The sequence below is a fragment of the Nothobranchius furzeri genome, chromosome 4, assembly GCF_043380555.1.
Source record: "Nothobranchius furzeri strain GRZ-AD chromosome 4, NfurGRZ-RIMD1, whole genome shotgun sequence".
NCBI lineage: Eukaryota > Metazoa > Chordata > Actinopteri > Cyprinodontiformes > Nothobranchiidae > Nothobranchius > Nothobranchius furzeri.
Window position 1 is genome coordinate 86,245,448 of NC_091744.1, and position 69,152 is coordinate 86,314,599.

At 43.0% G+C, this 69,152-nt stretch overlaps 4 protein-coding genes and 1 pseudogene across 4 annotated transcripts in view; all 5 read left to right on the forward strand.

Annotated features, from left to right (window-relative positions):
* The window catches only part of LOC107388542 (carbohydrate sulfotransferase 6-like), a 2,952-nt pseudogene extending 2,724 nt beyond the window's left edge, over positions 1-228 (forward strand).
* A 3,784-nt stretch (positions 229-4,012) lies between these two features.
* On the forward strand, positions 4,013-10,681 carry LOC107389282 (carbohydrate sulfotransferase 5). Its single transcript, XM_015965346.3, has 2 exons — positions 4,013-4,081; positions 8,890-10,681. Exon 2 carries the CDS (start codon positions 8,892-8,894, stop codon positions 10,044-10,046), a length of 1,155 nt encoding a protein of 384 aa, XP_015820832.3. The 5' UTR covers positions 4,013-4,081; positions 8,890-8,891; the 3' UTR covers positions 10,047-10,681.
* A 10,957-nt stretch (positions 10,682-21,638) lies between these two features.
* LOC107389283 (carbohydrate sulfotransferase 5) lies at positions 21,639-28,142 on the forward strand. Its single transcript, XM_015965347.3, has 2 exons — positions 21,639-21,704; positions 26,674-28,142. The coding sequence occupies exon 2, from the start codon at positions 26,676-26,678 to the stop codon at positions 27,828-27,830; it is 1,155 nt and encodes a 384-aa protein (XP_015820833.3). The 5' UTR covers positions 21,639-21,704; positions 26,674-26,675; the 3' UTR covers positions 27,831-28,142.
* Positions 28,143-30,492: 2,350 nt separating this feature from the next.
* On the forward strand, positions 30,493-59,688 carry spire2 (spire-type actin nucleation factor 2). The gene is made up of 15 exons (XM_015965348.3): positions 30,493-30,989; positions 37,322-37,365; positions 38,690-39,070; positions 40,792-40,872; positions 40,989-41,153; positions 48,213-48,299; positions 49,593-49,710; positions 50,305-50,471; positions 51,824-52,046; positions 53,902-54,023; positions 55,913-56,050; positions 56,120-56,187; positions 56,503-56,530; positions 57,475-57,572; positions 59,194-59,688. Exons 1-15 carry the CDS (start codon positions 30,692-30,694, stop codon positions 59,528-59,530), a joined length of 2,355 nt encoding a protein of 784 aa, XP_015820834.1. The 5' UTR covers positions 30,493-30,691; the 3' UTR covers positions 59,531-59,688.
* A 6,090-nt stretch (positions 59,689-65,778) lies between these two features.
* Positions 65,779-69,152, forward strand: part of sntb2 (syntrophin, beta 2) — a 32,487-nt gene continuing 29,113 nt past the window's right edge. Inside the window, exon 1 of the mRNA XM_054733461.2 lies at positions 65,779-66,618. Coding sequence (XP_054589436.1) covers positions 65,922-66,618 — 697 coding nt within the window. The 5' untranslated portion in view covers positions 65,779-65,921. The remainder of the gene's footprint in view (positions 66,619-69,152) is intronic.

Genomic DNA, 69,152 nt, shown 5'->3' on the forward strand with positions numbered 1-69,152 from the left:
AACGCCGCCCAGGTGTCTGAGGCCTGGCGCACCACGCTGCCTCACAGCAAAGTCAGCCTCATTCAGGAAGTCTGTAGAGAGGCCGCGATGCTGCTCGGCTACAGGACAGTCGGCAGTGAAGAAGAACAGACAGCACTTGACGTAGATCTGCTAGATCCACTGGAACCGTTTAAACTCAGCATCAGCATGAAGGCCGTCCAGGCTGCTGCTGGATTACTTCACAGATGAGCTTCGGTCCGTCACGAGTCTGAGTTTCACCGACTGACAGAAACATGGAAAAAGAATACAGCTGATAAGTTGATGTTGTTGAAGTGCTGTTTATTATGTGTTTGTTTGTGTGTTTTTGTGTGTGTGTGTGTGTGTGTGTGTGTGGGGGGGGTCTTTTTAGAAGATGCTCAGCTTTATAAAAATGACACCACTAATGTCGGAACAAGAAGCTCCTTGGAGCATCAGGTTTGGTTTCAGTTACACCTTCTGTCTGAATGTTTAGCTAAAGTAATTAAGGATCTATCATGAACTTATTTAGATATAATAATAATAATTGTTATTTTAGAGATTTGAAATATTTGCTTCAGGGAGACGTATACAGTCATTCAGTTAGTGTCACGGTGTAGGAGGTGGAGATGATGGACCATGTGTGGATGAGCTGAGCAGGAGGAAAAATGCAGGCTTCAGTAAAAGTAAAAATGGTTTAATGGCAGAATAGGATGAACAGGAAACACCAGCAAACAGCAACAATGAACTGACAAAGGACAGGGGCAAAACAGGTGGTTTAAATACAGAGGGCTAATTAGGGAAACATGGGCAGGTAAACGAGGGACAGGTGAGAACAATAAGGGCAATCACGGCAGGAGAGGAACAGTCAGGCGGGCAGGGGCAGATCGTGACAGTTAGTCACAAACTACTGACACTAATCCTAAACATGCCCCAAAGTTACCAAAAGAAGACACCAAAGAACCCACGTGTGCACCTTCAGGCACTTTAACTAGTTCAAAAACGTTCACTGAATCATGCGCTGATTGGATCTAAACCCCGTTATGAATACTAAAAAATTTCTACATTATTGACAATGAATGTGTTGATGTTTTGCCTCCCAGTTAAACCCTCAGCTGAGGACACAAACACGGGGCAGATGAGGTGTTGTCTCTGATCAGATCTGTCCACACACCTCATGGGTTGTCTAACGTGTTCACACATTATTTCCGCAGAACATTTCTGCATTTCCTTGTTGTTGTAAGGTATCGTTCTAGTTTTAAACTAGTGAAATTGTAGCTTTTTCCTTTTTTATTTTCCCCATTTGCCTCGTTTCTGATCAGCTTTATTCAATTCTCTGGTTTCATTTTATTGATTTTGTTTAATGCTCTGTGGTCTTTCTGCTGTTTAACCAGAAACAAGCAGACTTTTTTTCATTGTTGCAAAATCTTCAGCATTTTAGGTTCAAATTAATATTAATAAACTGCTTTTATGAGCAGAAAAGTTTCTTCTTGTCTTGAATTTCACTGTGGAGTGTTTTTTGATTTGGTTGAATTTGTATTTTGTTATATTTCCCTTTAATCCCACATTCATGAGGTCACGCCTGAGCTTCGTGACATCACACAGCTTTATGTAACAGCTTTAAAAATAACCAGGCCCGTGTTCGTTGTTAAGATTTTGTAAACTACTGAACTTGCAGACAGGAAATATGGCTCACGTTGCATCATTTCTAGTAACACTCCATTCAAGTACAGAACACTTTAACTGCCAGTAAAAAAGAGGCGGGACTCTAATCTCTGATCTAATTTTCTGACCTGCACGATGATCCAATGATGGTGGGGGAGGACGCCGGTCAGACCAGGCAGGCCCAAACGTATCGCGAGGGTCTGCTGGGAAAGTCTGGCAGAGTCTCCTGTCAGAAGGAGCTTCAATTCCCACCTCCGACAGAACTTCCAAAATGTTCCGGGGGAGGCGGGGGACATTGAGTCTGAATGGACCCTGTTCCGTGCCTCCATTGTTGAGGCCGCCGACCGGAGCTGTGGTTGCAGGATCGTCGGTGCCTGTCGTGGTGGCAACCCCCGAACCCGCTGGTGGACGCCGGCGGTTAGGGATGCTGAAGAAAAAGTCCCATCAGGTCTTTTTGGCCTGTGGGCTCCAGAGGCAGCAGACGGGTACCGGCGGTCCAAGCGGAACGCTGCTCGGGTGGTCGCAAAGGCAAAAACACGTGCGTGGGAGGAGTTCCATACGGCTTTGAGGAAATTCTGGTCCACCATCTGGCGCCTCAGGGGGAAAGCAGTGTGCTACCATCACTATCTATAGCGGGGACGGTGTGCTGCTGACCTGATACTTGAGTATCTCGGGGTCTTGTTAACGAGTGAGGCAAAACTGGAGCGTGAGATCGATAGGCGGATTGGTGCTGCATCTGCAGTGATGCGGGCGTTGTACCGGTCTGTCGTGGTGAAGAGAGAGCTGAGTCAGAAGGCGAAGCTCTCGATTTACCGGTCGATCTACGTTCCTACCCTCACCTATGGTCACGAGCTTTGGGTAGAGACCGAAAGAACGAGATCGCGGATACAAGCGGCCGAAATGAGTTTTCTCCGCTGGGTGGCAGCTGGGCTCTCCCTTAGAGATAGGGTGAGAAGCTCGGTCATTCGGGAGGGGCTCGGAGTAGACCCGCTGCTCCTCCACATGGAGAGGAGCCATTTGAGGAGGCTCGAGCATCTGGTTAGGATGCCTCCTGGACGCCTCCCTGGTGAGGTTTTCCGGGCATGCCCAACCGGGAGGAGACCTAAAGGTAGACCCAGGACACGGTGGAGGAGGAGCTGGCCCAAGTGGCTGGGCAGAGGGAAGTCTGGGCCTCTCGCCTTAGGCTACTGCCCCCGCCACCCGACTCCGGATAAGCGGATGAAAATGGATGGATGGATGGATGGATGATGAACCGATCACTGATTAAATTAGCCATACTGGTTTAATTTTTGTCTTCTGTAGTTAAAAAAAACTGCAAGACAAAAGGACTTGTAAGGTTAGGATGTGTGCTTGGATTGTAAAGCACCTTGGGGGGTTGTAGAACTAAAGGGGGTCCTATGTGAATACAGGCCATTTACAATTATATTCGAGTAGAACATGTCACCCACATTCTGACCAGAAGACGACTTTAAAAATCTACTTGTTGTTTGTGTCCGTGTTAACAACTGTTAGGTTTATTTAATTTGGGAGCCCAACTGTTGCAGGTATCAGTTATTTTATAAAGAAAGAAAAAACACAGAAAAATGTGAGAAACGTTTAGCTTCTGGAAGATTTTGGGGCACACGGGTTGAGCTAGTGCTAATGCATTAAAAGAAGGGGAATTCTGGTTTTATTTTTTTTATTTTTTCATGCAGGAGTGCTTCAATGAAAGAGATGCAACTTTTTCATATTTTAAAATAATTTTCTTAAGCCAGTGTGCCCTAAATGCCCTTTACAGGGAAATGAAATGTCACTCAGACCCCACCGCCCCTGTGGCCAGAATACCGCACTTGCAACTTCAGAGTTGCTGATCTGGTTCCTGCTGGTGGGGTGAGCTGTGGAGCGAAGTGGAGCTGACATGACGGAGCTGCAGTCTGCTTCCAGCACATCTCCTGCATGTTTTAGATCTTTACCTCAGCTGGTTTGTTTTATTTAGTGATGCTTCAGAACGACTTGGTTTAAATTTCATTTTAGAAAGATTAAATATCCCCAATGAGCCACAATTGTTATACATAATTATACAAATATTATAAATGACAGATTTACTTTCTGAATAAATGCCTAAAAAGAAGTAACATGGCAAACAGCTGCAGTTTATTATTCTTATTTTGTTAACTTAATTTTTGCTTTTGACCTTTCTGACTAAAATGAACTGATCCTGATTGTGTAATCAGCTCTCCGTCTCTCTTTGTACCCACCCACTTCGAACCAGGGCCAATCAGAAACTGCTCCCATGTTCCGTTCGTCACTAATCCAGACATTCAGCATTTTTGTCATCGTCACTGAAATCCTGACTTTTTGTGGTTATCTAGTATGCCTTTAGGGTGAAGGTGGTACTTGAGACCTGTCCACAGACTGCTGCAGGAGGATCCACAGCTAAAAGGTATATTATTATTATTATTATTAATAATAATAATTATTATTATTATCATGATTATCAACAATAATATTATTAATACAAGCGTCTGAAGTTGACCGAGCTGACCATGTGTTAAATTTCATCACTGTATCCCAAAATATGTTCTTACTGGACAATCTGCTGCTATAGCAGTTTAGATTAGATTTGTAACTAATGTCTAAAACAGTTTAATAAAATAATATTTTTTACAACTGTATAAAAAAGACTCGGGGGGGAAAAAAAGTACAGACATGGCAACATTTTAAAATTTTATGAATAAAATTTGGTTAGATGGTGTCTAAACAAGACCAGAGGTCGGGATCCACAGATTTTCTTCTTTCCTATTCATTTGCTCTTTCCCTTTCCTTACATTTTAAAATCACAACTGTCGTTTATTTTCTCATTTTAAACACATTTTTAGTCATTTTTTGAAATATTTTTTATTTTTATTTATTTTTTTGTTTTTGTTTTTGTGAACTGCTTTGTGACTTTTATCCCAAGAGGTGCTGCTTTCTTTCTTTCTTTCTTTCTTTCTTTCTTTCTTTCTTTCTTTCTTTCTTTCTTTCTTTCTTTCTTTCTTTCTTTCTTTCTTTCTTTCTTTCTTTCTTTCTTTCTTTCTTTCTTTCTTTCTTTCTTTCTTTCTCTTTCTTTCTTTCTTTCTTTCTAAATGGATACGTAATGATGACCAATATCTAGCCTTCCATTTTTATCCAAAGTCCTGGAGAAAACAGTGGCCTATCAAGTATGTGAGCATCTAAACACTAATGATCTGTCTGAGGAATTTCAGTCTGGTTTTAGAGAGTATCACAGCACTGAAACTGCATTAGTGAGAGTTACAAATGATATTTTCATGGGTTTAGATAAGAATCTTGTGTCTGGTCTAGTCTTGTTAGATCTCAGTGCTGCCTTTGACACAGTTGATCACAATATTCAGAAAAGGAAAATGCTTAGTCAATCACCTGACCTGAACAGCATTAAATTCATCCCCGAGAACAAAGTAAGGAGCCTTGGTGTTATCTTTGACCAGGACATATCCCAGGTTAAACAGGTTTGTAGGATTTCCTTCTTCCACCTTCGGAATATTGCTAAGATTAGAAGCATCCTTTCCAGGAGTGATGCTGAAAAACTAGTTCATGCATTTATTACATCAAGACTGGATTACTGTAATCCATTACTCTCAGGAAGTCCACAGAATGTAGTTAAAAGTCTTCAGCTTGTCCAAAATACTGCAGCTAGAGTTCTGATGAGAATTAAAACGAGAGATCATATCTCTCCTGTCTTAGCTTCCCTACATTGGCTACCTGTGAAATTCAGAATAGATTTTAAGATCCTCCTTCCAGGTAGAGAAGCCAGAGCCGGGCTGCCTAGTGCAGCAGACTGAATGCTCCATTCTGTTAAGGAGTTGTTTTACACATTCTATATAGAATCTGGCTCTCTTCTTGTTGTGAAACATTAAGGTTATTGGTCCTCAAGCTGGGGTTCTAGGATCCCCCGAGAGTCTGTGAGCGATCCTTTTGGGGTCCATGAAACACCTTTTGGGGACCGTGAATGACTGCATGTGCACATGCTTGAATCAATTAGCACAAGGGACATAACGGAATCAGCAGAGGCCATAACCGTTAGCGTTAGCAACACCACCATGCAGCAGAACTCCTCCAGGCTTGTGTTACTTGTGGAGATAAAACATCCATGTTGCAAGTCAGTGGTAGAGTTGCGTTGCTGTTGTCCAGTCCGGGGAGAGATGTCCAAATATCAGCAAACAAGACTCCTGAAGCTCAGCTGTGATGTGGGAAATTTTGAGGTCAGGGAAATGGTGCACCGGTATATCAACCTTGCTCGTTCCACCTCTTTCCACCGATACCAAAACAGAGGAACCGGTGTCTCCACCACCAGCTCCTTGGTGTTTCTGGTGTTTATCAGGCAGTGGTTCTGCTGACACCAGTCCACAAACTCTGTGTCCCCTGTTTGTACTCTGAGTCATCCTCATCAGTGATGAGGCCAAAGTGTAGAGGAAGAAGAAGATGGTGCCAGCAGAGTTCCCTGTGGTGCCCCTTGTACTGCAGAGAAGCCTGTCAGAGACGCAACCCTGAGATAACAAACTGAGATAACATTCTGTGAGGTAGTTAAGTTACTGGAGAAATCCAAAAACGTGATCCTAGCAGTGCTTCCAGGTGCCTCCAGGTGAGTCACAGGTGTATGTAAGAGGTAGATGAAGACACCTTCTACCTTGATGACAAGCTTGTAGGCTAAGTGCAGCAGATCCGATGGAGACCTCAGCAGGGGGTGAAGGTGGTTGAGAACTAGCCTCTTGGAGGTTTTTGTCAGATGTGAGGTCAGCGCTTCCAGCCTGTAGCTGCTGAGAACTTTTGGGTGTGAAACCTTGGCACCGGAGGTCTTCCACAGCTGTGGTACTTTCCCAGCTTCAGCCTCATGCTGAACATGTCCCTTGATGCCACAGAGCTGGTCTGAGCACCACCTCAGGAGCCTGGAGCTAATATCGTCTGGCCTTTGATTTTTTTTTCTTTTGTAGTTTCAGGAGAAATATAAAAGGGTTTTGTGAATTTGCTTGAATAATATAAATCAATTAAATCCCCTAGATTTGATTGGTTGATTGCTTTCTTGTTTTTTGGTCTTGAAAATACATTTCAGTTCGTTAGCAGCAACATGAACAGTATGGTTGCTCTGTTACGTAGATGGATTTTACAAACGGTGCTAACACGTCTGATTTTTAGTAAATTTAGAAAATGATCCTTGTGCTGACACTTCCTGTTGTCAGCCAGCCGGGTGAGGGCGGAGGCGGCTTCTGACGCGCTTCTATTCATAAATCAAACCTCTTTTTGTCTGTGCGTTAGCCTTGTTTATTTTCTTTTACGAGCATTAGCTGGCCTTTCACATGATGCGGTTCCAAGGATAGTAGTGCTCCCAGTTGATCGTCACAAAAAAGAAGTATATCGTGCCATGGTGTCGCGAGCGGTAAAAACCGTATGCTCATCCCACCACCCATGCGTAATCGGCTCTCTCGAAACACCTGAGGACCCACTTACATCACATGTGACGCACCCGACACCACCACCACCACTGATGAAAGCCCAACCCACAAAATAAAAGGCTCCTACAATCCTTGTAGCTAAACTAAATGGATAATTTGGTCATTTAAAAGTGACGTTTGATCAGTTTTTCCTTTGTTGATTAGTCATTAGTGGCGGATTCCCAGTATTTAAAAAATGACTTTTGTCCCAATTAAAAGTTAACAAAACACAAATATTATGTATATTTGTTTGTTTGTTTTTTTCCTTTACAGAAGACTTTACCTGCTTTTTTTTGTTTGGCCTCACATTTATAACTGCAGTTGAGGGAAACATGAAACCTCTCAGAGGGCTACAAAAAAACACACAGGCCACACTTTGGACACCGAGTTTCTGAAATGAACAATTTCATACTGACAGAGTTTATTACAAAACATAATAAGTGCAAAAATTCGAACATATAATAAAAGTTTTTCTATAATTTCAACAGCAGGTTGTTTTTCTGAAAGGGTCAGATTTTTTATGAGTTTTGGTTTTGCTGCAGATTAATGTAGTTTTCCTTTAACCTGAACTCCAGGCAAGACTGCTTTGTGTACAAACATTTTATACACACAGACAAATGCTTTCAGGAGCAAGAAAAACATACTAGACATAACATGAATGACATTTAAAATACACAAATAAAGTTTCATTGAAAAGGCGACCATGCAACCTTTTCATGAATACATTTCTTGAGCCAGTTTGTGCTAAAACGACCCTTGACAGGGTTAATGAAATGTCACTCACACCCCCCACCGCCCTCTTTGGCCAGAATACCGCATTTGCAACTTCAGAGTTGCGGTCCTGTCCCTGTTAGTGAAGTGGAGCAGACATGTCAGCGCTGCTTCCAGCACCTTTCCTGATTCGTCTGATTAAGTGAGGAACCGCTCCTGTAGAAACTAATGAAGGATGAGGAGACATTCAGCTGTTACATTAAGGTGTTAGAAAGACAAACGCACAGTGAGGAGGAGAGTTTCACTTTCACGTTTACTCATGGACTCTAGGAGCTGCTAAAAGCAAACCAAAACTCTGTTTTAAAAGAGAGAAGACAAAAAGGAAGACTGAGCAGTTACAGCGCAGAAGGTGCAGCGTAAAAAACAACTACTTAGAGGCAGGTGAATACATTAAAGTTATCCCTTTTTATGTAAAAGTTGCTAAAGTTGGGTCAGATTTGGTCACAAGGAAGCTAACTATGAGCAGCACAGCTGAAAGCAGCTTCACCCTGTTTGGTTCTGACCCGTGTGACTGAAACAGCTGATAGTTTTCTTCAGTTCTGCCAGGAAATCTGGAGCTCAAGTCACTAGCGATGTTCTAAACTCTGAGATCAGCGACCTCAGCTGTTGTTCGTTTTTCCACAGGATGGAACGTTTCGTTCTCACGCCTGCATGTTCTAAAAGCTTCGTTGCCAACCATTTTATTCCAGTCTTCATTCCAAAGACGAGATAAGATCAAACCGTAAAGAACGATGCTTTTGTTTAAAGAGACTTGCTGCATGAGATAAAAAACCTGCTGCGACACTAGCTTGCTTTTGAAACTGTTGTTTGTTTGGAGCTTTCAAGTTTATGATCAAAGAAATAAAATCAAGTAGATGTTAGCAAACATCAGTGAACAACTCAAAGGAAAGCCACCTTTTAGGTGGATAACCAAGAAGAGGTGAATAAACATGCATTTAGATCAAACTCGTTAAAATTTCACCTTAATGTTAACTTTTTGTTTTTCTTTCCACAGCCATGAATTTTTGCTACAGGGCTAACCTCAACACCATGCTGATGCTAGTTTTACTGCTGGGGGGGACAGTTATCATGTCCTACAGCTGGTACCTTCATCAAAGTCCTCACAACACTCCCCTCCCTCAAAGAAAAGTTCACGTCTTGTTGCTGTCGTCGTGGCGATCAGGTTCCTCTTTCCTGGGCCAGGTTTTCAGTCAGCACGCGTCGGTTTTCTATCTGATGGAGCCCGGTTGGCACGTGTGGACCAGAGTGCAGAAATCTGGAGCCCGGCTCCTCCGGATGGCTGTGAGGGATTGTCTCCGGAGTCTCTACCAGTGTGACTTCTCAGTGATGGATGCCTATCTCCCAGAAGACCACCGTGTTTCCTCCTTGTTTATGTGGTATGAGAGTCGTGCTCTGTGCTCGCCGCCCGCCTGCAACATCACAGCAACCAATGAAACTCAGTGTCGTCAGAAATGTGACGCTCGAGGTCTGCAGAGGGCGGAGCAGGCCTGCAGCACATACAGTCACGTGGTGTTAAAAGAAACCCGACTGTTTGAGCTGGAGTCCCTTTATCCTCTTCTGCAAGACCCCAACCTGGATCTCCGCATCGTTCATCTGGTGCGGGACCCGCGGGCCGTGATGCGGTCAAGAGCGGAGTCAGCTAAGTCCTTAGAGAAAGATACGGCAACAGCCCTGGAACAACAAAACATGACTAAATTTGAAGTTCAGTTCAAAGTGATGCAGGAGATCTGCCGGAGCCACGTTCGTATTTATGAGACGGCCATCCTGAAACCACCTCCATTCCTAAAAGGCCGCTACAGACTGGTTCGCTATGAAGACGTGGCACGCAACCCGCTGAAGGAGGTCAGGGACATTTATGACTTTGTTGGTTTGAAGATGACTCCAGAGATGAGTGACTGGATCTACCAGAAGACCCATGGAAAAGGAAAAGGGACGGTGAAGGAGGCTTTTCAAGTTGTGTCTAGAAACGCTACCCAGGTCTCTGAGGCGTGGCGCACCATGCTGCCTCACTTCAAGGTCAAGCGTGTTCAGAAAGCATGTAAAGAGGCCATGTCGCTGCTCGGCTACAGGACAGTCCGCAATATTAAGGAGCAGAACAAACTAGACGTAGATCTGTTAGTTCCACGGGAGCCACATCAGTTCAAGTGGTAACCAGCAGAGAAACGCCCCAAAGGTCAAAGAAAGAACCACCTGCTTCATGGAGTAGAGCCTCCGCTCACCACAAGGTGGATTTCTATGGACACAGATGACAATGTACATTAACACAGATCATCTAAGTAAGAGCTCAGGGGTTTGACTAATTTGACATATTTTACAACTGTTGTCCTGTTCAGTGCTTCTCGTAAAACGAGGTTCGTCACATTGAAAGTTAAAAGAATCCTGCCGTTTTCAGACGTGACAGATGTGAGCTCTGACATGAGGGTCCTGAACGCTCAGAGATGGGAAATGGCCTGTGTTTGAACAGGGCCTTCTAGTGCTCTACAGCCACCCAAGGCGCTTTACAAGACAGTCATGCAGTGCCAAAGCCGCCCTGAGACGCGCTGACGGAAGCTCGGCTGGTGCTGCCGGACCCTTCGACCAAAACCAGCAAAAATAAAATGTTTGCATTAAACCAGTGTAGATAAAATGCTGTGATGTCACCTGTTCCTTACTTTATTTGCTGCTCATTTGTTTTTCCCCATTTTTCCCAATTATTATTATCATTATTTTATGCTTTCAGTTTTACCTGATTTTCTTCTGCTTTCATCGTTTCTGGTAGAGAAATCGTTTATGAACTATTTTTAGGTTTCAGTCCTGCTTTCGTAGATTCCTGAAGCCTGTTGTTCCAAACTGAACCTGACATCTCATCATCCACAGTATGCACTGATTTTCATCAGACTTCCTGTAAGTTCGGCCTTGCTAAACTGGTACTTTGACTGGAGCTACGCATAAAAACAATCCCAATTGCTACACTTGCCTTCCCGGTGTAACAAAAACACATAAAAATTCCTACGACGAGTCTTGTGTTCATTGTCAAAGAGATGAAGTAAGACAAGGAAGTTTTGAACTGTCAAAAGTTTTTGTGTGTTTAGTGTCTCACATCACAGTAAATGCTTCAGACAGATCACAGCTTTATGGCTCAAGGTAATAGTTTAATTTACAAAAAGGTGCGTGTTTCATAAATATTTCTCAATAAAAGTAGACAATAAAACTTTAAACTATGCAGTTGTCATGTGATTTTGCAATTTAAGAGGAATAGAGGTGGGGTCTGGAGCCATAACATCCAAGGAAATACATTCAGGTGAATATGGTGCAAACGTTCATTTATGTCAGTAATTACACTTAGACTGAGAGACCATCTAAAGCTATATTCTAGTTCTTTTCTTATCCCGTTACAGTTTCTTACAAACTGTGTAAGAAAATAACAAAAAAATGGATTACAGACAAAAGAGAACATCTAAAGGCTCAGAAACCCTTTGCAGGTGTTCTGGATTCATCAGCTGATTAGATTGTGATAAGTAAGTAATTAAGTAAATTTATTTATATGGCACTCATCACAGACAGAAAATCACAAAGTGCTTCACAGAGATCAAAACAAAACTCATGGTAATGTCATAAAATCACAATGATAAAAACAAAGTCATAAAATTGTAGAAAACCAAAAAACAAATGAAAGATGATCACAAATTTGAGTTAAAAATTAGATAGTAAAAGATTTTGGTAAAAGCAGCTTTAAATAAAAGGATCTTAAGCTGTTTTTTTAAAGTGTCCAGACTGTCAATATCAAATCAAATCAAACTTTATTTATAAAGCACTTTTCATGCAAAGCAAGCAACACAAAGTGTTTAACAGATTAAAATGACCCATATAACCCACATTCTCTCTCTTTCCCACACTTAAAACAATTATGACAGTTTCACCTCCAATCCGCAAACCATTCCCAGGCACACACACACACACACACACACACACACACACACACACACACTCGTACATAGGGATGGGTACCTTTGACATTTGAATCGATACCGGTACTTAACGGTACCAATTTTCGATACTTTTGAGTGTTTAATATTTTAATTCTCTTTTATAATTAAATATATATTTTTCTCAATTCATAACTATAATTGATAAATATCACGATAAATAACATACAACTGTTTGTATTAACATCGTCCTTGTAGTTTTATAAGCTGATAATTAAACTGAGGCAAACATCTTTACTGTGAACTAAATTTACTGTGTATCTTCATTCCTTTTTCATTTGATTTTTCCTACTGGGAAGTTAGAATTTCCGAGGAGAAAGCGAACGCACCATTAGCCGATAACAACGGTGGCAATGGAAGCTAACATCAAGCTAACGTTATCTTAAACAGTTTATTTAGCTGCTGGAGCAGATTAAAATGATGATGCCTCACACTTAGATCGTTGTCGCTGGTTTCATCTTGACCCAATCACCCGTCGCATTTAGTAAAGTGAAGCCAAACTTTAGAGCGCGTTCATGTTCTTCTAGTCGGAAATTCGGAGTTCCGATGAGAAAGCGAACGCACCATTAGCGAAACGGAAGCTAACATATCAAGCTAACGTTACATTTTATTTACTTACCGGAGCAGATTAAGATGAGGATGTCTCACTTAGATTGTTGTCGCTGGTTTCATCATCAGTTACCCGCCATCACATTTAGTGAAGTGGACCCAAGCTTTAGCGTGCGTTCTTTCTACCATGCTGCTCTGTTTACAACTCGCTCACAGCGACCGACGACATAACGCTCTTGCGCATGCGCAGCTGTCTTGGCAAGTGAGTAGGACCTGGCTGCAGACATCAGCTGGTGTGTCGAGAGCAAGCGTGTCATTACTTTTACCGGAAAATCGACGAGCGAAAGACCTCGGCAGGAAGTTGGTCTTTTTTTGGCGGCCGCTACGTTGTTTTTGTTTCAACCATACTCGGCGGGTTTCAATTGAGGAAAGGTAAGGATAAGGATGATAGATAAAGAAAGAAAGATAAGTTCTTAGTTCTTAAATGTAGGCACTATAGCGTTTAAAGCTTTACCAGAGAATTATTGCAAAGGCACCGTGTTTCATAGCTAATTGTATCAATATTAACACGCAGTCTTAAAACGAATGCAGGGAGTTCACAAGCTAGCTAACACAAAAGCTACATAAATAAAGCTATCAGCAATTGTAGCTTAACTTTAACTTAGCTATTTGATTTTTCTGGTCTCCCTGTTTGTTAAAACAGTTAAAGTAATAATATTAACGTTATATATAATGTAGATATGATATAAAGACCACGATTTCTAATACTGACTTGACTGAAACGTTATTAATACCCTTTTTTTAAATTAAAAAGCGTAGATTTTCAGAGATTTGTAAGTGGTTTCAATCACTAGTTTTCATACGAGGCTAAAGTTAGCTTCTGATTCGGGAAATGGCTAAAGGGCTAATACACCCAATTTTTCTCTACTCTGACCATTTTTTTCTGCTCTAGCTCAAAACCTACAATACATACACTCTTCAAACCTGTTTTAGATTATTCTGGGCTCGTAGGAATGCATTAAACATAGTTTGTGATTTGTGAAACTTTCCTCTGATTTGTGAAACTTCAAAAAAGACAGATTTATGAATTTATTTTTCAGCATCTGGCCCACACTGGAACTGGTCCTGTGCACCCAGAAATAAAATGTATTTTCTGGACAAGCTTAGCTTTCAATATCTCTAAATATTTTTCAGTTATTGTGTGTGGTGTGCTGGGTCATTCTACTGTGGTTGCACAAATCAGGTGCAACAGGTACAATAACTTTGAAATAGTAGCCGCTTCTCCAATTAATGCCGCCCTCCTTCTGGTTCTGTTTCAGAATAATCCTATCCTTATAAAAAATAGATATTTTTGTCGACTGAATGCTTTGATCGGGTTTGGTTTATGTTAATATTACCGGATTTAAGCACATGTAGCTGCAAATCATTCAGGAGTTACAGGCCTTAAATATAGATCTAAAATGAATATCGGACTTCTTTAAGTGACACTGACAAAACTCCTTACATGTGCTTGTATTCTTCATTTGCTAATAAGATGTATTTTTATCTAAATTACAGGACAATCGAGGCTTTGAAAAATGGAACCCAGGCAGTGATTTCAGATGGTGAAATCAAGGTAATGTTTAATTATAATAAATTAAGACTCTAAAATTGGACATAGGATAATGCAATCCCTTGTTTTCTGTGGTAATGTTGCTTATTTTTAACTCTTGTCTCTACTCAGATTTTGTATAGGATCTTTGCAGCGGTGGAGTGAAGTCTGGCCTCATGTATCTGTGGCACAATCCAGGTGTCTCGCTTAAATTAAAGCAAAGACTAAAGCCACTGATGTTCCACTTTGCTGATGCACAGGTAAATGTATACTGACTTGCAATAAGCTGCATCACATTTATTTATCTCGATGCGTGGTCAGTGGGCCACCTGGGTCCGTTGTCTAATGCTGAGAGGAACGTTTTGTTCATTTTTATGTTAACGTGTTTTATAGGTTGACGAGCTGACAGAGCGGATTGGTTCATGCTCAGGAATAGATAAACTAATAAAGAAGGGAGAGTTCCAGTTTCTGGACTTGGTGTTTGATGTCCTTGTTCCAGAGGTACAACGCAGTCTTCAGCAGTGATTGGTATAAAAGTTACTTTTCAAAAACATTTGACAGTGTATGAAGTAATCCTTAACAGAGTTTGGTGGCAGGAGAATCTCGTCTCTGCTTTTTGCGGATGATGTGGTCCTCCTAGCTTCATCCAGCTCTGACCTTCAGCTCTTGCTGGGTAGGTTCGCGGCCGAGTGTGAAGCGGCTGGGATGAGGATCAGCACCTCCAAATCCATGGTTCTCGACCGGAAAAGGGTGGCTTGCCAACTCCGGGTCGGGGGAGAGGTCCTACCTCAAGTGGAGGAGTTTAAGTATCTCGGGGTCTTGTTCACGAGTGAGGGTAGGAGGGATCGGGAGATCGACAGGCGGATCGGTTCAGCGTCTGCAGTGATGCGGACGCTGAACCGATCTGTCGTGGTGAAGAGGGAGCTGAGCCAGAAAGCCAGGCTCTCGATTTACCCGTCGATCTACGTCCCAATCCTCACCTATGGTCATGAGCTTTGGGTAATGACCGAAAGAACGAGATCGCAGATACAAGCGGCCAAAATGAGTTTCCTCCGTAGGGTGGCCGGGCTCAGCCTTAGAGATAGGGTGAGGAGCTCGGACATTCGGGAGGGACTCGGAGTAGAACCGCTGCTCCTCTGGATCGAAAGGAGCTAGTTGAGGTGGTTTGGGCATCTGGTCAGGATGCCTCCTGGACGCCTCCCCAGGGAGGTGTTTCGGGCATGTCCTGCTGGCAGGAGGCCCCCGGGTCGACCCAGGACACGTTGGAGAGGTTACATCTCCAATCTGGTCCGGGAACACCTTGGGGTCCTGCCAGAGGAGCTGGTGGAGGTGGCCGGGGAGAGGACGGTCTGGAGCTCCCTAGTTGGGATGCTGCCCCCACGACCTGGACCCTGATAAGCGGAAGAAGACGCTGACGTTGAAGTAATCCTGCATGTTTTTCAGGTAACAATAAAAGTGTTGGAAAAATGGGAGGGGATGAATCGATATGCAGCTGAGAAAGCCATGCTTCAGCAAATTCATTTGTACCCAAAATAAAATGGTTGTGAAATTAAGTGTTTCTTTGGTTTTATTGTCTTTCACTCAAAATAAATACCAACTAGCTAAATAGTTATCAGCTGTAGTAGTTAAATTCTGTTGCAATGAGCTGCTGTGATACACAAAAGGACAGTATTATGGATATTTAATAACTAATTTTTGTTGCTGGTGAGAGAGGAGTGTTGCTGAAATGTTTTTCACTGCTTCTGGGAGTCCTACTTTAGCAATTGGTGTAGGTCAAAAGTTCATCTTGGGCTTAACAATAAAACTGAATATTTAGCAAGTACTATTTTGTTTGCACATTTTGAAACGTCTTAGTTTAATGTGTTCTCATTTTTTCCATATATATGTATATATATATATATATATATTTGTGTGTATGTATATATATATATATATATATATATATATATATGTGTGTGTGTGTGTATGTATGTGCTACTGTCATAAAAATTCCCTGTCTGAAGGACAAAGGGATTTAATATTCAATTTTCATGCATCGCAGGTAACAATGTTACTTAAGTTTGCCAGTCCAGATCTGAAGAGAAAAAAAATCCGAAATAAAGCTTTTTCCGGTAAGTTTTGTTTTTTAAAAAACTACTTCCAGTGAAAGTAATGACTTCTGGTTAAGGTAATGACCCATTGTGTAATTTTTCTTTTAAATATGTGCAAATCGAAGAGAAAAACGACACGGTATGGTTTTGACAAATTCAAACTACTTTTGTGCTTTGTCAATAAAGCGTATTCAAGAAAAAAAAAACTACTTCCGGCAAAGGTAATGACTTCCGAAAAAAACTACTTCCGGCAAAGGTAATGACTTCCGGCGAAGGTAATGACACTTGTTTTTCCGGATACGTCATTTCCTGTCACGGCAAAGACGCCAGCTGATGTCTGCAGCCAGATGCTCTTGTGGCAAGTTCTCGTTATGAAGGACGGGTGCCGAAACGAGGCACTGTTTGAAACGACGTGATTCGGTGCTCGGTCGGGTCTATGGAATTCGGTCGGTACCTTAAAATGTACCGAATTCGGGACCCATCCTTACTCGTACACAAAACACATTAAAAAACCACAGTAAACACTAGGCTGTGCTCAGATTGGACAGGGAATGAAGACACGCCATTGAGGGAGCCATCTGCCTCGACAGCAGCAGAGCCATGGCAGCAGCCAAGACACAGGGCGCCCTGGGAGGGAGGGTGGCAACCCCACCACTACCTGGGCACCACCCAAGGAGCGCCCCAGCCGCCTCCACCGACCACCGGTCCCGAGGCAGAGGGCTCCACCGAGGAAACACTGGAAGGATTAAAATACGTAACATGTAAAATCACAAGAGCTAATACAGATAGTAAAATATCCAATAAAATGGGATTATATAAATAAAGCAACATAAATGTGTAACACAGCAGTAATTAAAATAAATAAATAAGTAAAACAAGCAATGCAATAAATAGTAATCAGTTAAAAGCTAAACTATGAACGTTCTCTGCGGCCCTGAGATCCTCCGGCAGCCCGCTCCAGAGGCGAGGGCTGTAATAACTAAAAGACGCTTCACCGTGAGTGTGTGTCCTGACTCCAGTCAACGATGCGTAAGGATAAAGGAAGATCATTCCAGAGTCGGGGTGCAACAGTCTGGAAGGAGCGATCACCTCAACTTTTGTATCTGGTCTCTGGAACTTCTAGAAGGTTCTGGTGTGTGGACCTGAGGGCTCGGGTTGGAGCATAAGGCTTTAACAGGTCAGTAATATAGGGAGGAGCTTGACCATGTAGAGCCCTGAAAGTTCTAGTCAGGACTCTAAAATGAACTCTAAAGTCAACGGGTAACCAGTGCAGAGACGTCAGAATAGGAGTGATGGGTGCTCTTCTGTTTGCTCCAGTTAGGAGCCTCGCTGCAGAGTTCTGGACCAACTGAAGGCGGTCGAGGGCTTTTATGTTAAAACATGTGAAGAGTGTGTTACAGTAATCTAGACGGGAGGAGATTAAGGCATGGAGAACCGTTTCAAGTTCATGTTTTGACACGAACCTTCTCAGTCTGGAGATATTTCTTTAGTACTAAAACTGTTTAGGACCAACGTTTTTGAGTGACCTTCAAGAGACATTGATTGGTCAAAAACACCCAAAATCATCAGATGGCCGACGATAAATGGCCACGTTTCAGACTAATCAGGGGAAGCATGCTCTCAGGGGCAATGACCAGACATTCAGTCTTTTCAGAGTTTAACTGAAGGAAGTTATCTTCTAGCCAGCTGGTGATCGCTGATAGACACTCTAGTAATTCAGACAGTTTATAGAACTCAGAACTGGGAGCTGAATGTCATCTGCATATAGGTGACAAGAGACATTATGAAAAGAAGCTGAGTCTAGAAATTGAACCTTTCCACAATTCTCTAATTGTCTGAGATTTTGAAAGTGGGGGTTTTCATAAGCTGTAAGCCATAATCATCTCAATTACAACAAATAAAGGCTGAAATACCTGGCTTTGCATGGAATGAGTCTGTCTCATATTTTAGTTTCACCTTTAAGTTGAATTACTGACAAAAATTAACTTTTGCACAATAGTCTAACTGTTTGAGTTTCACCGGTGTACAACACCATACAGTATGCATATATAATTAATAATTATACGAGTGGCACATACAGACCAAACACTGAGACAAATAACGCCTTTTTGGGCCTTAATGCTACCAGATTCCACATAAAGTAAACATTCACAGTGGAGAAAGACTTTTTTTTTGTAAATAATAATAGCTTTAAGACACCTGAACTTGTTAAAATGATAAACAGCTATTTGTGATTGGAAGTGGCTCATTTGAAGAGTTAGTGTGCTCCCTGCTGGTCAAATGTTCAAAACAAGAAATGATCGTTCTTGAATCCTAACTGCACCCATTTCCCCTGCCTTGTTAATTTGGAACAAAAACACTATAGAATTCAATTCAATTCAAAGATACTTTATTAATCCCAGAGGGAAATTAGAGTTTCAGTACACACAATTCAGAGATCAGACATACATGGGCAAGACACATGACAAGAATTGGTGACTGAGGTCATTCGCAACCCCGAGTCGCGCTACCTCAATAGAGATAAGAGGGTTACATGAGGATTGGCTCAGGTGGAAGAAAAAAAGGCACTTCAAAGTTACCCTCCACCAGGAGGGCAGCTTTGCTCTGCAAAAAACACCTCAGACAGAAATGCAACAGACTTCAGACATCACACAATATAAGTGTCCACTAGGTGGGGGTGGTGGGTTTGGGACTATCCACACGCCAGTGCCTGCAGCCACGATAAGCAGTGCACGTCACCTCAGTCTGGACAGGGGAGGGAGGTCGTTGGGGTTTGGAGGGCAAAGTGACTCCTGGAACAATTCGGCGGCCTTCACAGCCCGAAGTCCCGCCCAGGCTGGGATAGGGAGACAGAGTTGCCATAGTGACGGCAGCATTCCACATATCTTCTGAGGGGGGAGTATTCGTTTGTAGCCTCACAGGCTCAAGGGCACCAGATCCAGATAAGAAATTGTTTTGGGGCCAGACAGAGATAATTTTCTCTCTGTCTTAAAGTTCCGTTGGTCCTCAACCTCTCAAAATCCCAATAATGTCGTAAATTAATCTATTCCAATCCGTGCTGATCCATCCACTTTCTCCTTGATGGCATCCATCTTTTGTGCCAACGCACGAATCTCAGCCAAAGTTCCAAGCTTACGACTCATCTCGACAGTTATGTGAGTCTGTGAATTCACAGCGCGGTGTAATCCATCCCTGAGCTCAGGGAGAGCGCCAATATTCCTCGACAGCTCGTTAATTTTCCGGTAAGCCAGGAAGCCTCCTAGGCCAAAGAGCAGGAAACCCGACACCAGCACCACGAATATCCACACGTCTTCAGAATCCTCAACAGACAGCTGAGATAGGCAGATCAGGTTCCACTGTTTCCAGGAGTCCATGATGTGCCCAGCTGGATCTGTCCCAGAGGGGCACCCGGGAGCCCCTTCTCCCGTTCTCATTGTTAAAAAAATGTTGTCAATCACGTTAAGTGACCAACTGGCCAGATCCATTTTAGGCATTTCAGTTTCCAGAAAAACGCAAAAGCAGCCGTACACCCAGAGACAGACAAAGAGCCTTTGTCATGGTCTGCGTCAGCCCCCTTCCTTTGTGCCTCCTGGTGTCCTCCAACCCTCTCTAGATTCCCTCTTGTGTCCCTTTGTTCCCCCAGCTCCTCTTGTGCTCTCTTAGCGCCCTCATGTGTCCTTGTCTGCATCCCTGTTATGTGTCTTATGTTGTAGCCCTTTGGCGCCCTCTTGTGTCATTTTTCGGTGTGTCAGTTTAGTGTCTGATATCTTTTACTGTTTCCTCCCATGTCAGCTCCAGCCTCGTTGTCCCCAGCTCAGTGTGTGTATGTGCTATGTCCTCCTCCAGCTAGTTTGTGTGGGTCCTTCTCTCTGTCTTTAGGAAATTGTTGTTTAGTTTTGTGTTAAGGTATTTGCCATCCTCTGTTTCTGTTTTCCCCATTGAGTTGATTAGTGTCACCTGCCTTCCCTCCAGCAGCTCACCCCACACACCTGCTTCCTGTTTCCCTGATTGCTCCTCCCAGTGTATTTAAGCCCTGTCTGTCTCTGTGTTCTTGTCTGTCCATTAATGTTTGTTTGTTGTTCTTGTCAGTCTTGTTCCTGTTCCTAGCAGCCAGTGTTCCAGTGTCTCTAGTCCTCTAGTGGTTTTTATTACTCAGTCAAGAGTATTAGATTTTTGGGTTTTGGCTCCCTGCCTGTGGACTATTCCTAAATAAAGGATTTATTTTTCATCATCTACCTCCTGCTTTGTTCATCTGGTTTTCTGCATTTTGGGTCCTACACATCCTACCACATCAAATCGTGACAGCCTTGGGATAAGATGGGGAGGAGAGGAGGAAAAAAAGCGTGTGCACTCTCCAAGAGCTGGAAGAAATCATAAATCCATAGAATATACAAAAGTGAAAGAATCACCTTATGTTTTTCTCATTCTCACATTGTTTCATTGTATGTTTTAATCTAATATAAAAATTTTTAGATGACATGTTTTTGCTCAGTTGCAAGGGAGCGTAGGAATGAGATAAACATCATGGTGGAAGTCTGACTGATCCGTTGAAGGTTTGAAACTTCCTCAGGATCCACTGATTTCCCTCTTTCTTGTTCACTTTCTCTCTTTCTTAACATTTTTTAATCACAAAAGCCTATTTTTGCTCATTTTAAATATATTTTTAAACATTTTCTAAATGCTTTTTTTTATTTTTACATTTTTTGTTTTTGTGATTTTTATCTTGAGAGGCGCTTTAGAAATGATATTTTCTTCTTCTTCTTCTTGAACAACGATATGTCAGTGCCAAACATTTGTGGACTGATGCACTCTTTCTTCCACCGTGGGGCAGTACTAGTCAGCTGATGGCCTGGTTCCTTCACCTCGGTCCCTATTTCAGGAGGTTGCTGGACTTGATGGTTTGGCGTTGATAAAAAATAAACTTAATGACAGACAGACATGTTGTGGGATCAGCCAAAATTTAAACACTTCAAAATGAAGAAATCGAAAATGACTTTTCATAAGGATTATTTAGTTCTCCCTGAGCATTAAAATCTGTTATATGGAGTCTAAGAAATAAAATAGTTATTGTTGGCAAAAGATTTGGTATTGAATTTGGTTTCATTCCTTTAATATGTATTATGGTATTTTAACCGATGCATGAAATTCATAACCTTCCTCAGGTTAATGAAGCTCAAATAAGCCAAAAGGAAACTTCTGCTGCATGAATCCAAATCGTCTGACATCCTGAACAAATGCCTCCAGAACAACAATAAAACCTGTCATTTGTTCCACTTGGACTTCTGAGGGACCATTAATGAGTCTGAGTCTTTATATTTAGAAACCTTATTTCATAAGCATCCTCTGTGTGTCTAGGTTATTTAGTATTGAGTTTGTCTAACCTCCCGTCTTTGTCACCACCCACTTTGAGCTTTGGCCAGTCAGACACTGCTTTATGTTTCAGCCAGTCAATAAAAAATATTCAAGAATCTGGGCAAGCAGCATTTTCTTCACTCTGATTGGTTAGTTACTGTTGAGTTATGTCATACGTTGTCTTTTTTAGTGGATCTGTAAATCCCTTTTCTGCCAAAAGCTCCTGGGCAAGTGGTGTTAACTGACTAAAGCAGGTGTAAAGGTAAGAAATCATTATTATTATTATTATTATTATTATTTTAATTGTTATTTTGTTTTCTGAAGCTGAAAGTGTATAAAATCACTGACGATTCATAATTTTAGCCACTAAGAAGTTGTATTCTTTTTACAATTTATATATATTGGGCTGCATGGTGGCGCAGTGGTTAGCACTGTTGCCTCGCAGCACGAAGGTCGCAGGTATAAAACTCGGCTGCGGCCTTTCTGTGTGGAGCTGCGTGTTCTCCCCATGCCTGCGTGGGTTTCCTCCGGGTACTCCGGTTTCCCCCACAGATCACAACACGCCCTATAGGTTGTAAAAATTGTATGTCGCTTTGGATAAAAGCGTCTGCGAAATGAATAAAAACATATTGTGGGTTCGACTCCACAGTCGGGTCATACCAAAGACTCCCTGCTTGACACTCAGCATTAAAGGGGTTGAATTGGGGGGTTAAACCAGCAAATAGTACCCAAGCGTAGCCGTGTCTGCAGCGGACCGCTCCCCCGGGGAATGGGTCAAATGCGGAGAACAAATTTCACCAGTGTGTGAAGACTAAAGGTTACATGCTGCTAACATTAACTTTAGAAGTGTATCTAACTTTTTAAAACAGTCGTACTGGTAAGAAAGTTCAGTAATAAACAGCACAAGGGTAAAATTGTCTATAGCACATTTTTAAATAAAAAAAACATAATAAAATGGAATTTATGAAGATGTGGTCTTGGAATCGACCCATTAGAAAGATCAGTTTTATGGTTAGCAGTGTAATGTCCAGAAAGGGTCATCTTTCATCTACGGTTTGACCTCTTCAGTATCCGGTCACCCACAGACACAAGTCCACTATTCGAGTGGAGCTGCTGCTCGGTCTTCTACAAGCCAGAGATTCTGCAGTGCGTGTTGACACGGAGATTGTCAACACAGTGTTCCCAAGCAAAGCTCTCTTCTGATGAGACTGCAGGATTTCAAACTCTGAATAAAGAATAAACTTTTATAATGAGGGTTAGGGTACTGAATGATTAAATGAAATACGTAAATAATCATATGATTGAATGAACAATAATGGTGTCGTGCTGAGTTGGGGGAGGTTAGGACCCAAGATGCAGGAACCAGGATGACACGAGGCAGGAGCAGTGAAAACGTAACATCCTTTATTAGGAGCGATGGTCCAAAGGAAATCCAAAGTGGCAGGAAGCCAAAAACGAAAATCCAAAAATCCAAGTATGAAAAACCAAGAGACCTAGAGGGGGGTGAGACAACGCTGACACAAACAATGGACCAGCAACACACTGTGACGCAGACAGGGTTTTATACACAGGGGCTGGGTGATTGGGAGAACGAGGAGCAGGTGCGTGGGGAGAGATTGGTGAGATTAATTAACTAAATGGGAAGGGAAAACCAAGCAGAGGGAATAAACCTTAACCTATGAATCTCTAAATAATCTCTAAATAAATAAACCTGAAAGACTGAGGGCACAGGAGAACCAAAGATAAATAAGTAATGACCTGAGGAGTGAGGGAGACAAATTAACAAGTGGAGAAGGAAAACACACACAAAAGGAGACTAATAAAAGGAAAAGCTGAACCTATAAAAACTACAGAGGGGTGACTAGGGGAGACCTGAGGGAAACCGGGAGTGAGCTGGGGACAAAAGGGGGCACCGAAGACTCAGGCCCTGTCCACACGTAGCCGGGGATCTGCCAAAACGTAGATATTTTTCTACGTTTTGGCCTGTCATCCACACGAAAACGGAGTTTTTTCACACGAAAACAGATCTTTTTAAAAACTCCGGCCATAGTGAAGATCTGCGTTTTCTCCGTTTTGGGTGTCTGCGTGTGGACGGACAAAACCGGAGTTTTAAGGTCCGCAACGTCACTTCCACGACAAAAAATGCTGACATCACGTGTGCGACCTGTGTTTACACTAGCCGACAGCATGGATACCCTCAGAGCTGCGCTCACTTTATCAATTGTCCAAGCGCTTTCTGCTTGTTTGTTTTTGCAAGCGGAATTACTGCTCCTTGCGGAAGACCACAGACGAAGGACGAGGTTAAGAACGGGGGAAGTACTGCCGCCTACAGGTCTGGCATGTCCTTAACAACGTATTTATCCGGGTACGTGTGGACAGAGTTTTTTTTAAACGAGGTGGTGTGGATGCAAGTTTTTGGAGGGACGGATATTCGTTTAGAAAAAAAACCGGCTACGTGTGGACTAGGCCTGAGGAGGGATGCACACAAGGAGACACATGAGGGAAACCTAGAGAGGGATGGAGAACATAAGGGGACACATGAGGGAGACGCAGAACGCAGACCATGACAAACGGTTGAATAATGATAATGATTTGGTTAATCTGTGCCTAAATCAATGAAGTTGAAATGAATATTATTATTACACTGAAATATTTTTATGTTATGATCAGTAATGTCTGATATGAGACGTTAATCATGATCTACACTCGTACAGACGTGCGTATCTTCCTGACACAAAGCTACAGTAATGTCATGACACACTGAGATTTTCTTATCCATGAAATCAGCGTCTTTTATCTGGAGAAGGAGTGTTTCCGAGGTTTGTCTGGTAAAACCTCCTTAACATGTTGTGATTTGCCAGAAAATCATAACATAGGAATTAGTAAAACTGAGATCACTTCCCGAGTTTTTCTGTTCAGTTCGTTGAGCTGAGGTGAGTTTTTGAGCAGAACTTCGGAGTGCCCAATCCGGAGGAAACCTCTTTGAACCATCAAAGCTTTTGACAAGCTGCCAAACCTGTTTGCACGCTGCAACGCTGACACAGCTTCGACTCCTTGAGAGTCGTCTTTGACGCAACACCTTCCTGAAACCAAACAGAAACAAGAAATGAAGTGAGCCTAAAAGAAAGTATTGTTAGGTGCTGTGATGAGCTGTGACTAACCACAAGAATGAACACTCCTTCAGGAAGCCACTCAGCAGGTTTTTCAGATCTTTTAAAGACCATGAGTCTTTTTACCCAGAGCATAACCTAGTGGGACCAAACTTTGCCATGTGAGGGAACAAGAGAACTGACATGAGAATCCAGGGTGAGAGCTGGGTCAAAGGTCACACCAAGATTCCTGACAGAGGGTTTGGTGTGAGAAGCAAGCTGACCAAGAGAGTCTCTGACTTTGGGGACCAGCTTGTCTGGGACAGAGATGAGGATCTCAGCCTTGTCATCATTCAGCTGTAGAAAGTTCCCAGCCAACCAGCTTTTAAGAGTCTAAGTAGGTGTGCAACTGCTGCAGCTTAAGCCTAATTATTACTTCTCCGTCTACGTGGGTGCGGAGACATGCAATGACTGTTGCAAGGGGTGACTAGCCTTTCTGGAAGGGTGGCTGGACAGCTCCCTGGTGGGGTTTTTCGGGCACGTCCAACTGGGAGGAGACCTAAAGGAAGACCCAGGACACGTTGGAGCGACTATGTCACTTGGTTGGCCAGGGAACACCTCGGGATCCCCCTGGAGGAGCTGGCCCAAGTGGCTGGGGAGAGGAAAGTCTGGACAAAAATGGATGGATGGATGGATGGATGGATGGACGGACGGATGGACGGAAGGATGGATGGATGGATGGATGGATGGATGGATGGATGGATGGATGGATGGATGGATGGACGGACGGACGGACGGACGGACGGACGGACGGAAGGATGGAAGGATGGATGGATGGATGGATGGATGGATGGATGGACGGACGGACGGAAGGATGGATGGATGGATGGATGGATGGATGGATGGATGGACGGACGGAAGGATGGATGGATGGATGGATGGATGGATGGATGGATGGATGGATGGACGGACGGACGGACGGACGGACGGAAGGATGGATGGATGGATGGATGGATGGATGGACGGACGGACGGACGGAAGGATGGATGGATGGATGGATGGATGGATGGATGGATGGATGGACGGACGGACGGACGGAAGGATAGATGGATGGATGGATGGACGGACGGACGGAAGGATGGATGGATGGATGGATGGATGGATGGATGGATGGATGGATGGACGGACGGACGGACGGACGGAAGGATGGAAGGATGGATGGATGGATGGATGGATGGATGGATGGATGGATGGATGGATGGACGGACGGAAGGATGGATGGATGGATGGATGGATGGATGGATGGATGGATGGATGGATGGATGGATGGATGGATGGATGGATGGACGGACGGACGGACGGACGGACGGAAGGATGGATGGATGGATGGACGGAAGGATGGATGGATGGATGGATGGATGGATGGACGGACGGACGGACGGACAGAAGGATGGATGGATGGATGGATGGATGGATGGATGGACGGACGGACGGACGGACGGACGGGAGGATGGATGGATGGATGGATGGACGGACGGACGGACGGAAGGATGGATGGATGGATGGATGGATGGATGGATGGATGGATGGATGGATGGATGGATGGACGGACGGACGGAAGGATGGATGGATGGATGGATGGATGGATGGATGGATGGATGGACGGACGGACGGAAGGACGGAAGGATGGATGGATGGATGGACGGACGGACGGAGGGAGGGAGGGAGGGATGGACGGACGGACGGAGGGAGGGAGGGATGGACGGACGGACGGAAGGACGGACGGAAGGATGGAAGGATGGATGGATGGATGGATGGATGGATGGATGGATGGATGGATGGATGGATGGAAAACAAATCAGATGGATTTAAATGTTAGTTCAGTTGGATATATCTAAAAATGAAGTGATGAAACGGGCGCAGACTAAAGCGATGGTTCCCGCTAACGTTTAGTTTTCATCTGAATATTCAGCTCCTCATTCCACATAAACTGACTAAATAATCTACCAACACTATAATATTCTGTCAAATATCACACAGATAACTCTGAACTCACCTAGAAAAAGATTTAGTGTTGAATAAAAGAACGCATTAGATCTTAGATTCTAAACCACACTTTACCTTTTGTGTTTCTGTCCACAGCCATGAATTTTTGCTACAGAGCAAAGCTCAACACCTTTCTTCTGCTGCTGGTACTGCTGGGGGGAGCACTTCTCCTGTTCAACAGCAGGAACCTTCCCCAAAGTCCTCACAACGCTCCCCTCCCAGGAAGAAAAGTTCACGTCTTGTTGCTGTCGTCGTGGCGATCAGGTTCGTCCTTCCTGGGTCAGGTTTTCAGTCAGCACCCGTCTGTTTTCTATCTGATGGAGCCCGGTTGGCACGTGTGGACCAGAGTGCAGAAATCTGGAGCCCGGCTCCTCCGGATGGCTGTGAGGGATTGTCTCCGGAGTCTCTACCAGTGTGACTTCTCAGTGATGGATGCCTATCTCCCAGAAAACCACCGTGTTTCCTCCTTGTTTATGTGGTACCAGAGTCGAGCTCTGTGCTCGCCGCCCGCCTGTTCTGTCAGAGCCATCAATGAAGTTAAGTGTCGTCAGAAATGTGACGCTCGAGGTCTGCAGAAGGCGGAGCAGGCCTGCAGCACATACAGTCACGTGGTGTTAAAAGAAACCCGACTGTTTGAGCTGGAGTCCCTTTATCCTCTTCTGCAAGACCCCAACCTGGATCTCCGCATCGTTCATCTGGTCCGGGACCCACGGGCCGTGATGCGGTCAAGAGAGGAGTCCGCTAGAGTCTTAGCAAAAGACACGGCAACAGCTCTGGAACAACAAAACATACCGAACGTTGAAGCTCAGTTCAAAGTGATGCAGGAGATCTGCCGGAGCCACGTTGGCATTTACGAAAGGGCCATCCTGAAACCACCTCCATTTCTAAGAGGCCGCTACAAACTGGTTCGCTATGAAGACGTGGTACACAACCCACAGAAGGAGGTCAATGAAATTTATGACTTTGTTGGTTTGAAGATGACTCCAGAGATGAGTGACTGGATCTACCAGAAGACCCATGGAAAAGGAAAAGGGACGGTGAAGGAGGCTTTTCAAGTTGTGTCTAGAAACGCTACCCAGGTCTCTGAGGCGTGGCGCACCATGCTGCCTCACTTGAAGGTCAAACGTGTTCAGGAAGTGTGTAAAGAGGCCATGTCGCTGCTGGGCTACAGGACAGTCCAAAATAATAAGGAGCAGAACAATCTAGACATAGATCTGTTAGTTCCACGGGAGCCACATCAGTTCAAGTGGTAACCAGCAGAGAAACGCCCCAAAGGTCAAAGAAAGAACCACCTGCTTCGTGGAGTAGAGCCTCCGCTCACCACAAGGTGGATTTCTATGGACACAAATGCTGCATTTCCAGTAAATTCACGTACACGTTGTCATTTTACACAGTTCAACTGAGAAAGAACTCCAACTTCACAGCAAAACCAGTTTCTGCTTCTGCAGACAGATTTGACAACTGCAGTTTCAGACATGATGGATGTGAAGTTTTGTTCCATAAGCAGCGGTCTGACCTCCCGATCCTGCACATTTATAAAATGTTTTTATTAAACCAGTACAAAACAAATAGTTAGAATTTCCTTTTTTCTTTTATTATTTTCTTCTTCTGCGGTTGTTATCTGTTCCTTAATTTTTGCTTTTTAATCTGCTTTTATTGTCTTTGTTCTCAAATTACTTTTTAGGATCTCTTGTTTACACAACTTTTGTGAGAGATTTTTTTTTTGTTTCCCGTGTGGCTGCTTGGCGTGTGAATGTGTGTGTGTGAATGGATGAATGCTTTGTGAAGAGCTTTAGACTCCTCTGACCCACGAAGGCAGAAAGACAAGTGCAGGTTATTTGCTTTCTAAGAATCATCCTGCATATTGTTCTGAACTGCGCCCACACGCATGCCTAACATTTGTTGAAAACTGAGGCCAGGTGTGCGTCAGAGCAGCAACAGCTTTAGCCGTATGTCACGTCAGCAGTAGCGCATTTTTATTAAAGGCAGATTAATGTGGTTTGAAAAAATCATTGTGGTTATACAATCCTTATATAAAGACAATCAGCCGAAATATCAAACTTTCAGGCAGTGTAGAAAAAAATACGTCAAACAGGAAGGACAACCAGGAGAAGACAGCACCCTTCAGCAGCACAGACACACATTTTCAACAGGTTTCATGGAAAACTGCCTTGCTCAACAGCTTTTCCCACGGAAACACATCTCAAAAGCAATCACAGGTGTTAAAGAACGTTCTCTGCTTAAAGAGCATTGCTATGACTGTGAAACTGTCACACCTGCAGTCATTGTTTAAGTAGATTGACACAAAGTTTTGATTTGAAAAGTTCTTTCACAATGATAAATGTTCTCAAGTTGTTTTTCCTCGGGAAGTGAAATTCCGCGTGTCACTTTGAAATAAAACTAGATTGTCATTACTTCTCAGAGCTTCATCAGCGGCTGCAATGGAATGAGACTGTGCCAGCTTCTGCAGCTTTGGCTTTGTGGTTTCTTTAAATACGCACATTTGAAATGTGTTTATTTTCCCTTATTCATAAGGAGTATATTAACAAATCAACCACTCTAAGAAAGAAATGTATTTTTTGCGATTTTTATTTAATTTGTTTGGTGCAAAAGTGGGTTATAATGTATTGTCAATTTATAATATTTTAAAAATATCTTGATATTAAGGTAATAAAATGTGTGATAATAAATTATATTGTTTCATTCAAACTCCTGCATAGGCTATGAATTATAATTTAAATAGTTTAGCTGATTTTTGTTTGTAATTTTTGTCACTTTAGTGCTGTCACGTTCTGATTAGGAGGAGTAGGACCCAATATGCAGAGCACCAGACGATATGAGGCAGGAGTTGATATAAAGTAAAAAATCCTTTTATTGTAGGATGAACCAAAATAAATCCAGAGGCATGGAGCCCAAAATCCAGAAATCCAAAAGCAGGAGAACAAAAGCTCAATTAGAGCACAAACTGGGGACTAGACAGGAAGCTCACACAGAGCACCAAAGAACAACGCTGACAAACAACAATGGACCGACAAGAACAATGAGACAATGAGGGCTTATATAGACTGGGAGGAGCAATTAGGGAAACAGGAAGCAGGTGTGTGGAGTGAGGCTGGAGGGAAGGCAGGTGACAACAGTTATCTGGATGGGGAAGAGAACCAGTGGAGGGCAGATAAACCTGACACTATATAAAACACAAAACTAAACCTAAAGACTAAGGGAAGGGCTCACACAAACACATACTGACACACACAAACTCATACACACGTACAATGAACTGGGGAACAAAAGGCTGGGGCTACAACTTAAGACACACAACAGAGATGCAGACAAAGAACACATGAGGGCGCTATGAGAACACAAAAGGAGAACCTGGAGTGGGAACTGGAGGAGCTGGGGAACAAAGGGACACAGAACATGACAAGTGCGTGCCTACATACAAATAAGCTCAACCAAGATGGCCAATCATTTCCCTTATCCTGGGAAACGATAGCCGGTGGACAGGTTTTTTCCTTCCCCTGAAGACCTGTCTGTTGAAATGGTTTTACAGAGCAGCTCTGACAAAAATCCAGAAATCATGAGCTAGGATTGTCTCTCTGACAGAAGCAAAAAGCAACAAGCGTCTTCCTTTTAAAAAGTTTTTACTCACTCATTTCAATTCACAAACCGAAAACACAATAAATAAATTAATTAAAATATAAATAATTAAGTAAGTAAATTTACTTTAAACTGCCGACATCTTTTTTCTTTATTTGTGAAGTTGTCTGATAACAAGACTCTTATATATATATATATATATATATATATATATATATATATATATATATATATATATATATATATATATATATATTGTATTTTAAAGAACATTTTCCAAAACGCCATGGAGTCATATGGGATCTAGTTATGGTTTGACATTTATTTTGTAACTTCACATCGCCTGCTGTTTTATTTTTGAAACCAGAAACCGGAAGTCCATGTTTCCGTCTGCTACCTTGACAACTTGTAACATAACGAGGCGCAGCTGCGGTACTCGAGACCGGGTCGAACAGCTCAGCACACAAATGGCCCCGGTGCTCGAGGAGTGAAGCATGGGCTCCGCGGCATCGCAGTCATGGCCGGATCCACCACCAGAACTACCGAGGACGGGGGTTCCCGTGTGACCGCCTCCACGGACCGCGCGGAGGTTCGGGACCTGGCCGAGCCCTGGGAGCTGTCCCTGGAGGAGGTGCTGAAGTCCTACGAGCAGCCCATCAACGAGGAGCAGGCATGGGCCGTGTGCTATCAGTGCTGCAGCGGACTCCGGGTGCCCCGCCCGCCGCCCGGGAGAGCCAGCCGGGTGAAGGACCCGTCCGCCATCCTCCTCCACAGAGATGGGACCGTTTCGTTACGGGAGGAACCCCGACGCGACGGTAGGACGGTTGCTCCAACTTCTCTCAGCTTTGATTGGTCTAAAAGCAAAGGTTTAATTCAACAGCGCTAGCTTCTTTTGTAAGTTTTCGCTTCAACTTTGACGTGTGCTAAACATGAAAGCTCACGTTTCTATTCGGCAAAGATCAACAACAAATGATCAGCTTGGTTTTATCTCAGGAACGAGTTTCCTTCAGCTACATCTACTGTTTCTGTGTGCCAGTTTCACTCTTTTAAAAGTGAACCGAGCTGTCAGGCTCAATGATATTAATGCGGAATTGAAGGGTCACTATCAGTGTCTCGAAAATACTTCAAATCCTGGTTAGTTTTTCAACAAGCTCAAAGTAAAAGCTGTTTCTTATTAAATTAAATAAATCCCACGTTGGGTTTGGCAGAGATGAACTAGAACTCCAGCGTCCTGCTGCATCCAGACCAACTTGGGTTTATTTACTGGGATTTTTTTTTTGAATAGGAGCACAGTTATTTTTACACAGAACATCTTTGTATCCGTTGATATAAATCGGTGTCTCCCTTCCAATGCCAGAGATGCCGGTAAATGATCAATTATTCAGAGGACAGCTTTAGCTGTGCTGGTGCAAGGACTGTTTTGGAGACTTCAAAGGATGAATGGAAGCCCAAAGGATTTCATGTAGTCTTCTTTTTATTTTATTGAATTCTCCATGACTGTACCATAAAAATCCTCCTGCGTTTGGATTGTTCATGACTCACTGCAGTCCTGGAACCTGCTTTATTTTTTATACTTGAGGACAAACTAGATGTGTCTTCAAATTGTGGCGCACTTATATCCACTTTTACTGCCTTAGGTGACTAATGTCTTAATTCCCTGAATCATTTTCTTTCTGTATTTTATTGTATAGTTGTAAATGTTTGAAGTATTTTTAATTGTGGTGTTGCCTCAGTAAAAACTTCAATTTTTGTCTTATTGACAAGTAGTCATAATAACTGGGTTTGTAGCGCCAAAGTCAGATTCACATTTAAGAATAAACATGTAGATTGTTATGATGATGCAAATTTTCCTCCCAAACTGGATCATAAATCAGAAAAATGCATTCCTTAAATAAATCCTAAACCATTTATATGCTTTAAAAATGTGAAGTCTTTGACATAACCCCATTAATTTATTAATTTTCTTTTAAGTCAGCTGTACATTCCTTGTTTTTCAAAAGAATTTTATTTCTTATTTTAGAGAGCTGAAACCAGAGGGGAGCAGGTGTGCTGGGATGAATACATTTGGGGAGCATTGTCTCCTTGGTGATGCTGTTTATTTATTTTTTATTCTTGTATTTTTTATGCTATTAGTTGAATATAATGTAGATTCTCTGTGATTTAGGGCACGGAAAATAGGATTTAATTCAGGAGAACTAGACTTTCGTGGTTTTTGGGATGCTCTCTTTAGAAAGGCAATATTAAAAGCAGCAACAGGATATTTTCTTTTCCTTTTCGCAGTTCATTTAATCTTAGAAGGACGCCTTTTGCACAGCTGAGGAAGAATAACAAATAATCAAATACTTTTAATGATGCAGAAAATAATCCACAGGTAAACTGAACCTTGCTGTGCAGGAATCAAATGAACGAAACACATTTTATTAGTCAGACAGATGAAATATTTAACAATTAAAACAGCATTCCAGCTGTCCAGGTTTCCTTTTTCCCATCGTCAGTCTGCTGTGAAATCACACATGACTGACCGTAAACACAGGCAGCTTTCGGATGCTGCTGACATCAGCTGTTCCACCGACTCTCCCTGCGAAGAGCACAAATCTGAGCGGAAACAGCCGCTGTAACGTGAACAAAGTGGAGGTGCTGCAGGAAGCTCCTCTGAGGACGAGCTGTTACGATGCCTTCATGAGAAGTGTTCATCAGCCCTCCACCATCTGGACCGCTCATCTTTTTCTGAATTTCATGGACAATCTTTATTTATTTATTTTTTGTGGCCAAAAGTACATTTGTGTTGGCAGATATTTTTGGTGACAGCTCATAACTCCTTCATTGATCCGCTCAAATGTTGAAACCAGTGTTCGGAGGAAGTGGATCCATCTTCTAGAAAATGTCTAAGACCTTTTTTAGAATCCAGGCTCCAAAACATTGGCTCATTTTCTAAAATCAATATTCATTTAATCCTTTTGCAATCATTTCAACACAACATTTCAATGAAATCTGTGTGATCTCCTGTTTTAACTCTGTAAGAGGACAGTAGTGCTTGTGCGGCGTGTGCAGGACTTTACGCCTTCTTAATACATTTATGACAGGTTATCTAATGGAAAAGTATCAAACTGCATTTATGACATCCTCACCGGTGCCCAAACCACCTCAACAGGCTCATTTTGATGTGGAGGAGCAGCAACTCCTCCTCCTGATGGTGGCTCCAGCCCAATTCACTAAATTATGGCATCATCACACCAGGGGTCTCATTTATCAAACATGGCGTAGAATCCTTACTAAAACCGTACTGAAGCTCAGCAAAAAAAATGAACTCACGCCAAGCGGGTTTGTGATCTATCAAACATGGAGGACGCACAGCTGCACGCAATCTCCGCTCCATAAATCAGAGACTAACGAGAATGTTTCTCAGCTGCTTTTTAGCCACATCCCGCCCTCACCACGCCCACTTACTGCCATAAATGGTCAATGCAAAGTGCCTTGTGGATCTCACACACATACATAAACCGGCTGTTGCAGCGCTCCGCCAACGTCGATGGTGACTGTAGATCAAGGAAGCGCCATTTCACAGAAGCAGAAGCTGAGGTACCTGTGGGTGAGGTGGAGACATGAAAGGAAGTGCTTTTGCAAAACAAATAAGAGAAAATCCACGGAGGGGCACAGCGTTACTGAAGCCGTCAATGCTGACTTCTTCAGAGAGATCTGTGGCGGATATAAAAAGAGTGGTCTAATTGGGATTTGAACCCCAGACTCCCAGGTGAAAGTCATGCACGCTAACCAGTCACCCAAACGGAGATCTCCCCTGTACAAGTAGCCAGGGCGCATGATCAGTCGGGTCACAGTGACAGGACACACACTGTCACAGACGCATGATGTTCTGTCTCAATCTGTCCCTCTGCTGATATTCTGCATTCCCTATTCTGGCTTCAGTGTGTGTGTGTGTGTGTGTGTGTGTGTGTGGGGGGGGGGGGGGGGTCTTGTTCTGTGTGAAAACGAAGCGGTGCTAGTGATAATGCTGCAGGATTTCTCTCAGCAGCAGCACTGCAGGTGCTCTCCATGTCCAACATGTGTGTAAGCCAGGTCCTTAGTCAACTTAAAGTTACGCACATTTTTCCGCTAAGTTTTCTTTCATAAATCCCAAAGTTTGCGTGGAAAGTTGCTTACGCAGTTTTCCGACCCCGTTTTGTGCGTAAGCAGGCTTGATAAATGAGGCCCCTGGTCTGTAGATTTGCAGTGTAATCATTTTGGTCATGACTATAAGAAAAAGCTGGAATGTAGGTTACTGGTAAGTTGACAGTATTACCTTAATGATTACCGTAATGGTATCGCTTAATCCACCCATCAACTAGAACTCCTCCACCCGGAGCAGTTCTGCATTTCCTACCCGGATATGACTATTCCCCTTTTCCAGAATGAGGACCATGGCCTTGGAGGTGATTTTAATCTCTCTTCTGCAATAGATTCACTCTTAATGAGGTGAAAAGTACAAAGGACAACTTAGTGGCACAACCTTTAAACCCAGCCTGCAGGCGTACGTAGATAAACATGAAATACAGTTCCATGCTATCTGTGAGAGGTTCATAGGCATCCCATAATCTTGGTGTATGTGTCAAATTCTGTCCAGAGATCATTTAAAGCAGAAGTCTGAGAGTGCAAACATCCGGAAACACTCTTTTAAAAAGCTGCAACAAGCACCGATACCTGTGGCTGTTTACTGAAATGGAAATGATGTAATAGAAAGTTAATTTGGCTAAAAGTTATTCTGCTGCTGCTGCTTTTTCCTTACTGCCTCCTTTGTTTGTCTCTTCTGTTTGTTTTATCACTCATGATCTTCTGAACCCAGTTTTTCTTGTCACTGTGGTTTCTCAGTCCTTATTTCCATGGCAACAGGAGGCAAATCCATGTTGGGAGAGGGTTTTGTGCCAACAAAGGTAGGAAGAGAGGGTGTCAGGCTTTCGAGGACAAAATATTTTCCATTATTATCCAGATTGACCCTCTGTGTAGCCATGAGCTAATGAGCGGGAGTTCTGCAGGGCGCAGCGACAGGAAGTCAGTCACACAACTCAGACGCTGACTGGGTTATCACCACTTGTTGGTTGGCTGGGAGACGCAGGTTGTATCTGTTTGTCGTTCTGCGGGACAGATGTTGGTTGTTTGAGTCATCTGTGTGGGCATGATGCGTTTGGACCACCAATACAGAATCTGTTTTTGGTCTGAAATTGATTTCTGACTCATCATATGATTTATAATTGATGTTTCGGGCACCATTTTCCCTTGTGTCTGCAGATGTGAGTTGGCCTAAACTTGCAGATATTCCAGTTATCTAATAAGAGTTTGCTCAAAAACTAATTAAAAGTTTGTTTTAAGCTTCTTGTTTTTGACAAACAAAGAGCAGCATCATGACAGCGGAGCTGTTCGCCTGCAGCTCAAACTAAAGAAATAATTAACTAAACACTCGGTTTAGCAGTTCTCTGTTTTCCTAAGCTGTCGGAGGCGTTTCTCATGCAGATTCCTGTCCTCTGTGTTTACGACTGAGTCTGTGGGAAAACCAGCAGCAGTATCATTGGTTTCGCTCTGACCCAGAATGTGTTACCAGAACCTGTCTGACGGGTTTCCATGGCTTCATCTCACCACTGCACTCCTGTGTGGTGGGAGTTGTAGTGGACCGTCTTTTGTTGCTGATGGAAGCAGCGTCTCCGTTCACACAGGAAACAGTGCAGGGCTTTGTCGGTCGCAGGCAGAGCTTCACGTCCTGCTGCACCTTGTTGTTGACAGCAGAGAGTTCTGCCCCCCCACCCCCACCAGACTTACACAGCAAAAACACAACTCACCGCCTGATAATCAGACTGCAGATAGTGCAGTTATACGGATAGGCTCGGCTGTCATACTGAAATCTACCTTTAAACAACAAGGCTATCTTCCTCTTTCAAAATAGGATGCATAAACCTTCACACAAATAATCAAAGGTATTTAACCTTGTAAATAATTTTGCCAGGTTTCAATAAATTGAGCAGGTTTAGAAGTTTTATTATTGTTGTTATTATTGAATTTCCCCTTTTTACCCGGCTGATTTCCCTCTTCTCTCTCCTCCCGGATCACCTCCTTTCTCCTGTTTCCCCTGTCTGCCCACTCTCCTGTTCCTCGGCTGTGAGAGCTGCTGATCGAGGAGTTTTGGCCCCCCCGGGTGTCGTTACTGACATCTGAGCCAGGAGAAAAGGTTGTTTCTCTCTCTCTCAGCCCCGCTAACTGGACTGCAGGACAAAAGCTCAAGTTCAGACTGGGACGTGTGGAAAAGCTGCAACAGTGAACAACTGCGGCAATAAGTCTAGTAAAAATAAAACCGTATGTAAATTAAAGACAACAGAGGTTACTGGACAAGAAAAATCACTATTATAGAAAAAGCTGCTGTCGTGGTTATTAGTTGATTTTAAAATGACAACAAATTGGTAAATTGCAGATTTAAAAACACTTTGCAGATTAGAAGTTAAATGAATACAGCTTATACTATATCCCTCCCTCCCGATCCTCCTCTTCCTCTTCCTTACAAAATAAAATACATGATGTTTCTGATGTTTATTCACTTGTGATGATCATGTAAACTTTAAACCCGTCTAGTAGTTCTTGTTTGTCTGAAGGTTGAAAGAAGTACATTTTTAACTTCGAGGCTTTTTCAGTTTAATTTGATATTTTTAGCCTCAGAGGTTAATTTTATTTCTTCTCACAGGTTTTGCTTTAGCTTACAACTCTTTGGAACCTTGTTGGTGCTAAAAAATAGTTTTATGTGTTCGTTTTGACAGAAATAGAGAGTCTGACTCATTAGCATTATTCATGAATAAATATGTGAGATGACTTAAGACTTTTGCACAAACAAGCCGTTTTATGGCACTTGCATTGATAGATGCATAGTTTTATCATACTTACGTTCTATTATTAAATACAGATTTTACGTCTCGGTGGCTGAAATACTTGATATAGAAGGGAATCTTATGGTACATTGCAAAAACAGTCATCAAAAATATTTTTTAATTTCTCTGAGATGTTTTTTCCTCAGTGGTTTGAATTATCAACAAAAGAAAAACAAAACTAATTCCATGGGGGGTAAGGTGTTCCTAACTATTTAACTGTGTTTCATGGTTTTGTTTTGTTTTCTCAGATTTCTCTGACGGGCCTCCTCTGCCTCCCATTGCAGAGAGACAGGTGAGGAATTCTGTTAAACTTCCTTCTTCCATCTCAGGAACGTTGCTAAGCTGAGTCCCATTCTGTCCCGCTCTGAACTTGAGACAGTTCTCCACACCTTCATCTCCTCACGCTTAGACTACTGTAACTCTCTTTTCACGTGTCTGAGCAGAACCTCCCTGAACCGTCTACAGGTGGTTCAGAACACCTGTGCTCGGCTTCTGACCAAGTCCTCCAAACACACCCACATCACCCCGCTTCTCCTCCAGCTTCACTGGCTGCCAGTCAACTTCAGGGTTCATTTCAAGATCCTGGTTCTGGTCTACAGGGCCTTACATGGACAAGCACCATCTTACATTGGTGATCTTCTTAGTCCCTACACCCCCAGCAGGTCCCTGAGGTCCAGTGATCAAAGCCTACTGGTTGTGCAGCACCAGGCTAAAGGTCAAAGGTGACAGATCATCTGCTGCTGTGGCCCCCAGACTCTGGACCTCTCTCCCCCTGAGCCTGAGATCAGTGGACTCAGTGGTCTCCTTTAAAAAGCAGCTGAAGACTCACCTGTTCAAGCTGGTTTTTGCGTGACCTTCATCACCCTCTCCTTGTTCTGTTCCTTTTCCTCCTTTCCCAGGATCCACTGATTTCCCTCTCTCCCATTCATTTGTTCTCTCTCTTTCCTTACTTTAATTTATTTCTAATTTTAAACATATTTTATCATTTTTTGAAACCTTTTTTTTATATTTACATTTTTTTTTGTTAGTTTTTATGAAGCACCTCGTGATTTTTATCTTGAGAGGCGCTATATAAAAGATTGTTTTCTTTCTTCCTTCTGGGATTTGCTTTAGTGAAACTTCATGTCTGTTTGCTGTTACACATATTTTTACTGTGCCTCAACGTAACAATAATTATGTATTAGCAGTATCTAGATACCAATGTTTGTATCTAAGTGCAGAAGATTTCACATTGTTATTTTAAAATAAGAAAGTTTGAACTCTGTAACAGAAATAGGTTGATTGCACAGATAGTTGTGGTATAAAAATCTGTTAAACAATAAAGTAGAACACGAATTTGACTAAAATTAACTGATATTTTACCCAAATTCGTTATAATTATCATCTTTGATCGTTTTGGTGTCTTTCGCAGCCTTTATTACAGCAGCTGAAGCTTTCTTTGATTTAATATTTGATATGAAATTTGTTTTGCTTTGTGCTTATGGTCAGTGAGATGGAATCTACCCAACATACCCAACAAATATCTACACCTGACTCTCTGTTTTCAAACGAATCTCATGTTGGGTTTCATTTTTGTACATCGGAAATAGACTCCTGCCTTTTTGCTTTTCTCCCAGCTGGTCCAGTCTCTCGGAGTGGCCATCTACCGAGCTCTGGACTGGGGACTGGACGACAGCGAGGAGCGGGAGCTTAGTCCGATGCTGGAGCACCTCATCGAGAGAATGGCCAGCGAAGACTCAGGTGAAGAGGGAACCAGCACTACTGGGAATGGCACCGCTGATGAGGGCTACAGCGGACAGGAGGAGGAGGAAGAGGAGGAGCAGGAAGAGGGAGCAACTGGGCTGGTTTGTACGTTCCATCAGGTGATGGTACTCTGTTCGTCTCGTCTGGCCAACCCGAGTCTGGCTCCTGTACACTACCAGGCCGTCTGCCGAGCTCTGTTTGTAGAGACGCTGGAGCTGCAGACCTTCCTGATTAAGATCCGAGACGCAAAGGAGGTACATGAAGTTCAGTCTCCTCACTCAGATCTGCTCCGTTTACCAAACTCAACCTAACACGATCAAATTAACATTCATGGAACAAAAATGGTCCATCTAAGTAGAGTTCATTAACAGAGCTGAACCTTAACAAATAGAATTACACACATTAAAATAAATGGCTTCCCACATTTTTTGTTTTTTCTTTTTCATGATTGTTTTTTCTTTTAAAGATGTGGAACACTGAAGAACCATTTTAAAATCTTATTTCTGTTTATAATGAGCCATTCTGTGTTTTCATTCAGGCTGAACATGAATCAATCAATCAAACTTTATTTGTATAGCACTCTTCATATACAAAAAATGCGGCACAAAGTGCTTTACAGGTTAAATTCACCCCACATAACCCATGATCCCATCATTTCCCCAAAAATATAAAAATTTATATGACAGTTACACCCCTCCCCCCAAAAAAATCCCACAACCCATTTCCTAAGGAACACGCACCCACACACACACGAACAACAAATACACACATGCACACACAAAACTTAAAAAATAAAATAAATAAATAAATCAATAAAATATCATAAGTAAACACTAGGCCGAATTCAGATGGGTTAGGTAACGAATGACACGCCATCAGGTGAGCCATCTGCCTCGGTAGTAGTCGATCGACGGCAGCAGCAAAGGACATGAAAATAGTCTCCTACACCTATCTCCTGAATTAGCTTCTGATAGAAAACAGACGGTGAAACTCTAGGATTATAAAATCCTGACAGATCTGCGTCACCCTGTCACCAACATTCATGGACTCACCCATCTGGACTCATGATGGGGAAGGCTGTTGTTGGTTTAGCGTCCAGGAAACAGCAGAGAACGTCTCAGCTAGTAGAAGCTAACCGTTTATTAGCATCCCCCCCCCCCCCCCCCCCCGGGCACAACTTACAAGGCATTCATTTCTACTAGAGACCACTGCAGATGTGATGATTAAACGAGTGAACCACACCTTTAAGTTGATATTTCTCTCTTTTACTGATGTTTATTTTTGCACAAGCAGCAACGGATGACAGAAGCATCAAAATTCACACATAAAAATTTCATAAAAATGCTTATTTTATAAAACAAAGCAAACAAAACCAGTGTGAAAGCAGCAATTCCTCCTCAGCTTTACTGTTCCCACTCTGAATGATGATGCCAGGGTTGTGTGTCGACATGAAGCAATTTGAATTGATTTGTTTGTTTTATAGTTCTCGTACTCATTATTTATCTTTGCCTGGCGTCTACTTGCTGTTTCCCAGCAGCTTAAAAGGTTTCTAAATATATGAAAGACACAACAATAAAGGACAGAACAAGGATGACACGACCATGAGCTGCACCTCTGCAGAGAATCGGATCATAAAACACGAGGGAGTTGGAGGGATTATCACAGATTTATAATTATAACATAGAAAGTCATTATACTGAGATAAAGAATCCTAATTATAAATACAAATTCCTAATTATGAAAAGCATGAGTAAAAGATACTAAATCATAATGATTAGATAATTGGTGTCTGTCTGTCATCTGCCAGGATTTGGCTTCATAATTTACAGTCGAATAAAAATATGCACAAATATTTTAAATGAACACAAACAGCTTGTTGTGTTGTATTAATTCTAATATGAGCAGACTAATAAAAAAAAAGTCTTTCTTGAGTGGAAAATCTCTCTTTCCTAAGAAAAGTATTTCTGTTTTCCAGATGCTGAAGAAGATTTCCAACGAGGAGTCTCTGGAGGACAGATCTACAGCCGAACTGGACACGCTGAAACATAAAGACTGGGTGAGACACGATGACACTCGTGTGACTGGAAGGACAATAAAACTAGTGTCTGACTAGAGGAGGCAGAGCCACACGCTCACAAATGCACGTGTGGCGGTGTTGTTGTTTAACACCAGGCTCGTCTGTGGGTGCAGCTGATGAAGGAGCTCAGGCAGGGGGTGAAGCTGAAGAAGGTCCAGGAGCAACCCTTCAACCCGCTGCCCACCGAGTTCAGCCTCACGCCGTTCGAGATGCTGATGCAGGACATCCGAGCTCGCAAGTTCCAGCTACGCAAAGTCATGGTGAGAGTCGTTCTGCAGCCGGGTCAGTCGTTTAAATCAACAGAATAAGGGCATGAAAAAAATAACAGCGGAATAAGCTGAACTACTTGGGTAATAAATTTAACTGAAAAATGTAAAATATCATGAAACATGGCTGCAGTTTACTTATTTATGGATCAATAAACAAGCGGGTGAATAATTTAAGAATAAAATAAATGACTCTTAATAAAATAAATGACTCTTAATGGAAGTGGCTTGAGGTTCGGGTGTCTGCTTTTTGCAGATGATGTGGTTCTGTTGGGTTCATCAGCGGTTCGCAGCCGTAGCGTGTTAAACTACATACTAGAATCAACACTGTCTGCTATCAGTCGTTAGAGTCCGAGAAAAGATCCAAACGAGTTCACAATGAAGCTTCTATTATATATAAATATCTAGGGTATCATATATTCGATAGAAGTTCATGTGCCAACGAGCTTGGTCTAGTTTTAATCCAAAGATTAATGTTTAATTTAAGATAATTAAGTTTTATAAATGGCCTGAATGGCCTGTATTTGATATAGCACCTTCTAGAGTCCTGGAACCCCCCAAGGCGCTTTACAACACAATCAGTCATTCATCCATTCACACACACATTCACACACTGGTGGTGATGAGCTACGATGTAGCCACAGCTGCCCTGGGGCGCACTCAGGCCCGGAGTGGCTAATCGGGAGGGTCTGGAGAATTCCCGGTGGGCCGCGCGATGTTTGGGCCGCATGGGGCCGGTGCTCTCGTTTTTGTTTTTTATCATTTTATTTTTATTTTTTGGTGCCGGTGTTCAGTCATGGCACTGAGGCCGCCGGGCTGATCACATACGCTCCTCCCGGCTGTCTCTGGCTGGCTCTACCTGCAGGCTGCAGCTCGTTTTTTTCCCCAGTATGCGCCTGTGCGCACCACGTGACCACGCAGTTGACGGAAAGATGGAAAGTAGAAAGAGCAAGGGTGGCGCGGAGAAGGCAAGAATTAAAAAGAGGAAAGCGTTGGTAACAGATGCAGCCAAGGCCGGATTAACCATATGGGCAACTGGGCAATTGACCAGGGCCCACGAACTCTAAGGGGCCCAGGGCAGCAAGCGCACGAGCAAAATACTGTAGGCATGTCTGTAATCTCCCGCATTATATTAAACTAGGGTGACCGTATGTCCGGTTTTCCCCGGACATGTCCACTTTTCACTCTCTGTCCGGGCGTCCGGACTGCGGGTTCTTGTATTGATGAAAATGTCCGGCTTTTCATCCAGGAGCAGGGATCGAATTATGGGGGAGCTGTATATCTTACACATCCAGGGGAGCCGGAAACAAGTTTTCTATCTATATTACATCATTTATGGACTCTTCTGAGCAGAGAGCACAAAGAGCGGCACAGCGCGTTATTGCGCAGCGATCCAGGCAGCTGCGTCCAGCGCACGGTCCATTCTCAAAGTGGCGCAACCAAAAAACTATAATTAGCACACGATCGTTCATGTCCGCACATATTCTCTATTTTCTGTCTTATTTGTGCCTGAAGCGCTCTGCTGCTGCGCAGCTCATCACCTGTGCTGCGCGGTGCTGCGGTGATTTCACCTCACTGACGCAGCATCGAAAGGCGCACTCCGCTTTGCGGTCAGGAGATCCATTTGATCTGCTCAAAAGTAACTGATGAGGTGAAAAAGTAAGAATCCTGGCAGCCGTTTTTTCTGGAGAGTTTAGAGGAGACGCAGGAAGACGAGAGACAGACAGGACAGGAAATAGTTCAATAAAAACAAGAAAACAAAACTAAGTGAAAAGTAAAATGTAGGTAGATTTATCTCCACTACAAGTTTTTACCAGTATAAAACAATAAGTTATACACATGTCATAGTTATACATCTGATACAATTCAAATCACCTTCAAAACTCAGTCACACACCCAGGGCCGTTTCAAGACATTTTGGGGGCCAAGGCAAAATGACCCCCCCACCCCCCACCCCATAACTGGGCTCCCCAGAAGCCTCTGTGTAATTGTTACCCTCTCCAGTATTGTTAGTTATCCAGTGTTTATAAAAGCTCCTCAGACATTACTGACATGTTCTAATATTATCAGATGAAATTGAAAGCCACTATTTGTGGATTCTCTGAAAGTTTCCATGGAGTGTGTGACAACTTATTTTATCATTGATCCTATCGTCTAATCTCACAGCTGAAACAAGCACCCTTAATAATCTGTGCACAGGAAGCGTACCGATGCTGTAGTAAAACAAAAGTTATAATAATTTATTATTATTAAAACCTTGTTGCAGCACTAAAGCAGAAAAATGAGATTTTGCAATACATATGCTAAATATTTACATATGAATTGTTTTAGAGCCCTTTTATTGGCAGAATCTGATATTAATTTAGTTCTTACAAGAAAATGGGTCCCAACGTGGTTTGTGTGGTGTTGCCATAGTGTGACGTCATAGGCACAGATCCCCTGTTCTCTTGTTTGGAAATGGAAATATGATCACCCTGTACTAAACAAACTGTCCACCCGGGCTTTTGTGCTGCACAGACGCTTCGCTGCCTATGACTAAACGTCAGTTGAGAGTCAGTCTCATGCAGACTGACCAATGAAGAGAGGGCCTCAAGTTAAGACCCTCTCCTCATTGGTCAGTCCACACAAGGTGGGTCAAAGGTTACTCTGAGCAGGTTACGTGATGTCAGGCATTCAAGCATTGAGTATATTTACTGCATATTACAGTAAAATATTCTGTATGTGACCATATTATGGTGATCCTTGGGTCGTGATGATGGGGCCCTTGAATATTGTTGCCCAGGGTACAACGAAGTCTTAATCTGGCCCTGGATGCAGCTAAATGTGCAAAAATGAGCACCTTTTTTTCTCAAACAAGCTTGCGGTCTTTAACTTCAAATGAAGATAAGACTGGTAAGGCAAGTCAAGATGTTAAACTTTACCGGCTGCAAATCACCATTCAAGTTAATTAAGCATCAATAATGAATTATATGGCATCATGACATAACGTTATGTAATATAATTTACAGTATGATGTGACTGATGCCACCAAACTGTCTTGTCAGAGTCAAACACAAGATCCTGTAGGCCTAATAAGCACCAGGCAGAAACCCACAATTCCAGAGCGGGCATGTACTGGTAGGATTACTTATTGAGTCAGTGAACTGAATATTATTGAAATTTATATGATGAAAACTATCCTGGCTCTATATGAAAGTGTTCTAAAATGCTAGATGATTCAGCATTGATCAGAAAGCATGTAAAAAAGGAAAATGAATGCTGAATTGTGACAATTTTCACACAATGTAGTGTCAGAAGAAGAGCCAGGAGCCAGCAGTGAGGGTATTGCTCCTGTTGGGATAGAAGGTGAGCCAACTCATGTGCAAACAAGCAAACATCAGTTTCATTATAATAATTTTAATGCCCAAATAATAGTAGTGACCTGATGTATTTCTGTTAGTAAATGCACAAAGCCCACAACAGATCGTTATTAGAATGAAAGTAAAATTAAATAAGCCTGCATATTTTGCCATAGAAAATATTTTAATTGGTTACAAAGATGTGTTTTCCATATCAAATGTGCCAAAGCTTTACAGATGATTATTTTAATTGTGTGCAGGTGAGTCTAGGGAAACTGGAAAAAGTGTGAAAGGGAGTGCTGAGTCATTTCATTTTAAAGGTTTGAAAATCTCAGAACAGCTGTTTGAACAGAATGTAGATTGCTATATTGTTAGAGAATGTGTTGTAAAGAACAATGTTGGAGATGTGCACTGATGTTCAAATAAACCTACATTGTAAAGCAACTCTTTCTTGCTTTACAAGAAAGAGTTGCTCTTTCTTGTAAAGCAACTCAACTCGTTCAACTCTTTCTTGCTTTACAATTACAAGGCTTTACCGAGTAGTGTGCTTTTGTAGACTATACATATAAAGTTCTAACATGATTTTAATAATAATTCGTTAAGTGGGCCGGTCTGGGGTTTGAAACTCCAGGGCTGAAAATGTGTCCCACTCCGGCCCTGGGCGCACTGACAGAGGCGAGGCTGCCGAGCACTGGCGCCACCGGTCCCTCCGACCACCACCAGCAGGCAAGGTGGGTTAAGTGTCTTGCCCAAGGACACAACGACAACGACAGACTGAGCGGGACTCGAACCTGCAACTTCCTATTACGGGGCGAGCTCTTAACTCCTGTGCCACCGTCGCATAGCAAAAGTTTATTTATTTGATCAGAAGTTAAGGGAATCTTTGCTTTTTCAATAACCAGAAATACACACCATTCTGTGTTTCATTTCAAAGAAGAGTCAAGTTTTTAAAGTTAAGAATTTATTACTAACACTTTTAAAAAATGACAATTTTTAACAGCTTTGATATTAAAACTTGTTTTAAAGGCAAACCTGTGGATGAATGGAAGCTAAAATGAAAATGTGAGTTTTTGGATGCGTGAAGGTTTCTTTCAGCGAGAGAAGCGTTCTGGGTGAAACGTTTTTGCAGCTAACTGAGTCGTTTCTTAGGGAGAACATCATACAGACGCAGTCTGTCAAAAGTGTCTACCTCAACCATCCAGGAGACCCCCTTTTGGATCCGAGATGTCAGGTGGAGATGGTTTCCTCCGGGCACGAGGCTGGTAGAAGGACCTTAGTGTGACTAAATCTGTCCTGAGATGTCTCCGTGGGTCACTCGACTGGTGGAACTATCAGCGTCTCAAAATCAACAACTCTGAAGGAGTTTTGCGTCAGCTGGTTATCGTTGCGTTTATTCTATCGGCGTGACAGAACAGCTTAGTGAAGACTTCAGGCGGCCGACCCTCGTCCTCTGAGATGGTTCCAGAACTGGACTTTAGCTGCAGAATTCGGTTTTAACAAAACCCTCAGAACACGCCCACTCAGCGTCAGAAAGCTTGGTCATGAGTTAAAGACGTGATGATTTTACCCTTCACCCTGGATGTCCCTTCTGAATGAGGCTGGTTACGTGCGAGATGACCTTCTGGTTTACTGAACACACGTAACCGATCATCAACAATAATCATTATTAACCCAAAGCATAATAAGTCATCTCAGTAATTAAAATACATTCATACTGAACCAACAGATTATTTATGACGATTGTAATAACAGTAATAAAGTCAAAAGTTTATTACAATTATTATTTAAAATTTTTATTGTGAACTTGAAGTGTCCTTCAGCCTGGGACGGAACAGCAGCAGATAAAGATGATTTTCAGCAGACATCACGGCTCCTGGCATGTTTAATCTGTGGGGCAAAGTTACAATCGACCCAGCTTGACCCAGCTGGGAAAATGTGACCTTCGTCACAAATTAGAGGTCATTCATGATGCTACACAGCAGAGTGTGAAGCAGCTGGGAAGAGAATCAGCTCCTCTAAATCCGAGACCATGGTCTTGAGTCGGAAAAGGGTAGACTGCCTTTTCCAGGTCAGGGATGAGGTCCTGCCCCAAGTGGAGGAGTTTAAGTATCTCGGGGTCTTCTCCATGAAAGAGGAAAAGCTCTCTTGGTCAGCTTGCTTGTCACACCAAACCCTCTGTCAGGAATCTTGGTGTGACCTTTGACCCAGCTCTCACCCTGGATTCTCATGTCAGTTCTCTTGTTCTTTCTTCCTTCTTCCATCTCAGGAACGTTGCTAAGCTGAGTCCCATTCTGTCCCGCTCTGAACTTGAGACAGTTCTCCACACCTTCATCTCCTCACGCTTAGACTACTGTAACTCTCTTTTCACGTGTCTGAGCAGAACCTCCCTGAACCGTCTACAGGTGGTTCAGAACGCCTGTGCTTAGCTTCTGACCAAGTCCTCCAAACACACCCACATCACCCCGCTTCTCCTCCAGCTTCACTGGCTGCCAGTCAACTTCAGGGTTCATTCCAAGATCCTGGTTCTGGTCTATAGGGCCTTACATGGACAAGCACCATCTTACATTGGTGATCTTCTTAGTCCCTACACCCCCAGCAGGTCCCTGAGGTCCAGTGACCAAAGCCTACTGGTTGTGCAGCACCAGGCTAAAGGTCAAAGGTGACAGATCATCTGCTGCTGTGGCCCCCAGACTCTGGACCTCTCTCCCCCTGAGCCTGAGATCAGTGGACTCAGTGGTCTCCTTTAAAAAGCAGCTGAAGACTCACTTGTTCAAGCTGGCTTTTGTATGACCTTCTTCACCTCTCTCTCTTTGTTCTGCTCTCCCCACCTATTCCACCTTCCTCAGGATCCTCTGGTTTCCCTCTTTCCTGTTCACTCTCTCTCTCTTTCTTTACATTTTTTTATCACAATTGTCTATTTTTTGCTCATTTTAAATGTATTTTTAACCATTTTCTAAATTACTTTTTATATTTTTACATTTTTTGTTTTTGTGAAGCGCCTCATGATTTTTATCTTGAGAGGCGCTTTAGAAATGATCTTTTCTTCTTCTTCTTTTCTTTTTTCTTTTCAGTGGCCCCTTTATTTATTTATTTGCTGATTCTTTTACTTATTAAACTTCATTTCAAACTCCACTGGCTAAGATGTGAATGCTGGGTTGTTTAATAAATATGAATAATTTTCTAAATGTTGGGCAAAGATAAACAATCCTCTTGTGCATTTTGTAAATATTTTTATTTACAGACCAGTGATCTGAAATGTTCCTAACTGCATCTGACTGGGTTCAAACCAGGCCACCAGATTCTGAGGTCAACAAAAAAGTGACTGAAAACTTTAAAACTTCTTCCTGTTTCTCTTCAGCGCTCTGCTGCTGCAGAAGGAAGCAGAGGCCTGTATCAGTCATGTGGCAGAGAGCAGCCTCCAGGATTTTTTCAGCCATTTCTATAATTCAGCCTCTCGACCAAAATATTAATGAAGTTTTTTTTTCCACAGCCTTCTGTTGTTCTGGCTGCATTGCAGTTTATTTTCAGAATCAGTGAGCGGCAGAGTGCCCTGTGGTGGGAAATTACACCCAAATGTTTTCATACCACCAGAAACAGAAGTTAATGTTGCTCCTGTGGGTTTGAATTTACTTCTACCTTCAACAAGCCTGAGAAGCGTAGCTTCTTTCTGTTTGTGCAGCTTCTCAGCTTTTGTTCTTTGTCCTGGTTCGTTCAGGTGGATGGGGACATTCCCATGAGGGTAAAGAGAAACGCTCATGAGCTGATACTGGACTTCATCAGATCCAGACCTCCACTTAAACCAGTAGGTAGATTTTTTTATTCTCTCACACGTTTGTGAAGGAAGTGGATGTCCACCACAAGGTTTAATGACTGTAATGAGTGTTTCCTGCTTTTCTCTGATGGAACACAAATGTCCCTAAATTCCTTCAGAGTGACAGTTTCACACAACCTCCCTCTCAGCCGTCAACCTCCTCTAGGGAGGCACTGCAGAGCCGCTCAGACTCCATTACCCAACATCCCTAGCGCCAGGCTCCCGTTTCACGTCACCCGCCAAATCTATATAAGGAAGTGCCGCACAACGCCGGCTAACTCAGTCATCGTTCTAACCTAACTTAACCTAGAGTCCAAACCAGATCAGCTCAAATCACGACGCCTGTTCAGATCAGACCAGCCAGATCTCAGAATCCTGCCTGTTCATACAGATCAGCTTCAGACCAGGAGTCGCCGTGTTCAGCTGTGTCACCATACAGCTGCGCACCCGGCTCCCAGATTAAACAGCGTGTCCATTCAACCCGGCGTCAGTCACTCCGCGCTTGGGTTAAAAGCCACTCCACATCCAAACTCTCGCCCAGCTTGAGCCACCCCGTTACAGACAGTCGCTTCTTTATTTCAACCAACAGGCTTTTGCAGCATAGTAAACATCCATCCATCGTCTGAACCCGCTTTGTCCACATGGGGTCGCGGGGGGGGGGGGGGGGGGGGGGTTGGCTGGTGCCTATCTTTAGCGGTCAGCGGGCAATCAGGCGGGGTACACCATGGACGTAATTTTGGGGGGGGGGACAGGGGGGACATGTCCCCCCCACTTTTTCCAAAGTCAAGTTTTGACCCCTGCATTTTTACCATCCAAAAGCAATATTACACTATATTAAATTGACACTGGTTGAGCTCTAGGACCAAGTGGAAAACAACTGTTTGTGTTGAAGGCTGTTTCCAATTAGAGCATACTGTAAAGATACACCCTCCCCCCCCCCCCCCCCCCACCCCCGTGTCACCCCCATCTTCTTAAGTGAAAATTACGTCCGTGGGGAACACCCTGGACAGAGAGCCAGTCCATCGCAGGGCAACACAGAGACACACACAGGACAAACAATCACACACACACACACACACTCACACCTGCACGTCTAACAGTCATGTTTTTGGACTGTGGGAGGAAGCCGGATTACCCGGAGAGAACCCACGCACGCACAGGGAAGCGAACCCAGGACCTTCTTGCTGCAAGGCAACAGCTCTAACCACTGCACCACTGCGCAGCCCCCGCATAGTTAACCATTTATTTTAAATTGATTGTTAATTAATTGTTTCTGCCTATTAGGTTTCTGAGCGCAGCCTTCCCCCTCCTCCGCCTCAGCAGCAGTCGCTCCATGACCGGATTCTGGAAGAGATCAAGCAGGAGAGGAAGCTGAGACCCGTGGCGCCACACAGCAGCAGACGTAAGTGACCATTTGTTGGTCTTTTGTTTTGCTGCAGCTGAAGAGATTTGTGACCGTATTTTCACCTTAGAGCACGTCTAACAGATGTGGTGTACCTGCTACTTCAGTAAGATCCTTTTGACCATGTCTCTAATCATGTCTTGTATGCAGCAACATCTGTTTTGCAGCCAGGGGTCGCCTCCTGTTGGGCACCAGGGGAATTGCAGCTACAAGATTCTGCATTGGCTTTGTTCATATGTTGCCCTGATTCATTTTCAACATTCGTCCACATTTTCAGAGCAACAATGGTTTATTTAAATGGTAAAACTTATACCTTGTTGAAGTCAGCTAAAGCAGAACAGTTAGTGCAGAGGTGTTAAAATCCCCGGACACTCGACCTCTGGCCTGGTTATGATTGGAAAATTCAGTGACAGTTTTTTTTATGCTGTTGTTATCTTTGCAGCATTGTTTAACTTTTAGCTTTCTGTTGTTGTCAGCATTAAAATTATAATTCAACATTTCAGTCCAATAGAGACAAAGCTCTAAAACAGCAGCATAAAAGCTCCAGAGTCTGTCTGAGCTCCTCCACCTTGTTTTTGCTTTCTCTTCTCTCAGCGTTTGGCTCGCTGCCCTGTCTGGCTCAGACGTGTCCTTGCAATGTCAAATCTACGTCATGCATCGACCTGTCTGTGGCAGAGCCCGGACCCCGGCCGCCGTCCCGCCCTCGCATCCTGCTCAAGGCCCCAACGCTGGCTGAGATGGAGGAGATGAACATATCTGAGGTGAGGCTAAATACTGAAACTGTGGAGAGACCTGGACATCTGAATGACATTTGAGCTGAAGAAGAGAGGCAGATGATGCGGAGCGCCCATCATGGCTAGTGCCTATAAGCCTGTGGGGGCAGTGCTATGATCTGGGCTTGCTGCAGGTGGTCAGGTCCAGGTTCAGCAACAGGATGTGCTCCAAGAATGAGGTCAGCTAACTACCTGAATATCCTGAATGACCAGGTTATTCCATCTTCCCTGATGACACAATTCCAAGATGACAATGCCAGGATTCATCTGCATCAAATGGTGAAAGAGTGGTTCAGGGAGCATGAGACATCATGTTCACACCTGGATTTGTCACCACAGAGTCCAGACCTTAACCCCAGTGAGAATCTTTGGGATGGAGAAGGCTTAGTGCAGCGGTTAGACTGCCAGCATCAGTGCAAGATCTTGGTGAAACATTAATGCAACACTGGATGGAAATAAATCTGATGACATTGCAGAAGCTTATCATAACAACGCCACGGCGAATGTGTGCTGTAATGCTAACGGCAACGAAATATTAGAATTCGATCTTTTTTGGGTCGGCAGCGTATTTCTAGCTGTACTATGTTGGAACGTCATTATGAGGCATGAAAAAAAAACATTTTAAGCTAATTTGTTTTTCAAACTTGCCATCTTTAATCTTCTGATGATAATAATAATACATTTTATTTAAAAGCGCCTTTCAGGACACCCAAGGTCACTTTACAGAAAACACGTGATAAAATACAATAAAACAATAATAAAACCCAAACCAGAAAAAACAAAGAGAAACAGTTCAATAAAATCAGAGGTCGTAGGCAGATTTAAACATGTGTGTTTTGAGTTTTGTTTTGAAAAGGGTGAAACTGTCGATGTTCCTGATGTTTGGGGGGAGTGAGTTCCAGAAACGGGGAGCAGAGCGGCTGAAAGCTCTGCTCCCCATGTTAGCGAGACGGGCAGAAGGAACTGCAAGATGGATGGAAGAAGAAGATCTGAGTGAACGGGATGGGGTGTGAATACTTATAAGGTCTGAGATATATGGAGGAGAGAGGTTGTGGATTGCTTTGAAGGTATGGAGGAGAATTTTGAAGATGGACCTGAATTTAACTGGGAGCCAGTGAAGCTGCTGGAGAACCGGGGTGATGTGGTGAAAGGAAGGGGTTCTGGTGATAATACGGGCTGCTGAATTCTGGACCAGTTGCAGTTTATGAAGGAGTTTGTTGGGGAGACCATAAAGAAGTGAATTGCAATAGTCGAGACGGGAGCAGCACAGATGAATGAAAGGTTTGGCCTGATCTGTATCAATGTCCATCTGTGACATTTGTCCTCCTTTTCTTCATCAGGAGGAAGAATCTCCAGATAACGGGGAGCCGAGGCAAACTGAGAGCTCCCCTACACCTCTAAAGAGAGACCGGTCCTTCTCGGAGCAGGACCTCGCCTTACTTCGAGAGGAGAGGCTTCCCTCTCTGTCTGAGTCGACCCAGCTGGGCGAGACAATCACGCTGCGGGACGTGAGACCTCGGTCCAGGACGCTGGCCGGCACCGGACTGCCTTCTTATTACAGAGGTCTGACTGGTTATCTAGTTTAACATCATACTTTTTTTTATCATTTTATGTAAATAATCTTGATAACGAGTCTCCATTACATCCTGAAATCTTCTGTAAAAGTCATCAAGTCAGGAAAAAAACTCTTGAGTTGCTTCATCTGGTGAATAATAGCAGAGGCTTTTGACCAAGCATTCATGGGAATGAAAACAAAATACCTGTAGACGTACAGCTGAGTTTCTCCATTACATCATTCATTAATCTCCACTCGTTCAATTCTCATCAAGGAAAAACGAGAAGGAACACAAACTGGTGCAGTTCTAGCTTTGCTCTTCTTGAGGGAGACAAAGCATCACATTTTCTTTTTCCTGAGAGCAAATTTCCAATTTAAAAGATAGTTACGATACTACAGAGGCAAAGAAAAACCAGAATAACTGCTTTGGTTTAAAAATTATGTAACCGACACCCTTGGAGGTTTTTGACATAAACACACATCAGAACAAACCAAAACCCCGCTGAAAAAAGGAAATGATTTCGAATTTCAATTATTCTGAGGATTGTTGGAATTTTTTTTTACACGTTTTCTTTCAAAAAATCTGGATGAATGTGCAACAACAGGTAACGCATCGGCACCCTACTGATTTCATAGAAGCACATCAGTGCATATTTGGCTGAATTTATGACCTAGGTCAAATTTTAAAGCAGATTTTAAAACTTTGAATAAAACTTTAATTGTCTTTGGTCCAGAATTTACTAAAATAAAAAACAGAAATATTTTACTTCAAAGGTTTATTATCAAGTTTCAATAACTTTCAAAATTCAATTATTTTGTTATAATATAAAATAAGATTTTAGATCAATGATTTCTACCTGGTCTGCGTCCACATTCTTCACCAAATGCAACCCGTACTCACTACAGCTGTATAAAACTGGCTGTTTTTCCCATGTAAGCCTCCAGGCTGTAGGATGATTTAGGAGACATCATGTCGCCACTGCTTCCAGTCTCTGCCTCAAGCACAAATCTTATTAAATTACTGTTACCTCACTTAAATAAGAGCTGTGTCTGTCCTCTGTGGTGCAGCACCTTTACGTCGTTCACTGAGACTCACATCAGCCTTGAAGCTGCTGAGAGAGTTGTGATGGATTATAATTGGATATAAAGATGTGCTGATAGTCAGATTCTGTGATGGAGACTAAAACGGGAATCTGTCGGACGTCCGTGATTTCATGCATTAGAAGCCTTTCAGTCTGTTAGTAGAGATAACTGCATTCCAGTGTCTCTCATGCTGTGGATGCTGCAATGCCATACTTCTGCGTGTCACAGACCTCAGACAAGCTGATTTATTAGCAGGATGAGGATTTGTCATGCAGTACCCAGCCCTGCCATCAGGGGCGCTTTTTTCTAATCTGAGTCAGCGTGAGGATGTAAGCCTGTAAGTCCCAGCTGTCATCAGCAGCTGATCCAAATTATATGTACAGATGCTGTTTACTGGCCTGTTCCAGCCTTCCTCAGCCTGTTTACTTTCCATTAAAGTCAGATCGACACCTTCCCCCTTTTTTCAGGCTCGTTGAAGTGTTAGCTGTGTGTGGTCTGCATGGTTGGAGCAGACCTCTCAGCGTGATCTAAGTTACAGCTGTAGCAGCGTGAGCTGAATCTCTGTCCTGGAATCAGATTAATAATACATGACTGCATTAGAGCGGATCGACAAACGCCGTGAGGGGCTGAGATCTGAGACGGCGCTGAATGAAAGAGGCTGATGTGTAATTCATGGACTCGTCCGACAGGGATTTGAGGCTTTTCCTCATTCACTCCCAGCTTCACTGATACATCCTTATTTAATTTTTATTTATTTATTATCTGTTTCCACAACACCAGCTTCCTTCCCAGTTCACGGCTGGGCGCCGTCGTCTCCCGCCCGCCTGTCTCTGAGCTCAGTGGACGAGACCACAGAGGGACCCGGATCTACGACGGGCTCCAGAACTGCCGAGCAGTGGATGGTGAGACAAAGACGGACTTAAAGAGCAAGTCACCCCCAAATCACCTTTTTTTTTTTTGCTAATAAACTATATAAATGAGTGTTTAATCGTGCTGTAGACACATGAACTCAATAATTTGGCACTTCAGTGTATTTTAGTTCAAATTGAAATATTCTGCCTAAAACTGTCAGTGTTGCGCCCCCTTCAGGTGAAAACTCTGCACTGCATTAGTATTTAAATCTGCCATCGCTAAGAGGTACACTACGATGTAGGCTGGTACATTATGATGTCAAAATCTGTGTGTGTGTGTGTGTGTGTGTGTGTGTGTGTGTGTGTGTGTGTGTGTGTGTGTGTGTGTGTGTGTGTGTGTGTGTGTGTGTGTGTGTGTGTGTGTGTGTGTGTGTGTGTGTGTGTGTGTGTGTGTTAGCTGATTTGCTCTATCGGTCTGCCAGGCATTTGTTGCATTTTTCAAACAGGAAGTGGGAGCGGAGTAAAACTCTGTTAGGGGGTGAGTTGCTCTTGAAAAAAATAAATAATTAAAATTTTGCTACAACCTTAAAATAAACACCAGTTTTACACCCGATTCAAGCAAACTGGTCTACTAGCATAAGGGATTTATGATCAAATAAAAACATTGATATTTCAAATAATGTAAAAACTGAATTGTGATATAATCAATAATGAAATTAGAGACATGTAAAATCAAGTCGCGCTTTTCTGTGTAAAAGTGATAAACACCAGTTATCCTCCTGAACAGCCTCTGTTTAGAGAAATAGGGTTTTACACTCATCAACAGCAAAAACAAAGTCTTTTCCTGTTGTCTCAAACCAGATTTAATCTCCAAACCTTTTACGGTCACATCTTTACAAAGCACACATAGCATTCGGGCAACAATGGCTCAGGGTTTAGGAGTTTGCCCCGTAATCAGTGGGTTGCAGGTTCAAGCCCAGTCTGTCGATGTGCCCTGGGGCAGCTGTGACTGATGTAGCTCATCACCACCAGTATGTATGTATATATATATGTATATATGTAAATGGATTTATATACACTGTAGTGTAAAGCACGTTGCAGTCCTCTGACTAAGAAAGGCAGTATACTAGTGCAGGTCAATTATTGTTCATTTTTGGAGTATTTTAAAACGACTTAAATAGCTGAAATGTCCCTTTAACAGTCATGTAAAAGAAATAAAGAATCAGGAAGAACTGCCTTTTGTGTCAAAGCCCCAACAGAGTGGAACAGACTCCCTCTGGAGTTACGATTGATTACTTATTTTCGTCCATTAAAAACTTCTAATCACTTATTGCATCTTCTTGTGTCTGTGAATGTTTTTGAGTTTGGTATTTGATGTCACATAATCATGTTGTCAAAGTGAGGTGTTTTTTTTAGTTATTTATCTTATTTGAACATTTTTTTCTTGTACAATTTATTTGGTCTGTTTGTATTACTTCGTTTTGGCTTATGCCACTGATAGTCTTCCTATCTCTCATTGTTTCGGTGTTTTAAAGGAGGACCCCCTTGAAGATGAGGTGATGCATCTCAAGGGGTTTTATCCTCTAGAAATATAAATAAATAAACATTAAATGAAGACAAGGAGTAAGTTCGCCAAACTCCCACCCAACAAATGGGTTATCATAAAAGTCCCTAAATGTTCTTTTTGACAGGACAAAAGAAATGTCCATCAGAGGACACTTTGGTTTGGGTCTTTGGTTATAAACTGCATTCTGTCCGACATCTGCGTAATTAAAACTGTAGTTTGTAGAAGTATCAGTTCTTCTTCTGGTCAAATGTATCAGATATAAAATGTTTTTGCTTTCTAAGTTATGTATTTGTACTCCAGAGCAGGAGTTTATACAACAAATATTAAAGTATGCTCAATCCTCCACCCTGCTGCTGCCTTTTCTTGTGTTCAGGAGGAGTTCAGCCATCCTGTAGAGAGTCTTGCCCTCACAGTTGATGAGGTCATCAATGTGCGACGAGTTCTGGTCAAAGCGGAGATGGAGAAATTTATCCAGAGCAAAGAACTCTATAATAATCTGAAGAAAGGAAAGGTACGAGTCCCCTCTCTGCAGCAGTCTCTGTGGTGTTTTACAGTAAATGAACTCATTCTGTTTCCTCAGGTCTGCTGCTGCTGCAGAATCAAGTTTCCTCTTTTCTCGTGGCCATCGACATGTGTACTGTGTAAAAGGTATCAGAAAAGCCAAATGAAATTAGATTTTACCACATTTTACCATAAAGAACTATGTCGTTTTCTAAAGATTGGAGATCAACATAAAATCAACCTAAATATGTTTAATTTGTACATTTTCCTGAGAATATTCACACAATATTTGAGTTTTGGGGGTATTTTGTTGCACAAATAGGCCCTCTGTTGAAACACCTTAGAGGGTATTATGATGGTAATTTGTTTGAAAACTCCAGGAAGATACAGAAAACAGAGATATAGTTAAACAAGTTTAAGTTGTTTCCAATTTTAAGTCTTTATTTTTTTTTCCTCTTCCAGGTCTGTCTGTGGCTCCTGCAGTGCAAAGGTAAAACATGTTTACTGTTTTATGTTTAATGTCTTACACAAGCTGCACAGTCTAAATTTGATATCTCATGTAGCAGTGGTTATCAGTTATTAATCAGTTATTAGATCTTAGAATATCTGTCAAATCTTTACATTTGATTGCAAATGATTGCGCAGTTATGCATTTGAAATTCTGCACAATTTTCAAAAAAATTGTTTGTTAAATGATCTCTTTGTTCTTTTAAAGTAATGAATAGGGCTGGGACTTGATTAGAAATTTTTTATCTAATTAATTACAGGCTTTGTAATTAATTAATCTAAATTAATCGCATTTTAATCGTTCAGGAAAATGTGCTCTCAAAGTAAAACTTTTAATTAAAATTATGAGACAGAGAATCAAACATTAGACATGGTTATTACTGTAAACTAAAGCTTTTAATAAAAAAAATGCATTTTAATTATTTTTTTCTAATTTATTAATCGTAATTAACGCGTTAAAGTCCCGGCCCTAGTAATAAATAATGTGTTTATCCTTACATTTTTTAAGTTTTAGCTACAGATCATGTTTAAAAGGAACATTAAAACACAACAAAATTCAAATTTAGGTGAAAGGAATACCGGGAAAGCTGCAGAAGCATTTGTTCATAAAATGTTTCATACAGGCTGGATTATCTGTTGACTTTATTTTTGTTTTTGCCTTTGTTGGTTTTGATTTGTTGCTTCAGTCCCAGCCAGTGTTGGATGTCTGGTTCTGTTCTCTGTAGGTTTGGATTTTGTTTGCTTTTATTTTGAAATTTGCAGTCCTGTGGCATATCTGTAGAGTAGTTTTAGGCTTAATGTGTTGCATTGTTGCTGTGTCACTCCTGTGTGTTTGAAGTAGTCCTCAGAATATCTGCGAAACATCAACCTGTGAGAGTTTCTTCTCTCTTTTCTCTCATTTGTTTTGATCCTCTTCCTCTCCTCCAGATGAAGATTCCCTCTAAGAAGATGGCCCATATTCCTGTCTACACCGTGGGCTTCCATAACACACCAAAAAGTCACGGGCACAAAAGTCAAGTCTACAAGTGAGTCTTCATTTGTTACTTTTTGTGAATGAGATGGCATTAAGACATTTTTTCTACAGCATATTGGCCAAAAAAAGAAGAAAAAAAGAAGAAAAAAAGAGACTTGCATGAAAATATTTTTGCTTTTTGCAAGGTGGAGCTCAAATCATACACAAAAATAATGTATTACTGCAGTTCTCTGGTTAAACTTTTATTGTTTTAAAGGTTAATATGCTCCATACTCTTATTGTGAATGATTTAATAAAATTTGTGTTCCGCTGCAGAAGCAGCTAAAAAACCCTAACCTTCTACTTTTTATGATTTCCTCAAGAGAACCCACGCAGAACAGTTCAATAATAACAAAAACAGAACAAAAACAAAGGCTTTTCATCTGGTAATAGGATTTTATCCCAACGCTTATTTTTTTATTTTTCTTATAAATATCTCAATTCCATTTGCTTAAAATGTCTTCAGTAAAATATTGCATTTATTGCTGGTTTTTTTGTGTGCCTGTTTCAGTTTCTCTCGAGAATGAATAAAAATATGTTAATGTTAAAAGAGCTGGCCATTCACGCCCTTACTCTCAGTCTATTTGGGAGTTTGCTTCATACTAAGAATGTTAAAGCTGCTACAACAAATATGGAAAACAAGTTAGCTTAAAACTTCTTTTCATGCTCTTTAACAACATTCTAACATATTTTAGCTTTAAATATATTGTGAAGATTAAACTAATAATAATAATAATTTAAACCTCCAACAATAACCTGTTTCGGACCAAAAGCAACCATTGGACCATTCAGTTATCGGTCTCACCAAACCGCCGCGCTTCCCTGGGTCCTCCGCTCATCACACACTCACGTATTCAGCAACAGAACACCACTGGTGTTGGACGTTCTCTGCTCAATAATATCAGAGACGGAGAAACAGCCGGCTGCTACCGCTTCAGCTTTAGGACAAACTGCCTAAAAAGAAAAACTCCATTTGAAGTCACAGACAACAAAATATGTTTGGACCTAGAAAACAGCGACTGGTGTTTAGCGCTATCTTGTTTCATCTGGCGTTGTGGGTGGTGAGTGTTCTGCGAGCGTACTTGCATTCAAAACCTAGCTCGTTTACAGGTTTGTTAAAACAGCTTTAACTTTTTAGAACTAAAACCCTCCACTGAGCTACTTATGGCCCCAGTGGGCCCATTTCTCCTCCCCAGTCCGCCCAGTTAACTAACAAATGGGTCCTATCCAAAGACAAATGCAACAGCTAAGACTTTTTATTCTGTTGAGCCTTTCTCTCCAGCTTCATCAGATACAAACTCTTATTTCTGTTCAAGCTGGAGACGTTCTCCTCACTCCAGTCCCCACCATCTCCCCTCCTCCCTCGCCCCGTTGTTCTTTTGTTATATAATCTGTGCAGCGCCTCTTCAGGACCTCTCAGCAGCCATTATGTAATAATTACCCAGGCCTTACTCCTCGTGGCCTTGCAGAGATGCTTGACAGCAAGTTGGAGGGAAATAAAGCACGCGCTGGTTCCTTGTGGTGTTTACCTGCTAACACCTGTCACCAAGATGCCACCGTTCTGCTACAATGAGGAAAAACATCAGTTTAATCACAGAAAATGTTTTAAACTCCTTGAAAATATTTGCCTGCAGATCCCTGCGAACGTTGTCCCGTCGCTCAGTGGAGGAAGAGTTCCCACATCTGTACGCCAACGGCTGCACGCTGCGTGACATCTGTGCTGAATGCACCAAGTTTGTGGCTGATGTCATTTCCTCCAGCCGCCGGAGCCTGGACATCCTCAACAACACTCCCAAGAAGGAGGCCAAAGGTGTTGCCACTCCGAAGCCACAGCTGCAGCGTCAGTCCAACTTCGAGGCTCTTCCTCAGCCAAATCCCTCCCCATCCGTACAACGTCCTCCTCAGCGTCAGCACCATCGGCTTCACGCGTCATCGCCATCCCCTTCTTCAGCGCAGCTCCACCGCACCTAGACGATCAATACTGTGAACCAGCGTGTGGACTAGATAGACTTTGCCTTGCACTGAACACACTGTGTGCACACGTAGGTTTGTGGTTCTTGTGGGTTCTTAGACAACACAAGTTTCAGATTTATCTGACTGATTCAAATAAACAGCTTTGAAATCTATAATCCAGTAAGGTGCTTAAAAGTTCATTTTGCTGGGTTGGAGCATTAAATGCATCATTTAAGGTTTTCTGTGTCATGTTTAGATCTAAATACAGTTCCCGGAGCTACGAAGAATCCTTTTCTATAACTGAGAGACCACAACTGCATTACCTTACATCTCACATTTCATTCCCCCCCCCACGCAGAGACCTATTCACTTCTAAAGGTTTAAGTAAGAAGCTCCTTCTGCATCTTCTTTATCTGCTGCACTATGACTTCACTCACCGACACACAGCTGCTGGGGTGGGGTCGAATGAAGATCAGGAGAGCACTGGAAGTGAAGGGGTGGGGGGGACTTGGAAAGACATTGGAGCTGTGCAGCTTTGTGTTTAGCATCAGACCTCCAATTGGTTGCCTTGTTTTTGTCATGAATGTAAGTCACAGAAATACGCTTGTACGCAGCGAAATGTCGACTTTTTAATAGAGGAAAGTCAACCTGAAAGGGAATTGAGATGAATGCCTGCTGCTGCATAATGAAGCCTTCTTTGCAATGCTAACAAACCCCCCACACCGCCCGGTCTTGCTGGAGGAGGTATGATGGTGACGACACTGTGAATGTAACGGGGTGAAGCTGCAGGCTGCACCTTTATCCCACAAAGCATGACATCACTGGTGAGAGGTGAGCAAATGAAACTCCCGCCTCCTTCACGCCCCATGGACGCTTGCAGTCTGCTCTGGTTTTGTAAACACGATTTTAACCTCGGCTGCAATAAAATCTAAAGACAAACACAACTAAAGCTGCATCTGCGAGTTTTACTGTTTTATTGGGTTCACATTAAAAACGTCTTTGTTTTTAACCACCGCTTTTTGGGACAGCAGGTTGTCCAGTTATTGGAAGGTTGCAGGTTTGATCCTGGTTCCAACCAGAGAATGCTGCTGTTGTGTCCTTGGGCAAGACACTTAACCCACCTTGCCTGCTGGTGGTGGGTGTAGGGACTGGTTGCACCAGTGTTCGTCAGGCCTCGCCTCTGTCAGTGCGCCCTAGGGCAGCTGTGGCTATCTCCGTGTGTGTGTGTGTGTGTGTGTGTGTGTGTGTGTGTGTGTGTGTGTGTGTGTGTGTGTGTGTGTGTGTGTGTGTGTGTGTGTGTGTGTGTGTAAGAATGGGTGAATGACTGACTGTGTTGTGAAGCACCTTGGGGGGTTGTAGAACCCTAAGAAGGCGGTATACAAATACAGGCCTTTCATAATTTGTGACGAGCATTTGTTTTCTTTCTTGTACATGAAATAATGTGTTTATGTTTATTTATGTTTATGTTTATTTATTTAGCAGACGCTTTCATCCAAAGCGACTTACAATTTATAACCTATAGGGCATGTTGTGATCTGTGGGGAAACCTGAGTACCCGGAGGAAACCCATGCATGCACGGGGAGAACACGCAACTCCACGCAGAAAGGCCGCAGCCGAGCCGAGTTTCGAACCTGCAACCTTCATGCTGCGAGGCAACAGTGCTAACCACTGTTCCACCGTGCAGCACATAATATGTGTTCCACTTCCTCATGAAAAATATTAAAACTCATTAGTTCCATCTTTAGTAAAACTGCTTGGTAACAAAATAATCCTGAAAATCTGAAGAATGAAGAGTTTGATTAATGGAAAATCCAAAATGAAAGTAAGTTTTGACTGCTGTAGCCTACCCTGTAGCCTACCACTTCATAAGATTATCTCAACGAAAGTCTCAATAACAGTTCAAACACATTTGTTAAATTAAGGAAACACACTTTTGCAGATCAGTGGAGAACAACAGGGACCTGTTTCTGGCATGAATGGTTTGATGGATGTCATTCCTGCTGCGGTGTGACTCGCTGGTTGAAGGCAGCGCTGATGGAAAGGGAAAGTTCTCTGTGGGCAGCAGAATCCAGCAATAACGCGACTACAGTGTCAGAACCTAAGAACGCTTTGCTCTCAGTCTGCAGGATTGATTATAGCTGTGTGGACACCCCGCCCCTTTTCAATAATAAATAATAAGTGCAGCGTTTTGATTGGCTGTCGCCTCCTGTCACTCTGCTCTGAGCTTATGGATTGTAATGTGCCTGAAACAGGAAATGTGGTGATTATACTTTCACAATACAAGCACAAAAATGTAGTTAAAATGTCAGGAATCAGTTCTGGACACATCCTTGTTGCAGTTATTATGACGTATCCATTTGTATTACACCACAAACCTCATTATATAGTTTGTTTTACTGCATTGATTCTTCAGCTCTAAAATCCTAAATATTATGAAGATTTACTACTTGTGGGGCGACGGTGGCACAGGAGTTAAGTGCTCGCCCCGTAATCAGAAGGTTGCAGGTTCGAGCCCCGCTCAGTCTGTCGCTGTCGTTGTGTCCTTGAGCAAGACACTTAACCCACCTTGCCTGCTGGTGGTGGTCGGAGGGACCGGTGGCGCCTGTGCTCGGCAGCCTCGCCTCTGTCAGTGCGCCCCAGGACAGCTGTGGCTACATCGTAGCTCACCCCCACCAATGTGTGAATGGGTGAATGACTGATTGTGTTGTAAAGCGCCTTGGGGGGTTCCAGGACTCTAGAAGGCGCTATATCAAATGCAGGCCATTTACCATTTTCCTAGTTCTCTGATAACTTCAGCTCAGTAAATGGTGACAATGTGTAATTTTTGCTATTAATCTCCAGAAATATTCATCCAAATGTTTTTGAAAATTAATTAAATGATGCCCAGTGGCTGAAAAATACTGGCTGTTTCATAATAGATATAACCATAAGAAAGAGGGTCTGTGGGCGACTCCGTATGAGAAGCAATGTCTCCTTCTACATGAGGACAAAACACATTTTACAGATTTTTAACGAGCAGTTACAAAACTTCACTCGGCAGTGATGAAAGGGAGTCGGATGCGCTTGCCATTTTGCTGGAAGTTGAACAATCTCACATGAACAAAAGAAATACTGCTTGCTTACAGTGATTTAGCTATGTAATGCCCCCTATAGCCAGGGAAAATACACACTGTCACTTTAAATGTCTCTGAAATTGCATGGTTTATTTCAAAAGTTTTTAAAACTGTGTCATCATTACAAGAGGGTGACTTGAACTTGAAATGTTAGCCTACATTTTATGGTTCCTCAAAACTTTTATTTTGTAAGTTTGTTGATAAATGTAATTTAATGGCAGTGATGTTAGTCTGCTTGAATAGAACAAAACATGCATTCCAAGGGCGTAGGAACGAGTTTAATATTGGGGGGGACACATTTTGGAAATCTAACAAATCTGTTGTAGGTCAATAAATAGGTCAACCTCACTGAAAAAAATACATTTAATGATTATTTCTGATTCTAACGTGTCACTGAGTGTTTCATGCAGGCTGAACATGAACATAGTCTCCTACCGCTATCTCCTGCATTAGCTTCTGATAGAAAATCTGATAGACGGTGAAACTCTAGGATTAGAAAAGCCTGACAGATGTGACTCTGGGCGTAAGGCAAAGCCCAGAAAGACAAGAAAATGACTTTTATAGCCCAGTTCACTAACTTTCTGGGTTGTTTTTTTGATCGGGGACCCATGAGCCAGCCAGAAGGGGAGGAGACTTGGGCTCCCCGTTAGCCAGATCCAGGTGATTACCGGCCAACGTGGATGTTTTAATTATAAAAAAGCTGTTTATGTGTCAGTACTGTTTTATTTTTATTTAATAGTATGAATGTAGGATATATTATCGTATTCATATGGGTAGAGATGTGTAAACAGGTTTAATACAAGACTAAAGCTGTGAATATTCAGTCTGAAGTGAAGAATATTTTAAACTACATCAGCCAACAGTGCTGACCAACAATCAGAACAATCTGTTTGCTTCTGACAGAATGAAAAAGAAATAATTCACTCACAGCAGCAGCTGGAACTACATTCATCATCTGACGGACAAAAGAAAAAACAGTGGCCAAAACTGCAGTCTAGATGCACCAGAATGCAGAGTTTAACACTTATTTTTCTAATATTTCTAAGGAAGCATTTATTTTATTCATAAACCGTGCTGCCCAGCTCTACTTGTTATGGGATTAAATACATTCAACTGTGTTCACTTATTATCACACCCAAGTCTTCCTCTCATCAGCAACCTAAAACCATCTCACTCTTCACTGTAGCACCTCAGCAGGTCTGGCTCTCCCTGTCTCACCCTCAGCAGGACTGGCTCTGCCTGTCTCACCCTCAGCAGGACTGGCTCTGCCTGTCTCACCCTCAGCAGGACTGGCTCTCCCTGTCTCACCCTCAGCAGGACTGGCTCTGCCTGTCTCACCCTCAGCAGGACTGGCTCTGCCTGTCTCACCCTCAGCAGGACTGGCTCTCCCTGTCTCACCCTCAGCAGGTATGGCTCTCCCTGTCTCACCCTCAGCAGGACTGGCTCTGCCTGTCTCACCCTCAGCAGGACTGGCTCTGCCTGTCTCACCCTCAGCAGGTATGGCTCTCTCTGTCTCACCCTCAGCAGGTATGGCTCTCCCTGTCTCACCCTCAGCAGGTATGGCTCTCCCTGTCTCACCCTCAGCAGGACTGGCCCTGCCTGTCTCACCCTCAGCAGGCCTGGCCCTGCCTGTCTCACCCTCAGGAGGTTCCTGCTGAACTTCCTCTGATCTCTAGTACAAAAACAGTGGACATTACTGTTGGAGGACTAGTGCAACATTAAAATCATGGTTGTTATAGTGTTATTTAGTCGTGTTCACTTGTTATCATGCTCGAATCTTCCTCTCATCATCAACCATCTAAAATCTCACTCTTCATTGTAGCACCTACCTGCACCTCAGCAGGTCTGGTGCTCCCTGTCTCACCCTCAGCAGGTATGGCTCTCCCTGTCTCACCCTCAGCAGGTATGGCTCTCCCTGTCTCACCCTCAGCAGGTATGGCTCTCCCTGTCTCACCCTCAGCAGGTCTGGTGCTCCCTGTCTCACCCTCAGCAGGTATGACTCTCCCTGTCTCACCCTCAGCAGGTATGGCTCTCCCTGTCTCACCCTCAGCAGGTATGGCTCTCCCCGTCTCACCCTCAGCAGGACTGGCGCTGCCTGTCTCACCCTCAGCAGGTATGGCTCTGCCTGTCTCACCCTCAGCAGGTCTGGCACTGCCTGTCTCACCTTCTTCATCATTTTGCTGCTGAACTTCCTCTGGTCTCTCATATGAAAAAAGTGACATGAATAAGGTTTAAAAATAAAATGTGATGAGAATGTCACAAACAAGCAACAATCACATTTACAAACTCCATTTTTATGTGGAGATTCTACTTTATTTATTTCGTGTCAAATGGTTTTTGTCTGTTACTGTAAAATCGTGTTAAATTCGCCATTTTTTGTTGACTAGTAGTGTTGTTTAACGTTTAATGCTGCCTAGCAAGATGTTTACGTTAGTCAGCCAGTCTAACGTTTGACCAGAAATACAATTATCCTCTTGGACTAAATTATTACCGAGTCACAATTCCTTTCTTTCTCTTATTGCCCATGAGAAGAAGCTGTTGTCGTCCAGGTCCCGCTCCTGTCTAACTCCCTGAGGGGAGGGGCTGTGTCAGTGAGAAGTCTGCAGCGTCTTTCAAAATAAAAGCTCACGAGTCAAATATTTCAAAATCAATTTTTTTCTTCTCCGTGTTATTGGGGGGGACAAATGCGCGTTTGTCCAATATTGGAGGGGACACGTCCCCCCCACCCCCCACCCCCGGTTCCTACGCCCTTGATGCATTCCGTATATTAGTAATTGCGTTTATAAACCATTAGCAAAACAATTTATTCTAAATAAAATATTCTTGCTCATATTACACCTATTACACACAGGACCACAAATCATGATAACACACACACACACACACACACACACACACACACACACACACACACACACACACACACACACACACACACACACACATCGAGAGTGTAATATGGGCTACATTGTTTTATTTTGAAAGGCCTAAACGGATGTGTCTTTGTTGTAGCTATGCTAGCTTTCCGGTGAGGTTGGACAGCTTTACGGAATCGGATTGAACTCCTCAGCAAGACCTCCGAGGCTGCCCCGTAGCAGCCGCTTCTCCTCCTCCCCCTGTTTTGTGGGAGTCCCGTGTTTCTCCCCCCTCTCTCCCTCTCCTCGGCGGGAGTGGGTGTGTCGATGCGAGCCAGTGCTGCCGCTTGTGCGCACTCACAAAAAAAGAGAGGAAAAAGTTGACGATGAGTTTAGAGTAGCGGCGGCCCGCCTCGGAGCAGGCTAACGACAGTCCAGGAATGGCAATTTGGACCAGAGCGGATAAAAATGGTCAGCTGGACCTTCTGCTTCGGGACCGCTGGATCCGAGTGGCTGCAGAACTCACACGGGAGACGCTGACTCTAACAGCCGAATCGGAGGTGACCGGACAGGCGGGCAACCACTGGGACTGCTCTTCGGCTGGCCTGCGAAATGGCATGTCGAACGGAAATGATCCGGGAACGAGTGTGGGGATCCCTGGCCGCCGTTCGTCCTCAGGTCAAGACCAGCTTCAGAACCACGGGGTGCGAGGGCGCAGTAGCAGCCCGGGTCGAGGAGGCGTCAACCGCGGCCAGTACAGCCCTGGAAAGTACCCGATTAACGGCACAAACTCTGACTTCGGAAGCCCCGGCTCTAGTTACGGTAGTCCAGGGTCAAGCTTTGGGTCGAGACAAGGCGATTTCCCGGTCAGCCTGGACGGGTCCTCCGAAGCTGTGCGTAAAGTCCGAGTAGTTAAACAAGAGTCTGGCGGGCTGGGGATCAGTATCAAAGGGGGGCGCGAGAACCGGATGCCCATCCTCATCTCCAAGATCTTCCCTGGACTCGCTGCAGACCAGAGCCGGGCTCTCCGGGTGGGCGACGCAATCCTGTCGGTGAACGGGACCGAGCTCCGGGAGGCAACGCATGACATGGCGGTCCAGGCGCTCAAGAAGGCGGGGAAAGAGGTGACGCTGGAGGGTGAGTTGGCCAACGCGAGAGCGCGGTTTTGAAAAGGCCTCCAGAGGTCCGACTGCACACCTATCCCTGTCACATCCATGCGCTGGCATCAGTGTCACTTCAGTTACTCTTTAAACACTAAAGGTATGCCTCAAATAACAATTCAGCTACAAACTATAATAAAATATTCCAAACTCAACAAGTTACCAGTGTGACGTAAGTCAGCTGATCCTTCATGAATAGCTGTCACACACGTTCATCTCGTTTGCAGCTTCCCAAAGCCAGGCGTGTTTGCTTTACACGTTAGAATTCAGACCCAAACAAACACGGTCTGTGTTGATCTATGAGCAGCAGAAGTGAGCTTAAATCAAATCAAATCAACACAAAGCCTTTGGTTGGTGTAAACACGAGTGCAACCAGAGTTGTGGTCAGGACCAGATACATTTCACTCTGGATGTTTGAACGACGGGCTTGTTGGAGATAAGAGGCCGCAGCAAACGTGACCAGATGAGATTTGTTTTTGTGTAAATGCACCAAAAAGCCCATAAAATAATAAAGGGCTTCTCTGTTTTTACGTTTTATCTTTGACATCAATGATTGTAATCTCATTTCTGATTGGCTGTGGATGATTCTATTTATGGCCAAATACATTTTAAACTCGCAAAGAAAATATAATCTGGCTTACCGAATGATATTCATCAGGTAAATACACAAATAACTAATGGAAAGTTGGGGGTTTTCTGGAGATATTCTGAGAAATAAAGATGTGTTTAATAGAAATGGACATTAGTCAAACTTCCATCCGTGTGCATTTTGAAAGTGCACATAACATTTTAGGTAAATGCTCGTCACGTGTGCAAAAAAAAAGTTGCTGAACGTGTCCTTATTCTGATTTAGTTTCATTAAAGCGGGTTTGTTTCGCTTTAGTAAAAACTACAACTGCTACTTTGTTGAATCCAGTCCTTCATCTTGGCCTTCTGGCATGAAGCAAGCAGTCTTGTTGATTTGCTTAAAATGAAAGTTCCCTAAATTACACTTTATTTTAACTCATTCGCTGCCAGCGTTTCTCACCGTTTTTACTGTTTTTTTAAGAGTGACAGAACGTTGCGCGCTAGGATGATGTCGACGCCAAAACAACCAAAACAAAGCAGAGACTCACCTCTTACATCAGGAAGAATCCGCGCGTTTCGAGCGTTTTCCGTTCTTTCGTAATCCGTTGTTGAATTGTGATCGGCAGAAGCTTTTCCGGTTCGCGCCTCACTTTTTTTACAGCAGCGTAGGGTTGTCACGATACTAAAATTTCAAACTCGATTCGATACTGGAAAAAAAACTCGATACTCGATTTTGATACTATTTAAAAACACCAATTTATTGAACACGTTTATTCAAAAAATAACATTCCTCAATTTATATTGCAAAAATTAAATGTTAAGAATTAAGTGTGTAAAGTGCTTAAACCTTTCAAGTATCAGCATTTTTTAAAACGTGCATACAAAAACACTTTAAATCATGAATTGTCTCACTATATAGACACTATTTGCAGAGTGATGTTTTGCTGCTTAAACTCTGTTTAAGGTGCATTTTTGTTATAAGATGTAATGCCATATGTTTTGTTCTGTACTTTTGAACAACTCTGTTGGTCAATAAAGGGAGAAAACGAATTTCTCCACAGTAGGACAAAGGTACATCTACCGGTAATCTTAATAAAAACAGATTGGCGAGCGGCAGTGACGTCATTAAAAGCGCCGGTTAGATTAGCCGCAGCTAGTCTGTTCACGCCTAGAAATCCCAGACCAGACCCGCTCCAAACGAACAGGGGAATCACGTTAATGATTCCTAACAAAACCTTTCGACATGAAGATGTCTTGGTGCAGATAATGTCTTATTTCGAGGCTGCACATGGGTGCCCATCCGCACCCGTTATATGGATATACGCTGACGGCGATTCGGCGATGGATCTAAATACCCCGGGGAATCCAAGCAGCACCAAAGTTGTCAGCGTGAGTAAACAAACGTACTGCATGCTAGAAATTAAGTCCGGGTTGCAATAAACGGGAGTTTCCTTTAAGCACATAAGCGTGAATATACAACTACGTGTCGGACTTGGTATGCTAATTAAGTTGGGCTGTGAAGCGCCTCCCAAATTCGCTGTTTATGTTTTTGTTTATTTATTTGGCAGACAAAACTTGGATCGGAGACAACTCGCGTGGGAAATTGCAATGTAGCCATGCGGCGTCTTCTTCTGTTTGTCTGGGAGGCGGAGGCTGCTTTACGGCATCTGGCTGTGGTGCGTGTCGGTGTACTTGAAGAAGGCTGTGTATAATAGTCCATAATATCGATACCACAGGGATGGAATATCTCATTTAGATACCACTTTTAGTATCGATTTATATCTGGGTATCGATTTTTTTGACAACACTACAGCAGCGGCCCAAAAACGATCTCCTAACACTGGATGTTCTGCTTCCTGGTCACGTGACGTGTGACGTACGCGGATGAAGCTCGGCTTCAGAGCTGAGATGTTTGTTCTCTCGGCGCGGGGGCTCATCCGACGC

What these genes read in the sequence shown, in the direction of transcription:
- spire2 (XM_015965348.3), top strand. Translation starts at nt 30,692, where the DNA reads ATGGCCGGATCCACCACCAGAACTACCGAGGACGGGGGTTCCCGTGTG. An exon ending in CCAGACCTCCACTTAAACCA is followed by an intron (nt 48,300 to 49,592) that starts GTAGGTAGATTT and finishes TCTGCCTATTAG; the next exon opens with GTTTCTGAGCGCAGCCTTCC. An exon ending in ACATGTGTACTGTGTAAAAG is followed by an intron (nt 56,188 to 56,502) that starts GTATCAGAAAAG and finishes TTCCTCTTCCAG; the next exon opens with GTCTGTCTGTGGCTCCTGCA.
- LOC107389283 (XM_015965347.3), top strand. Translation starts at nt 26,676, where the DNA reads ATGAATTTTTGCTACAGAGCAAAGCTCAACACCTTTCTTCTGCTGCTG.
- LOC107389282 (XM_015965346.3), top strand. Translation starts at nt 8,892, where the DNA reads ATGAATTTTTGCTACAGGGCTAACCTCAACACCATGCTGATGCTAGTT.